Raw genomic sequence first — 72,089 nt, 5'->3', positions numbered from 1 at the left:
TGGTGTTTAATATGGGGCCCACACTTTTTTTTTTGTGGACAACGGACGACGAAGCATGGGTCTAAACCCATGCTTCTATATAGTTTAATTAGTCACGTTTCAAAACACCGGAATATAAATATTTTATATAGAACTTCATATTTTTTTAGCTTAATATAATGTCGGCTCATTACATCAAGTATACCTAAACGTTTGGATTGTCATTTTAGGGGTTGTACGAAATTACATGAATATTGTATGATATTTTAATATGGGATGTACTTTTTTTTTTGACATTGCTTTTTTTTTTTTTTTTAATATTGGATCCAATTTTTTTTTTAAATATTGGTTGGTGTTTAATATGAGGCCCACACTTTTTTTTTCTTTTAATGGACGACGGATGACGAAGCATGGGTTTAGTATTTGATTTTTTAATAATGCTTCTATATAGTTTAAATGGGATACACTTCTTTTTTTGACATTGTTTGTTTTTTTATATTGCTTGATTTTGTTAATATGGGGTTCACTTTTTTTTTTCGTGAGTTTGGAGATGGTGGGTTCCACCTTTTTTTTTAAATATTGGTTGGTGTTTGATATGGGGCCCACACTTTTTTTTTTTTTGGTGGACTACGGATGACGAAGCATGGGTCTAAACCCATGCTTCTATATAGTAGTAAAATATAACCATTTCGAATGGTCATGAAATGGTTAGAAAAAATTGTGAGAAATTTTATTACAATATAAGAGGAAAACAACCAAAAAAAAATGAGGAAGAAGAGTGAACTAGCACCTGAGATTTGGGCTTCAACAAGTTTTAAATTTGGATGGTCTCTTTTAATTAGACTTTTGTGATTTTTAATGAGGAAAAGAGAAATAAAACTGGTGTTTTGTTAAAATTTGAAACAGGACTTAAAAGCGCCCAGCAAATTTCAAACCTTGATCAATGGACAACAAAGCTTTAGCCAACCCCTTCGTCGCCATCGGACCAACAATGTATCTTTGATGTGGGTTCCCAGCGAAATATATTTATACATTCAATGGATTTCACAGTATAAACATAAGGTGGGGCAAACGTTAGTGGGTTCCCGAGAACCCCCACCGGACACTGTAGATCCACAATGTTCTTTATTAAAGATTGACTACAACTATCAGATCCATATACTGATCTTTTTTGTAATTAGATTCTAAAGATATGCTTAAAGAACTAGTAGATTTACTGAAATTAATAGTTCTCCTTTGTTTTTCCGGTTCGTCTCGACATTGTATGAATTTCTTGAAATACCCATCTTCTTATGTTGTTCATCTTTGGGTATCCAATAACCAAAAATAAATATCAAGAATGTATGTATACTATTGAAATGAACACGTTTGGCCTTCGTTAATAAATATTTTGTTCCTATCCTACATTTAGAAAGTGGCTCAATTTTGCCCTTATATGCTGACAACAACAACTAAAGGGCAAATTTAGATCATTCGTAAGTTGCAAGATACATATTCGAGAATCACAAGAAATGAAAATGATACCTTAGAAAAAATTGACTTCTTAAATAAAATTTCAATACCAGCAAAAAGAAAAGTAGGAGAAGAAGGACCAAACATATTCAAAATTTTGAAGGTCTATGGAAAAAACAACCCATGAAAAATGAAATTAATAATCGATTACTCCATAGATAGTATGGAAGCACAGTGGAATATTCTGACAATGTTTTGTATTGTGAACATTCACCAATATTTTGTTTTGTAAAGGACGAGATAAGAATTAGGGATAAGGCACATAAACACATCTAATTATGACGAAATTGTCAATTACGCATCTAAATTATGTGAGGGTCTTATTACCCCACTGAACTTATTTAATTGTGTTATTTAACCACCCCTCACCCCACGCCTGCACCAAACTTATTTCTTTCGTATTATTTACCCTTTTCAATAATTACCTGGTTAAAAAGATAAGTTAAAACATGGCATGCATACACGCACCTATATAAAACTAAAAAAGAGGTATATGAATGTCATATGAAATAACGAACGGTATAAATTTAGCGACCCTTTTCCCACCGGATCCATTGCAGGAAAGGGATAATGTGCAACTTCGAATTGTCAATTATATCCTTTATGGAAATGGCAAAATGATTTGAGGAATTTCTGACACAAGTATTCAATTAGTTCGGGCTTTTTTAGTATTGAATTGGAATCAAGACAAAAAAAGTTCTTCATGCGAGGAAGCCCGTGCTTCTTTTGTTGAACTAAGGACAATGGTTTGATTCGACATTTCCTAAGAATCAACTTAGTGAATGTCTTATTTCACAATTAAGCTGATGTTATTGCACAGTTAAGTGCACTATAACATTATTTCAACGTGAAATAAGACATTATCCAGTTCAGTAAACTTCATTTTGTACTATTGGGATAAAGAATTGTAACTTTCTTTTGTAAATGAGATGTCTCCCGGAACTTTCAACTTTTAGTGAGTGTGAGTAAAACAAAAGGAAGACGTAATCATGTATGAACTCTTGAATTGGACTATTATTAGTTCTAAACTACATATAGAATTTTGGAAAATTAAGCAAAACAAAGTTACAGTTAAAATTAGATGTAATCATCCGAATTGGCCTGATCTTTTACATTGAGCAAAAAGATATTAAAGATAATCCAAAGACTAAATTAATTTCTTCATTACCAATATTTCACCCGGGATTCATCAAACAATGGCGTATCTCTATTTATGTAGGTAAGTTAGTACGTATTTAAGTATGATATCAATATTTCAATATTTTATCTACAATCGAATACCGAATTTTAGACAAATATGTACCAAAGTATCATATTGAAATTCGAAATTTTCGATTGTTGTAGTGGTGGAGGGGGGGGGGGGGGGGGGGGGTTGGGGGGGGGGGTTGGGGGGGGGTCATTATATACTTAGCCAAAATCCAAATTTTAGTTAGTTGATGATATTACGAGCCTGTTTGGATGAGCTTAAAAAAAATAACTTGTAAGCTGAAAAACAATAAGTTGGGTAGTTTAATTTATTTTTTTTGGATTATAAGCTGTTTTAGCTTATAAGCTGCTTTTTTTAAGTTAAGCCAAACAGCTCAACTTATTTTTTTAAGCTTATTTTAAGCATAAAATAAATTATAAACGGGCCAGTTAAACACTCAAAAAAATTAAAAACAGCAAGACTTAATACCTAGATGGACCCTTAAACTTGACATGTTTTGTAAGATAGGCATATAAACTTACAAGGTGACCAGATAGACACTCAAACTTACTCAAAGTGTATTTTTCAAGTTTTCCAGTTGTTTTGAAAACAAAAACTATATTTTTCAAACACTCACAATTTTCATGGCCAAACAAGCCCTAAATATATCACAAAATATTTTTTTAAAATGCAAAAATAAGGCAAACGCATATACATGAGACTATAAATGTGCACTTAAACCAATAAATACTCGCTAATCGCAATTTTGCAGCTTTCAATTAACTCGATTTTTTTTTACACTTGAATAATTAAAAAACAATAACTTTAACCAATAAAAATCCTTAAAAAAAGAAATTTCAAATTAAGAAAACTGTAAAGCCGAGAAGAAAATCCTTACAAAAAATAAATTTCTTAATTTGAAATTTCTTTTTTTAAGGATTTTTATTGGTTAAAGTTATTATTTTTTAATTATTCAAGTGTAAAAAAAAAAATCCGAGTTAATTGAAAGCTGCAAAATTGCGATTAGCGAGTATTTATTGGTTTAAGTGCACATTTATAGTCTCATGTATATGCCTTTGCCTTATTTTTGCATTTTAAAAAAAATAAATTGTGAGGGCTTGTTTGGCCATGAAAATTGTGAGTGTTTGAAAAATATAGTTTTTATTTTCAAAACAACTGAAAAACTTGAAAAATACACTTTGAGTAAGTTTAAGTGTCTATCTGGTCACCTTGTAAGTTTATATGACTATCTTACAAAACATGCCAAGTTTAAGGGTCCATCTAGATATTATGCCAAACAGCAACTTATAAGCTAAGCCAAACGGACTCTATGTTCCCCTATAGCGGCAATTATTGTGTAATCTCCAAATATACCCTTGTCTTGTACTTCGTCCCCTACACGTACCCTTGTCCCCTAACCTCAAAGGGTCCCTCAACCCACCCCTTTCTATTAAAAACAAAATAACTCTTCCTCCAAGAAAAAGCCTCACCACAAAAGTTATTGTACTTCCTCGACTTAGTTTATCTGGTATTATGATTTTTATTAGTACTTTGTTTTAAGGAACCTATCTCAATTATATAGTAATATATTTTTCTTTTTAGTATCTTTAAACAGTATGATTTTTTTAATTTACAAGCAATATAACTCTAAGTTTTTTAGGCCTTAAAGAGATGATTTATGGTTACATAATATCTACATGTTGTTTTAAACCACAAGTTCAAAGATATTTTTTTTCTTTAACTCTATGATTAATCAAAAGTGTATCACACTAAACTAGACGGATAAGGAGTACATTGTCTTATATTTTATATTTAAGAATAATTTAACTTAAAAATTATATTTTAAGTTAATGTGAAGTTATTACAGCTACACAAATATTATTATATATGGTACACGTTTAGAACATAGATTTTATTTTTTTTCTTTCTTAATTTCATGCCAGGGGAATATTAAGAGTAACGGTCCTATAAAAAAAATGAATTATCTTTTTCTCATCTGTCCAAGTCTTAATGGATAAAGTTACTCCCTCCATCCCAAAAAGATTATTTTAGTTTGACTTGACACATAATTTAAGAAATAAAGGAATACTTTTGAAATATGTGATCCGGAACAAGCCTTAGATATTTATGTTGTTGTAAATCATCTTATAACATGAAATTATTTCTAAATATAGAAATGTGTCAATCATTTTAAAATAAATTAATAAGAAAAATAAAATATTTTTTTAAAATGAAAGGAGTATCTTAAATAATAAATATTCCGTAAAATTAATCAAAATGCGCGGACACTAATAATAATATCACCTGAGTAACAAAAAGTAAGGGCCCCATTTTCTATTCCCTTTATTTTTTTGCAATAAAAGTACTTCCTAATTCCTATACCTCTATCCCTACTTCCCCGTGCCTTATAAGACAAACCGTATTTTTCTCTCTTCCACTATATTTACACACACCTCAAACACCATTTCTTGGATCAAAACATTAGCAAACAGATAAGCACCATTAATCTTTTCTATAAACCAAAATAGTATACATCAAACCCAAAAAAAAAAAAAAAAAACTCATCAATCTCCTCACATAAAATACCCTTTTTCCAGCCATTTCGGAGAGGGGTAAAATTTTCCATTAAGATCCAAAAAAAAAAAAATCTTGCCCCTCCGAAAGCCTCTCCTCAACCTTATGAAATCATAAACTTTACAAAACTAATTAAAATTAAAATTCAAGATTGGGGCATGACTAGACCAATTATAATACGTTCACCTCCATCAGTACTTTCATTAGACAAAAGGCAACCCCTTTTATCGAGCCATGATACGTCGTCATCACGCGCCGGCGTTGGCGGTGGTGGAGTTTTGAGGAAAGCGAGATTTGCGGAGGTTGCTGGTGGTACCACGGCGGAATGTGCGGCGGTGGCTTGTTGTTGTCCTTGTGGAATTGTTAATTTGCTTGTCCTCGCTGTTTATAAGGTTACGTTAAAATTGACTTTCCTTCTACTTTATAATTTACATCGATCCTAAAAGTTCTAGGGTCCTTTGGTATAGGGATAAGGTGAATATCCCGGAATTAAGCTTAGGGTAAAATGTATACCTTATTTTGTTGACGGTATATATTTATCCCATCAAATATGCAATTATTTTATCCTACCTCATGAGATAAATTAGTGTCGGGATTATAATTACGAGTCTGCGTACCAAACGATCCCTTACTTTTTTTTTATAGTCTAGGAATATTCTAGAATATTTCTTTCTTTCGAAGTTTATAATCTACGTTAATTACATAATATTTAGCCGGCGTTTGGCCATAGAAAACAAATATTTTTCACTTTATTTGAAATTTTTGAAGACGTAATTATGTTTGGTTATAGTTTTTGCAAAAAGATATTTGGTTGTTTGAATCTAGCGAGTGTGAAGAAAAGGTGAAAATATGGTGTTGTATTCAGAATTTTCATTGCCAAATGCTAATTTTTAAAAATAAAATGAAAAAAAAAGTGAATAATTCTCATGATGAAACTGTCCTTAATTTCCTTTTAGTTTAGTATGCATAAGAAAAATAACATTTTCCTTTTATTTTATTTTCTTTGGTTACAAGAAACAATATAATAAATGAATGCAATGAGTTTTTGTTCATTCTCTCTAATTTCTTGGATTCCATAACAGGTTCCTGCAGGGCTATGCAGGAAAGCATTGAGGAAGAATCGCCGGAATAGGTTGATGAAAAAGGGGCTTTTGCCAGCATCGGCGGCTAAAGGACATTGTAGCTGTGATGAGGTGGAGCTAATTCATACTTACCCTATTTCTAGCCCTATTGCGGTGGTTGGCGGTGGCGGAAACCTGGAAAGTGATGATAACGATGCAGTGGAGCTGGAGAAGGAAATGTGGGACAAGTTTTATGGTGCTGGATTTTGGAGAAGCCCCTCTCAACGAAGTGAAATCTAACGGTAAATACAACAAACTCTTGTTTTTTTTTTTTTAACTTTAACATGATGGTCGAAATTAATTTATGCATACGTCGACTATTTTATAAAATATGGAGATAATAGTCAAGTCAGTTGTTCGTTTTTTCTATATGATCTATTGGCGTAGTCAGCTTCGAGGTGTGTTTTAATACATAGATGGTGATAGTTCAGGTAAGAAAACGGAACATCTGATAACTGGGGTGTGAAACTCGCGATAAAATGATAATTCAAGTATATTCTTGACCATTATCTCTAAAATATGTTAGCTCTATCGGCCGAAGTTTAGGTCGATGAAAGAGATTAAACAATGAATACAAACAAAAATATTCGTTTTTCAAAAAAATTGTACTAAGCTTTTATACAAATAAGGCAAGTTCTTCATAAATTCATGTGAATTCTTCTTCGTAGATTTCATTTCACCATGTTTGTGGTATGGTTTGATTTCAAATAAAAATTCAACAAGGTTTGGTATTTTAAAAGCAAATGAGTTGCTTATCTGCGATAAAACACTATTGATTAAATCCATTGATATATTTTATCTATTTGTAGAATCTGAACTCCGATCTCGTATGAGTTTCATCTATCTCATTATTTGCCGGACCTCATTTTTTTGTTGTCTTTTTCATTCATTTTTAAATTCGTTTCGAAAAGTACATTTTAATCTTATTTACTGCTGATTATTTTCTTTATGTTGTTGTCATTAATGGTGATCTTTTAATTTCTCAATTGTGTGTTGATGAGTGATTGATACATGTTTATTGCAATTTTCAGCCGTTGGATGAATCAGTAAGCTGAGGTGAAACAATGAGAAAAATATTAAGCCAGTGAAGAAAAGGGAGAAATTGTTCTACTTTCTTTTTTATCTCTTGCCATCTTTCTTCTTTCACTCTCTTTGTAATTAAAGTTGATTTCAATCCCGTATCCACCAAGGAATCTTTGTAATATATTCTTCAATTTCTTTGTCATATTTTCATTCAAGAATCAAATCAAGTGTTGTTCAATTCCAATTTTGTATTTGCTTTTTGATATTTTCTTCTTCATATTTACTTTCAATATTTGCGTATCCTTTTGAAAGAGGGGTGTCTTTGGGAAGGCAGACACAGGTGGTGCATGGTTGTCGTCAGCTAATTCTGTAAGGTATTGGGTTAAGTTTAGCAACGAGCACAATCCTTGTGTTTAGTTGCTTTCGTTGAGTTTAAAACCCTAAACAGATCGTTGGTGATATGCCGGAGAAGATGAGGATGACATCAAGTCATGGGCGACAGGTGCTATAAAGGCCGGGAGAAAGAGTACCCAAGTTAATGAATTCTAACTCATAAAATTTAAATCTTAATCCATCTTGGATTATTACTTTACTATTGAAATACAAGTGAAAGGATAAGCCACCTTCTTTTTTTAATTTCCATCATGATAAACAAATAATGGCATTTGGGTGGAGAAATGAAAAAGATTGCAGAGGGACGTTTTCATCAAAGAGTTTAGGTGATGATCAAGTCCGATTAAGATGTTAACTGTATGCACGGATTTTCTTTTAATTAATTCGACGTTTTCATCAAAGAGTTTAGATGCTGATCAAGTCCGATTAAGATGTTAACTATAAGCAAAGATTTTCTTTTAATTAATTCCAACACTAATCATAACTGTTTGAAGATTTGATCCTTTTGGACTCAACTTTTCTTGAAAAATATCTAATAAATTGAGACAATTTGAAGTGGGGAGGAATCTCCGATTACACTTTGGATTAAAGGAAAAAAGTATTTAAGTCATTGAGTATTTATAACTCACTACTCAAATAATCATATTCATACAAAGTAAACTAACTAAAAAAGTAAAACGCTCTTTATTGAAATATTCTTTTTTCCTTCAAATTTAAGACTCTAATTAAGAATGAGGAGAATTAATCATTCCATCACTCCTTTTATAGTTAAAAAAAATGTGACACCATGAGATACTCAGAAATAGTTGGTGTGGTAGTAAATGTAACACTTTGCTACTAACACAAAAAGTTACAAAATAAATAGATAACTTTGCCTCCTAAATTTATCCGAAAAAATTATTTACATACCTTAGTTTTATAGGTGGTCTCTTACTATAAAATTATGATATGTAAATACATAACTTGTCCCTTAAGCTTTTTCGAAAAAAATATATTTATACATCTTAGCCGTAAAAAGGAAATAAACAAATTTGGCCTGCATTCCCTTTATTTACCCCTCAAGAAAAGACTAAAGAAAGGATAATCTGGCATATTTTTTTATGATTTAGAAGTCAAAATTTCATTATACATTTTATGAATGTCTAAATAGAGTTAAGAATCATGCTTCTACATATCTAAATGGTCCACCACCCCCCACAAAAAGAAAAGAAATTAAGGAATACTCCAAAAGAAGATCTAGTGCTTTAAACCTATCATTTTCATTAGAAAAATGATAAGCCAAAAGATAATTGAATCTAGTAAACCTATGAAGGTAAGATACTGTTTTTTTCCACAAGACCAACAAGTACAATAATTGTTTTGAGGGTCCAAACACCTGCTGTTTGTCACAGGTGTAAATTACTACTAGGTATTCATTTGTCCCTATCAATACTTGCACATGTTGTTAGTCCAGGTGAGTTTCAGAATCTTCTCTTTTACTGAGATTTTTGAATGTATAATATGTGGTGGTCCCTTTTCTTTTGTCCTTTCTCCCTTACCCCCGGCCCCCCACCCACCACTTGAGATTGGAGACCACCAACTCCACTCCCACACTACACAACAAAAAGGATTTCCTATATCTGAAACACACTATTCCGACTAATTTAAATTCATTAATAAAAAAAAGTAAAATACTTATAATCATAAAATTTCGAACTAGATATATACTTATGGTTAAGAAGGGAGATTCCGACCATCTTACCACACGGAGGACAGAGCTAGAGAGGCATAATAGGTTTCAAATGAATTTCCGTCGTCGAAAATCTCACATTGTATAGAGGGACATAGCTAAAGTATCATTTACTATTCAAGTGAACCCAATAAGTTTTCCTATATTATAATGTACTAAATATTTGTAAAAACTTGATAGTGAATTCAGTTATTAGGAACTTATAAGTTTCAAATTCTGAAATCTATTTTCGAATGCCTTTAATCAACCTGTGTCCATTCAACTCATTAATTACATGCATACAAACAAAAGGACTTGAAAATGACAATACAATGGACAAGGGAAAAAAAATGTGGAGGCCAGTTTTCTGACTCCTCGTTTCTTACTTACAGAGTATCAATGTTTTAAAAGGAGGGGGTGCGAGGCGAGACGTTTTACACAGTACGGGGCGAGACGTAAGCCCCGAGACACGGGCGTAAGTCCCATGGATCTATGGGGTGTATGTCTCATGTATCTTCAATTTTATAATTTTATTACTAAAAAATAAGCAAATGTAAATTTTTCATTAAACTTCACCAAATAAATTCAAATAAATCACCAATAATATAAAAAAAATTATTATTTGACAAATGTCACGACACAAAAATGATAATAGCCTAGATAATCTTTAAAATGAAATCTTCATTCACTTCATCATCAATTTCCAAATCTATTAGTCCTTCCCACCCTCAACTAATATTTGCACTGACTTTTATTTATTTTCAAAGAAGGAGAAGGGCAAAAAGCCTACGAGCAGTGACAAAGAAATGGATGAAGTTGCTTCAGGAACATAGTGCTGTGAAATCTCTATCAAATCAATTTTAGACATAATCACTTAAAAAAACTATTTATGGCAGTGTTATTTTCTATGAGAGTTGCTTTCTTTATTTATATATTTTTTTTAAAAATCACTACAACATGAAAACATGATAACATAAAGTATAAATATCATTACAACAATAATAAAAATCATAATCTATAGCAAAAATACTTTTAAAGCAATAAAATTAAATTAATGCCTGGGGCGTACGCCTTTACGCCCGGGGCTTACGCTTTTGCATCCGGGACTTACGCTCCAAATTCTAGGGCGTACGCCCTATGGATCTACGCCTTTCATTTGCGTCCCGGAGCGTTTTTGGTGCGCCCCGCCCCGGGGACTCGCCCCGAAAACGCCTCTGAAAACACTGTTAAGAGTGTAATAAAGCTTAATAGAATTAGAAGCTAAACCTTTGTTTGTAGAAAACCTCTTTTCTAGTATTCTGTTTGATAATTATTATTCTCAATTCATTTCCTTTTTTAAGCATCCTAAGTTAGGAATTAGGATTATCTCTTAAGAATTATGCAATTTAAGAAATGTGAGCAATTGTTAGCTTCATTATCAACTCGATGAAACTCTTAATCAGTAGTATTTATATATATCATGGAAATTCATTCTCCTGATTTTTCATTTTTGTTCATCATCCTTCATTCCTTTGCCCCTTTGCATAGTTACCAAATGACAAACTATCATCAGATACTCAGACTAATAATTGTTTTGGTTCCCATTGAATATCATGTATCCGTGTTGGGGTCCGACTAATTTAGATCGTGATGAAAAATCCACTATAAGGGGCTAAATGCTAGCTCTTACTAAAGATGATTTCAGGATTTGAATCCAATTTTGATCTAAATGGAGTACTTACACTTCACCAAAACTTTTGGTGGTAATCACATTAATAATTGAGTTGCCTTTATTGTATTGACATGAAGAGTTTACGAGTGAGAGAAAATCGAGAAAAGAAATAATTTTGTAATTAAAGAAGGATGAAAGTGATACATTATGAAAATGTTTCCTCAAATAGACCCTTCACTTGTCACCATTTGATCAAGAAATTTAAAAAGGAAAAACTTCGGGGCAGGGCAAATCTAGTGTTTCGACACTGAACTCATTCGAGTTCAATATTTTTGATCGTAGAGTATAGATTCTTATATGATAATCATTAAGAAACATGTAATTTTACGTATAATAAGTTTGTACTGATAACTTAAAAGTTAAATTCATCTAGCTAAAAATTCGAATCCGCATTTCTTTGGAGAGGAAGAGAGGGTTTGAGGGGTAATTTGAATTCTGATGAACAAGAAGCCTCCTATTATCAAACTATATTTAGAAATAGGTTTCATATCTTTCTTTCTTCCAACTTTTTTTGCTTGGTCACTTTCGGCAATGTTGAATTCAACCTCTAATACTAATTTTTTAAATTTTTTTCATGTATTCCGAAAAGCATAGACTATTAGGGCACATAAATAATAAATTGATTTTGAAGTCTCCCAACTTGGCAAGAGAATTGATTTTGAAGAATTGGGCTTGACATAATCATGAGTGACATTCTGACTCGATATCTTAGCGACCAAAAAGCCCAAGTCTAAAATCCCAAGAGCCAACTCCTGATATACAAACACATCCGGTTTCATTTGAAAAGTAAAACAAATTATTACTCCTACTATATTGTGAAATTAGCTTATGAGTCATAAAATAGTACTTTGAGAAAGCTTAATCTTTTGATTTGGCATGTACATATATTATCGTGCAACAAATCTTACACTTGTTCGCTTTCGCTTAGAGGTTTCTACAATTACGGGAAGATCATAAATGAAAAGCATTACTCAAAACTTAGGACTAAAGTTGAAACCAAAAGAAGAGCGGATTTTCTTTTGGTGAAGAAAAATATATTGGGAGAATTTGCTAGAAAACTTTATGCAAATGATGTTTGTTGAAGGTTAATATTAAGTTGATGCTAAGAGATTGGTTGGTGTAAGTTTTGTAAATACTTTCTTGCATAGGTATTTACATCAAATCAATAATAGATACTTATCATTTGAATATATTTCTTTTCACTTAATCATGATTAAGTGATACAAATTATTTCTTCACTAAATCATTTGATCATAATAAGTTGGTGTGGTTTAGTGTAATCATTTCCAAAATTGGAACAACATTAAACTAAAGAGTCACGCTCTTTAAACACCCTATAAGAAGAAGAAAGAGGCTTAAGTCATCGCTTCCAATCCGATAAACGGTTTTTTTCTTTTCCACGAAAGTTGTGTCATGCCCATGGAGTGGGGAATAGCCCTCGTCTCATGTAAGACAACTAAATGCACTTCGAGGTGCTGTCGAGGAACTGATGGACCTTCTCGAGCACAGGATAGGTAATTGAGAGATAGAGCTAGCCTATAACGCCCGCTGTGGATAAATTTTTACTGTTTATTGAAATTGAAAGGTGTCAAAATTAGTCGAGGTGGGTATAAATGGCCCGAATAATCATTAAAAGAATTAGGAGCAAAAAAAAATAAAAAATCATTAAAAGAAGAAATTTCAAATTTTGGCTAAAACTTAAATTTCAAATTTTGCCTAAAACTTACTCCCTTATGGATTAGATAAAGAACTGATTATCTAACACGACCCTAGCACGTAACTAACTGTTATTAAAGTGTATTATCATCACATTAGTTAACCAAAATTTTAGGTAACAACTACATGCTTCAATTGGTGAGAAAAAAATGTCTCAACCTGGAAAAATAATCTAATCTATATTTCAGTCCTTTCTTTTAATGATATTGAAAATTAAATATAAAAATTCATTAGAAATATTTGTTTGCAAGATTTATAAATGTTAAATACGATACTGATGATTATTTTCCATGCAAGAGGTATATGGTCGATTTCTCCCTTTTTTTTTTTTTTTTCTAGAATTGACCAATTCTCACTATCCACCTTCCCTTTCACATGCAATAACAATTTTCATTAAAAGAAATTATGCATTTACCAAAATGAATATTTTTTTTGTCACAAAAATTCTTTAACATTCAGTGATTTTTTTCATCTATCCAAACCTTGAGAATAGAGTTATATTGATGGACAAAGTTTTTCGATACATATACTACTGGTCAGTGGATAGAGTTATCCAATATCTACAATGATGGATAGATTTATCTGGTACCTTGTGAGTTAGTCAACGGATAAAAATTTACCCTATCGATGTTACACCAAGCAAATAAATGCATGACATGCGTTAGTATATACACTTTAGAACTTTAGCCACAGTTAATTAACGTGTATTTTCATCTCATCTTAAATCACTTAACTATGATAAATTTATATAAGTTATTTTAATATAAATACCTAATTTAAGCAAACTAGCTTAGCACTACCATTATCAAGAAAAAAATAGCATTTTTTGTTAACCTTGTTGTATTTCAATGGTTGTATGGAAAAGCCAATTCAAGGTAAAAACTATAAACGTGACCTCCATTTAACTACTCCTTCCGTCTCAATTTATTTAACATTTTTTTACTTTTCGAGAGTCAAATAAATTATTCTTTGACCTTATTATTTTCACACGTCTTTTAAATATTTTAAATTAGCATTACTTGTGATGACTTATACTATTTTTTTAACGTAAATTCTATTCCAAAAATATGGTATAAATTAAAAAATTTAGCTCTCGAAAAAAGTGAAAGGTATAAAATAAATTAGGTCGGAGGGAGTAGTATTTTATAGATAAATAAATATTGCCCCCTCTTTCTTCTCTAAATTTTTAGGTTCCTGAGAGGGACCTCATTTTCATCTCTAGGGAACAGCAACAACATTTTCTCTTCTTGACTCACTTTCCTGACCCTTTCTCTAAATCCACACCAGGTATAATTTTGCTACATAGCCAAACGCACCCTTAAATTCTATCTTTTTTTATTTGTTCTTAACTGTGTCCGATTATCCTTTTTTTTTTTTTTTTTTGGAATTGCAAATTTTCGTGTATTTAGGGCATTTATTATACTGAATGTAAATACGTGAAATTTTAGATTGTTTGCATTTTTTTGGGACTTATATATATATATTTGAGATAATTAAGATTTCCATTTTTTTTTTGTCTATTCATAGATTTAAAATAACGTTGAATTTTCCTAATTGCCCAATGCAGTGTGAAATTCTATCTATTTTTAACTGTGTTCGATAATCTTTTTATTTGTTTGAATTGCAAAATATATTGTTCTTTAAGGAATTTTTATTATATTGAATGTAAATACGTGCAATTTCACATTTTCTGTGTCTAAAGTTTGCTTCTGTTTTTTTTTTTTTTTTTTTTGTTGTTGTTGTTGTGTATTACAGATTAAAATACCCATATGGTGATCTCCTAAATAGCTAAATGCACTGTGTAATTCTATCTATTTTGTTCGAAATTGGAAATTTTCGTGTTTTTAGGGCATTTTATTGTACTGAATGCAAATAATCGAAATTTCACATTGTCTGTGTCTAAAGTTTGCATCTTTTTGGAATTTTTCTTTTGTTTGAATTGCTAAGTTTCGTGTTTTTTATAAAGGTTTTTTTTTTTTTTTTTTTTTTTCTGGTTGGGGATGTGGTTATTTTATAATTTTTGTGTAATGAGATCTGAAATTCGCCGTGTGTAAGGTTTTGGGAATGGATGAGGTCAAGAAACCAGGGAGTCATTTGACATCACCTGCAGCTTTTGTGGAAGGAGGAATTCAAGATGCCTGTGATGATGCTTGCAGCATTTGTCTCGAGGCTTTCTGCGAAAGCGATCCTCCCACGGTGAATGCTAAAGACACTTTGTCTATAGTTAAATGTTTAACATAGCAATGTTTTGCCACTCTATTTTCATACTGACTTGCTATTGTTTAATGTATCTCGTTTGTTTCTTCCATAGGTAACTAGCTGCAAGCATGAGTTCCATCTCCAGTGCGTCCTGGAATGGTACGTAGCTGCAAAAGTTCTGTTTTTACTATCTTCATGTTGTTTTTGAGAATACTAATTTACTATTTTGATTTTGGTTAGGGCAAGTAAAATGTTACTGGGGTGTTTAAGATCCACTAGGTCAGAGAGGGAAACAATTTAACTAGATTGCTATTGTGTATTTGTTCTTTTTCCCTTGATGGGGCGGGGACGGTGTTGGTAACAAAATCTGAGATTGAATAGCAAACAGACAGGTGAAAAGGTGTTTATTTGGCTAGTTCTAAGATGAGCCTGGGAAAGTGGATGGCTTAGTATCACGTTTGAGCACATTATATGTCACAACTTTGAAACTCAATGTTAACCTAACAAGGGAGAAGTGTATTGTGTATGCAAACACACACATATACACACGTACGCAATGAACACGGAAGAAGAAGATAATTTGGCAAAAGAATAGAAGTGGTCTTTGAAAGGTGATCGGTGGAACTTGACGCCAGTGAGTCTGTTGGTGGCTGTTATTGATGTCGCATGCGTCACTGGCTTGCTTTTTTATTTCCCAACCATCTTTTAGTAGTAATTACTCAATGCCGCATATTCTCTAGCACATAGTTTCCTGCGCCAGTTTCGTTTAGGATTTTGCCTTACTCTCAGAAAACGGAAGGCATAGATTATGCACTCAAACAATGATCCCAAACCAATCCTATGGACTTGTGTGTGGGGAACATGCTAGATAGATTTCTCTCTACTGTTATATATCGGAGAAGATTGGTTTTATGAGTCGCTAAATCGTACAAACATGGATATTGCAAGCATGTCTTTGCTGGAAATATTCAAATAGAGTACAAATGAGGTGTTTTTTATTTGCACAAGTAACTTGTGGAAAGGAGAAAAACTATTGCGAGCTTTAGAGTCTTATGCAGCTCTGTTGAGAAAAGTGTTAAATGTACAAAGATCACTTGATATATTATTTTGATTTGCTAGATTTACTTCTAACCTGCTATCCAGGAAATGAACCCTTTATGTTAAGGGAACCACCACCGAAAGTTGTGTGGAAGGATAAACATAAAATGAGAAATTAGATCTCTTCTGCTATAGAGGATTCATAAACATAAAATGAGAAATTAGATCTATTCTACTATAGAGAATTGCAGTTTACATACTTTTCCTACTCCATGCTCCTAAAATATGTTGCAGAGGTTGTTACTGAGATTAACATTCTGTCTTCGGTCGATTATGGCATTTTTCTATTCGCGTTATTGTTTGTGCTTCTGAAGTTGGTCGTGAGCTTAGAACTTCTATGGTTATTATGATCAAATATAGAAGCATGATTACATTGTCTTAAAGAGGAAATCAAGACGTAATTTGCGGAAGAAAAACTCCGACAGCTTTAATTGGAGACAAAGCATCTAGTTATGTGGCTCTACGTTGGCGTTCTCTCATGGTTGCTAGGAGGTGGACTGTAAGGATATCATGGACTGTATGAATCGCCTTCAACAAAAATGGTGATTTGGAGAGAAATTTAACCTTTTTCCCCTCGTAATTATGATTCTTAAGAGACGAGGTGTGGTGGACATGAAAAACTTGAGACCGCCTGATGGATAATGTCTGCAAAATCATCGCAAAAAATTATCCGTGTGACTGAGTGACGTTTTAGAAAAGCTTATTCATATAGCATATATCTGAAAATGTCTCTGTTGGAAGGTGGGATAGAGGGGAGGGCCCATTATCTCCAACTTTGGAAGACCACGGTTGGTCCTAAGGGTTGGCCTTAGACGGATTCGTCGGTCATAAAATAATACAGTGATTCTAGATGCTGTTCTTATTACTAATGAGGTAGTGTAGTAGAAAACAGAGAATTCTATTCAATTACATAGAAAGGGCATATAATTATGAGTATTAGAATTTCTTGTTGTATCTCTTGGGAAAAATGGAGTTTGGAAATAAATGCAGATGATGGGAATGTTGCATAAAAACAGTAAATTTCTATATCATTATGAATTAATCCCGTGGCTTCTCTGAAAGTAGTAGAGGATTAAAATTGGGAGCTCCCCTCTCTGTCATTGCTCTCTTATCATTATGGCAGCAGGGGGTAAGCTCCTAAAGTAAGCGAAGACAAGAGGTTTTGTTAATTGCTTCTAGACCGTGGGCATAAAGGAGACTGCGTATCCCTTTCACATCTTTTGTTTCTGGTTAGCGCTAATTTTCTTGCAACAGCAGCACTCTACATTAGTAGGATAATATTTGAATTGATAACTAAGATGTGCATGAACCTGCAAGGATTGTGGGTCAAAGCAGGCTTTGCTACCTCTGAACATCGCGGGTTTTCCCTTTGGAGGTAAATTTAAGGATACAAAATAGTGGCGACCGGTATAGAAGGATAGGGATGAAAGCTGGAAGTTTGAAGTTGCAGTATATGCCGAATAAGGTAGGATAGGAATCATAAAGTCTACCTCATGCAACATCCAACATACTAATCTAGAGGTGTACACTGTACCGAGGTCGGGTTTTTCAATTACCAAACCAAACCAATTGCGTCCTGTTTTAAATTTATAAATCAAACTAAACCAACAAAAGTCGAGTTTTTCAATCTCGGGTTTTCTCGATTTTTTCGAATTTTCCCCCGGTAAAGCCTTGATAACACAAAACATATAACTTGTGCTCCGAATATTTCTAAGTCCTAGTAGGATACAACTATATAAGGAATTTCCCAATAAAACAACACAAAGTAATGTGAGATGAGTCCATGGCGTTGTACTAAAGTATTCAACAATAAGTATATGAAATCGCATGGAACAAATATTGCTAATCAATAAGCCGTAATGAAAATGAACATAATCTAAAAGTACTAAGTCATGCTAAAATAAGTACTACTCCCTCCGTCCCAATTTGAGTGCCTTAGTTTGACTAGACATGGAGTTTAAGAAATAAAGAGACTTTTGAATCTTGTGGTTCTAAATTAAAAATGTAATAATGTCCTTTGAATTTTGTGGTTATAAACTGCCATGTAGGATGTTTGAATTGTCAACTTACTAAATATAGAAAGAGTCTTTCTTTTTGGGACAGACTGAAAAGGAAAGTAAGACACTTTAATTGGGAGTAATAATTCCATGACTAAACCCTAAAGAAAAAATTAAATCTAAGTTATACATTTTCACTATCTAAACCAATGAAAACTAAAAAATAGATATCCAACACTATTGTCATTGCTAATGTGATTGAATATCTTTTTATTAGCATTAGTATTGATTTGGCTTTGGTTTTGGTTTGAGCTTTGTTTGGTTACTAACATTTAAAAACTGAAACTTAAAAGTTTCTAAATGTTAGTTAGTCAAATAAAGCTCAAACCAAAATCAAATAAATACTAATGCTAACATTTATAAACTATAAAACTTATTATTGTAAAAAAACAAACTTATTAGACCACTCAAAAAATCAAAGTCTAAGCTTGAAATAATACGCTAAAAAACAAAAACTATGAAAAGTTTAAGAAATATTTATGAATTACATTACAATAAAAAATTATGTATAAAATATTTTAGAACTTGTATACATGTAATGTCGGGATGGTTGGGTTTCGGTTTGACATTTTTTTTTTTAAGTTAAAACCAAACAAATTATGACCAGGTTACTTTTTCAATACCAAACCAATCAAACCGAACCAAAGTTGGGTTTTTTCCGATTTGACTCGGATTATCGATTTGGTGCGATTTGTCGGTTTCTTTGTATTACACCCCTACTAATATCTATGTTTCCTATTCCATCTTCAGTTACTTGGAGACTGGAGAAGTAATTGAGCAGATTTACAAGGGGAGACAAAGGGGGTCAGGAAAAGTACCGCTTATAGCCTGTTTGGTCAAGCTTCCGTGAAGTCAAAAGTGCTTATTTTTTCCTAAAAGTTGAGGTGTTTGGTCAAGCCTTTAAGGAAAAAATATGCTTTTGAGTAGTAGCAAAATCAGTTTTTCAGAAGCTAAAAACGTTAGCTTTTCCCCATAAGAACTTTTGAAACATTGGCAAATTGCTTTTAAAATTGATTAACCAGAGACAAACTGTTACTCTCCAAAAATACTTTTTCTAAAAGCACTTTTGACAAAAAGCAGAAGTGAACTCAGATAAGGAAGTTAAAAACAGAGAATTCTATTCAAATATATAGAAAGGCCATAGAATCATTTGAATTAGAATTTGTTGTTGTATCTCTTGAAAAAAAATGTTGTTTGGAAATAATGCAGATGTGGATGGATTGTTGCATATAAATAGTCAAATTCTTTGTCATGATCAATGAATCCCCTCTGGCTTCTTTGAAAGCATACTGTCTAATTTTTTTTTTTTTTTTTTTAAAACAGGTGTCAGAGAAGTTCTAATTGTCCAATGTGTTGGCAGTCGATAAGTCTGAAAGATCAGATGAGGTTCGTGGCTTCGTTTTTTTCAGTTCATAATTTTCATGAATCTGATTCGCGGGTATAGCCTTGACTTTTGTTGACTTCCCTCTTGCAGTCAAGAATTGTTTGAGGCTGTGGAACAAGAAAGGAGTTTTAGAGTTAATGCAGAAAGAAATGCTTCACTAATTCACCTTCCTGAACTGGGAAATTTTGAATTACAGCATGTATGTGGCCGTCTTAAAAGGATAGGCATTTTAAACCTCTGATTTGATTTGTGAAGTTTCACAAGCTAGCATGTTGTATTTACCTGTTTTTGTTTCTTCTTTCATTGCACTGCAGTTCCCTGTGGATATTGATGATCCTGAACTTGAAGAGCGCATCTTTCAGCATTTGGCTGTTGCTGCTTCAATGGGAAGGGCTCATCATGCGGGTCGAAGAGAGAGCTCAAGAAATCGCTCATCCACCAATGACCGTCCACAATTTTTAGTCTTTCCAACTCATCATAATTCATCACCTACCGCTTCTGTTTCACCTTATCCTACCGGATCAACTTCTGATCCTGCTGCAACCACAATAGTTGATTCCCCTCTTCCCATTAGCTCCGGTAGCAGTGAATCACCACGACAGATGCCTCACCTTTCATCTGGTTCTGTTCTAACGCCAGCCACAACACAAGGAATATCTACTGGTGATAGGTAGTAATGATTTTCAAAAATTTCAATTTTGTGCATACACCTGTGTTGGATTGGTTAACACATGCAGATTTCTTAAATCAGCTTTCATTTGTTTTTGGTTTTCCTTCTTTCTAGAAGCTCTTCTAATTTGTCTTTGGCACCAAGCCAAGGTAGAGCTGGACCATCAGAGTTCCAGTCATTATCAGACTCCTGGAAATCTCGATTTAGTTCCCTCTCAATGAAGTATGAATGACTTTACTCAATTATTTTTATTCTTAATATAAGCAGTTGTAGTTATTTTATGTTTTTTTTGGGGGTTCATCTTAAGCCTGATGCATGTTATATATGGTCTTGTTTTCCAGATATAAAGAATCAATCTCAAAGAACACACGAGGGTGGAAGGAGAGATTGTTTTCTCGAAGTTCTTCGATGCCAGATGCTGGTTCTGCTAGGAGAGGGGGGAATCCTGGAATAGCTAGTCTATCTCACCTGATGGAACGCCTTGAAACTCAAGAAAATAGTAGAGCTGGTTCTGTTTCAGCAGTTACTAATATAGTGGATTCTTCACATACATTACAGAGAGACCATGGTAATATGGGTACTCATATTGGAAATGGATTGAACAGAAACTCAACAGCTTCTGCTGCAAGTTCAGCTCAGAATTAAGTCTTCTATTTAAGCATTTACCTGGCATCGGTCCTCAGCATCTGATCTTTGAATGTAAGTCAATTCTCCTGTAAAGGGAAGTTCTCTTTCGCTTCAGCAACTTGTTTTTTTTTTTTTTTTTTTTTTGGCGGTTCTCCTTGTTTATAGCCTTTAAAGATGCTGTTTTGTTATTACTTTTGGACCCCATTTGATTTTAGAATTTTTTGCATATTAACTTTTTCAAAACAGATCATAATTTTGTTTGGTTTGAAAATTCATCTTGTTTTTTGAAATACACCCAAACAGGTTGTCCTGAAACCAATAGCATATATTTTAGTTTTCTGAAACAACTACTTTATTCCAAGATAATCCAGATATAAATGTTACAATTTTCCTAAATAGTTTTAGTGGTTGCATAATTAATTAGTTTCTGCCTGATTGTTACTTTGACAGATCTAAAGGAGTCCTATATTAAATGTTAGAAACTCAATGTGAAACAATACATCAGGTCTATTACCTTTACCTTATCCCATAAAAAAAAAGTCAGCTCTAAAACTCTTTTTTTTTTTCGGTATTTGTCTAAATTTACCTTATGTCTAGGAACTTAACTCGGAATGGTGTCTAGAATCCAGATAGTCTCAAGTAGGAATGGTGTCCTAAGCTAGGGGTGTTCATGGGTCGGTTTTGGGTTAAAACCAAAACCAAACCAATCTAATCGGTTTTTAAAATTATTAAAACCAAACCAAATATAACACATATCCATCGGTTTGGTTGTAGTCGGTTGGTCCGGTCTGAGTCAGTTTTTCGGTTTTAATTTCTCTCTTTCATGTATTTTTTTACTACAATTAGGAGAGAATTTTATCATTTTTCAACTTATAATTCGTTCTTACCCTTTTATTGTAGTAGCTACATTTTTCTTGGATTATGGAGAAAATGTCTTAGGATTTATAAGTTTTAATTAAGAGAATAAAGTTTTTAAGAAATACAAAAAAAAAAAAAAAAAAAAAAACTAGGTAAATCTCATAGAGGCTTCTTTGAATAAATGAGTTTGAATTTATGGATTTCTTTTTTTAAATGGACTTAAGGTATAAAGTTCATTAGCCTATTAGAGATAGATATATTGTATATATATAATTTTAAAAATTATGTATAAAACTTTTCGGTTCGTTTCGATTTTTTCTTTGGTTTGCTTTTAGTAAAACCAAAATCAAACCAAATATTATCGGTTTTTAAAAAAGGGCAATTTGCACGATCACTCTTATTCGGGGGTGGTCTTTAATTTTTGGCCTTCGCCTAATACCCCGAGGTTTTGGGTTCGAACCCCGCTCAGACAAAAAAAAAATTGCAAGTCAAAGTTGCGTAGCAAAATTAGGCCTTAAGGCAGAGGTTTGCCCAAAATTAGGCCCGAATGGCCTAAAGGCAAACATCTGCCTTAAGGCCTAACTTTTGCCCAAATAGGCCTAATTTTGGGCAAATGTTAGGCCTTAAGGTAAAGGTTTCGCGAAAGCCTTGCCTTGCGATTTTTTTTTTTTTTTTGACTGAGCGGTGTTCAAACCCAGAATCTCGGGGTATTTTTGGCCACTTTTTTAAGCGAAGGACAAAAATTAAAGACCAACAATTTGAGGGGCAAAAATTAAAGACCAGTGCGTTTGAAGGGCTATCTGCACAAAAAAATTTTTAAAAAATTAAAACCAAACCCAACCCAAGTAAATATCAGTTTATTTAATCGGTTTGTGAACTAGTTGTATGTTGAGATTTCCTCGCACCTCATTAATACATTATCTTACAACAATATCCAGATAGCCTCACCTCTCTGACCCTCTGGACCCTGTGTTACTCAAACTCCAAAAGTGTTGCCACACCTGTGTCGGATCCCCAAAAAATCTCAACTTTTTGGAGGATCCGACACGTATCCAGCAGCATTTTGAAGAGTCCGAGTAATATAGCCTGGACCATTCATCATAAGGAGGATAGATTAGTCCTGCATTCTTTTTTGGAAAACAAGGGATTGCTAACTTGCTTACACTTTTGGTTTGTCTCGTCTTGCGTTGAGTTGAAGCAGCAGAAACTATGGATCGTTAAAATTGCCTACTTTATTACTTTGTCCCATACCCTTTATTAAGTGGAACAACTCTGCCATTGGTACCTTTTTAGCTTTTGTTTGTCTCTTTTGGTTGAATAAAGGCAACCCCATAGAAGAACCAGTATATTATTTTGTAAAAAGCTAAAGTTTCCTTGGTCCTCTAGCACTTCATATAAAACTTGCATTAGAATGTGGCCCTTTTCACTCTTCTTCTGCTCATGTTTTATGTCATATTCTCTTAATTTACTGGATTTCTTCTCATTTTCAGGTTATGAACTTTGCCGGCGTTCAAATATGACATGCTGATGACGAGATATTTTCATTCAGTCTCTGGAGAAAGGACGAATAGCAGTTGCAACATGAATGTGATTTACCTGTAAATTTGTTTATAAACGTTAACGCGAATCAAATGTTGAAACGTTTCCACTAGAACCTGGTAGAGATTGTGTTGGGTATTTACCAGACACTACTTGTTTTATTGACAGAATTATGTTTTGGTTATTATATAAACCTTACATAGGCTCTGTTTTAGGGGGAAGGGTGGGTGGGGGTATTGGACAAACAAAATAGCTGCATTTGTTCTTGGTCTTTATTTCCATTCTTTGGATGCACCTTTAATTAGCCTTTGTCTACTACATGTTACAGTTTCCCTGTTAACTACACTTTTTGAATTGGAATTTTCCCCTAAATTAATAACTTTTTGTTCCTGTACTGTTTCCACATATATCACTAAAACTTAATGGCTGAATTTATATAATTTTTAATGCTTAAGAATCAATAAAAAAAACATAGATATACATTTTTAAAGGAATCAACTAGGCTTTGATGGAACTAGTGTATTACTACCTTCCAAGAGTGTAGCTAGGAAAGGACATAAGAGTAACTCTTACGTTCCAATTTAGAGAAGACAAATAAAAAATAAATGTGCCGGAAGTATTTCTTATCATCATCCGTAAAGGGCAAAGATGGATGAATAGCCAATCAATTGGACTGGGGAAAGATTAATTCGTCAAATGATGGAGATTTGTGTTTTTCTTTCCACATTTCCCATCAACTATACAATTACCCATCAACTATACGATAACTATCTCCTTTTTATTTTTCCTCCACAAGACAACAATAGTCGAACAGCACGGGTCCTCCACGGCTCCAAGCACGGTCCATTTCATTGACCCATAAACTTGAAGTCTTTGGAGCATGGAAGCTTGGTGTTGTTAACAATGATTAGAGTCCATTTGGCCTTTTTGATTAGAATCTAATTAACTGTTGCGAAATACTTTTACATATTAAATTTTACTTTATAGATAAACAGTTATTTCCTTCATTCCAATTTATGTAACGATTTTTTAGGCATGAAGTATAACAAATAGTTTTTCTCGATAATCATATTATTCGAGTCAGCTTGTGCACACCTCGACTAATTTCACAAGAAAACTGCTATTTCCCATCAGTACATGTGCGAAGTGATGAGAAGAAATCACCTAGTATTTTTACCTCCGCTAATCAGGGTAAAACGAGAAACTTAAATTAAATTATTTTTAAACAATAAAAAATGTCGTTTTTTCCTAAAAGAACTAAATAAGAAAATAATGTTATATAAAATGAAACAGATAAAAGTGTTTGAACATAGGGTAAAAATAATTTCTTTTTGCATATATATATATATATATATATATATATATATATATAAAAGTTATTAAATTCTCTTTGGCAGAAGATCTTTTTGTTAAATCCCCTTACTTGAATTCCGCTACTGATCAGAACCATTTAAGATGTGATCCCCAACTGAAAGGACTACACAGCTTTGATTTACACACATGATGCCTGCCAAAAACTTCCCTATATTTCATATTTTCTGCAGCATTCTCTTTGCTGCAATTACCTCTGCAGACCCTTGGGGATACAGCTGCGAATTTTCACCAACTTGGAGCACTCCAAATAATAGTACTACTATTTTCAGAGACAACCTTAATTCTCTGCTTTCCACTTTGCCCTCAAACGCCAAAAATCAAAATGGATTCTTCAGTTCCACATCTGGCGACGACACTTCAGACACAGCCTACGGGCTGTTTCTCTGTCGTGGCGATGTTTCTGCTGATATTTGTAAAAAATGCGTCACGAATGCTATTAAAGACATTGTGAAGTGGTGTCCGTTTCAAAAAGAGGCTGTGGTATGTTATGATTATCGTTTGTTACGCTATTCGGATAAGAATATATTCGGCACATGGGATCAGTATTTTGATAGTTCTAGCTCTGATGATAGACATAACGTCAGTGAACCACAAAGGTTTCACAAGGTATTGGCGAATTTGATGAATGAATTGGAAACTCGTGTCGCTAATGATGATCGGAAAGACAAGAAATTTGCAACCCAAGAAGCCAATTTCACCCACGGTCAGAAGGTATTGTTGAATTCTGTAATCATCTCATTTAAAAATTTAATTATGTTTTCAAAACAAGTCTTGTTGGCGGCGAAGTCAAAGGGAGGTAAGGAAGTTCAAATAAATTTCTTTCCTGAAAAATTGTACTGTGCAAATGGGGCAAGAAACTGAATTTCATTTGCTAATATATGAACTGTTGAATCAGGGACAAACTTAGCATTTAAAGTTTGTTCGTTCATCAACGACCTCAAGTTAACAATAATACTTAACTGAGTCCAGATCTAATATTTACAGGTATTTAGTGAACTTCTTATAATATATGCATGGTATGAGCAAACACCACTGGTTCCCCTGAACCCCTAGATTGCACTCTATATCCGTTCACTGTGTTAAATTCACTTGACATGTGGAAAGGTTTTATAGTGGTAAAGAGATTCAAAAATTATTTGATCACTTGTTAATTAATCCTATACAGGACATTCTTGTTACTTTTTGAGTCTCCTTGTATGATTCTTTTGGCCCCGTCATGGCGCCTTTTTTGTTTTTATCGGATCCTTTTTGATAATGAAAAGCAATCAAACTCAAATCCAGATCCTATGCTTACCATTTCTAACATCAAATTGAAGTGCGTGATCATTTATCTAAATTTTTTAACTGTTTGAGATAACACATTTTTACTTATTTAATTATGTTTTGAATAGATATATGCGCTGGCACAGTGCACGCCTGATATTTCAAGTGATATTTGTAAAGCATGTTTATCAGAAGCTATCTCCAATTTCCCAACTTCCTGTAAGAAATCGAAAAGTTGCAGGGTGGTCCTGTTGAATTGCTTTGTTTGGTATGAGTTCTTTCTCTTTTACGATTCGAAAGCCTCTGCGCCGCCTCTGTACCCTCCTCGGAGTTTTGCAAGCACCGAAGATGATCGTAGAGGAAAATGGCCTTTTTCAGCAAGAAATAGGATTGTTGTCATTGCAGTTCCAGTTATTTCCATAGTGTTTATCACTGTGACCGTGTCCTTCAGTTGCTTCAGAAGGAAAGTAAATGATAAAAAGGGTAGGCCTCAAGGTAAGACGTGGAGTCTGAGTCGAATGTGTTTGGCACGACAGAAGTTATTTTTTAAGAAAAATATTTTACAAGTAATTGTATTGTGTTTGGTTGACGGAAAATGTTAACCTCTATCAAATGGAATTACTTGTCTCAATTAACACGTAGATATTATTATTAATTTCGAGTACTCAAAATTTTTTTGCCGGAAAACATCTTCTCTAGAAAATATTGTTGGCCAAAAGTACTTTTCACATGCATGGAAAATGACTTTCATTATACAAAACACTTTTCAAATTTTTAATATTATTGTTGAACCGTAATAATATACTCATATTTTTTTCAAAAAATATTTTCTACTCACCGATCAAACACGCGAAAACTTTTTTCAGGGAATTTTTCTCCCCATAAAGCATAGCATGACTTCCCCAACACACTTAGTCTAGGGAAAAAGAACAATTTGCAATGTTCTCTGCTTTGTTTCTTTTTGTTATTAAGCTTTGAAGCATTTAATTGATTAACTGCTTAAATTAGGTACTTTTCTCAATTATCTTGTAGATATAAATGAACGTTCTAATGCCAAACCCTTGCATTATAACTTCGGTGCTATTCAAGATGCCACAAATAGCTTTTCCTTTGGAAACAAAATTGGCCGTGGTGGATTTGGTGACGTGTACAAGGTAAACTTTAGTTTTTTTTTTTGGGTTGGTTAAACAGGTAAACTTTAGTTTAAATTGGAGAAGACAATTGAAAATGTCCCTATTTCGTTAATTTAAGTTACATACACTATTAATACGAAGTACCATAAAATATGAGACTTCTAATCTTGAAAATAAGGCAGTTTAACCCCTACGTTATGTAAATATGATCTAATGGGTATCATTTTTTTTTAATATTAACTATGTATATAACTCAAAATCGTTAATTTAGTGATTTTCCGCTGATCTAAAAGTTTTCACTTGTGACAATTAATGTTAATAATTATCAGGGTAAACTTCCAAATGGGCAAGAGATTGCTGTGTAAAGGCTTTCACAAAGCTCAAATCAAGGAGCAGAGGAGTTTAAGAGTGAGGTTCTACTGGTTGCTAAGCTGCAACATAGGAACTTAGTGAAACTATTGGGATTTTGTCTGCAAGGAGTAGAAAGGATAGAGTTTGTGCCCAACAGAAGCCTCGACTACTATTTATTTGGTTGGTATTGAATGTCGATCCAATATAATGGTTATATGTGTTTGTTACGATAAAAGTCAATATTTTGGAAAAATATTTTCAAAACTAACTTATATATTTTTCGGTATTTCGTTGGAAATGAAAAATATTTATTGGAAGATTGAAAGTAATAATATTGGCAATTTTGGTACAAGCTTTAAGTATTAGAATATAAAGATTGATAATTATGAAATTGTATCATTATTTTTGGCTGAATTCTTCTTTTGATGATCGGTTCAATAACATGCAAATTTACATGCAACAAAATATCTTGAAAGGTTAAAGGTAAATTTACATGCAACAAAATATCCTGAAAGGTACAATCCCCCTTGTATGAAGAGAGTTTCTTATATGTTTTTGAGTCAAACAGTGATGAATATTTTAACATTCTTCACATATATATAGATGCAGAGAGACAAAGGACATTGAATTGGGCAGTTCGTTTGATGATTATATTAGGGGCATTGCACGTGGACTACTTTACCTTCATAAAGATTGTCCTCTAAAAATCGTGCATCGTGATCTCAAGCCAAACAATATACTGTTAGATGCTGAAATGAACCCAAAAATATTAGATTTTGGAATGGCTAGGATTTTTGGAGCTGATCAAACTCAAGGTAACACAAAGAGGGTCGCTGGAACATAGTAAGTTTTGACTCTCATCATTCGTTATCAGTGAGACAAATCTAGGACAAGTTATGTAGATTTAACTGCACGAAAAATAATTCAAATACATACATATAATAAAGGAAATGAGGTTAAAATTTATCCCTATATTATTCGAAATTGAGCAAAACTTGGCGATCTGTTGTATTTTAGGGTTAAACTTATACTCTTGCCGTCGTTGAAAAAAAAATATAATGACATGAAGTATAAAAGATAAATTTAACTAAATGTCAAAAGTAAATAGGTAAATTTGGACATTTTTCTTAAAGTAATTTGGCATGTGGGGCCCACTCATCTGATGATACAACTTCATTAGTGGCAACGAAAAATGAGAGACAATTTGCCTAGGGCAAGAGTATGAGTGGACCCAATAGAGGGCAAAAATTCGAACATTTTTCCGGTAACAAAAATTTATACTCGATCTGAACGCACTCCTTCCACATATTTGATTTCTTCACATTTTTGGCTCTACTACTATTAAACAAATAGAAATTAGCTATGGAATCCGTTACTCCTAATCTGTCGCAAAATAGGGTATAACTAATAAAACCTTTTGTCCATCCGACATTGGTCCATTGTTAAACAGAATTAACGGCAATTTTTTGTTATTTAGCAAAATAAATTGTTCATCATTAATTTCTATTTTGTTATATGCACTTTCATGTTTGTAATTACTGCTACTCACATTTTTACTACTACTTTACAAGTGGATAAATACTAATTATGGGCATGATTTTATTGTTTGGTAGTGGTTATATGTCCCCTGAATATGTAATGTATGGCCAATACTCTATCAAGTTTGATGTCTTCAGCTTTGGTGTCCTAACGCTGGAGATTGTAACTGGCAAGAAAAATAGTTCCTTCTGTGAATCAAATGAAGCCAATGACCTTCTCAGCTATGTAAGTCTCAACACTATGCGTTTAACTTGTATTCACAGATGAAGTAATCAAATTTATACTTCCAGTACTTTTTTTTTTGCCTTATTTTCCATTCTATTCGCCTTATTAACAATTGAATTTAAGTTATACTAAATGCTATCAATATAAAGAAATCTTACACTATCAACACAATTTATGATGTTATATACGTTACTTGTCTTATTTTTCATCCTAGATTTGCCTTATTAACAATTGAATTTAAGTTATAATATATGCTAGAAATATAAAGAAATCTTACACTATCAGTACTATCTATGATGTTGTATACATTACTTATCTTATTTTTCATCCTAGATTTGCCTTATTAACAATTGAATATGAGTTATATACACACTATCAGTGTAAAAAAGAAAAGTTATACTATCAAGTGACATTAACTTATTGTAGTTAGGTAACATGCATTATTTTCAAGATTATAAATCACTTAAGTTCATTTGTAGCTTGTAGATATCCTTTAGCTGACATGATAGTGTAAAAACTTATACTAACAGTGCAAAACTCATTTTGAACATATTGCAAATGTATCAGTGCGCATCTAACTATGAATTAATTTTTAGCTTATATCCACTAACAGTATCAGAGCGAAATTTTTACATGATCAACATAATTTAACTCGTGGTCCGTAAATGTTGCAGGCTTGGAAGCATTGGAAGGAAAATACACCTTTAGAGTTGATTGATTCAATTCTAAATGAATCTTATTCAAGAAATGAACTTCGTAGGTGCATACAAATTGGACTTTTATGTGTACAAAAAGATGCTCACAGAAGGCCTACAATGGGCTCAGTTATTCTAATGCTTAGTAGTAATTCAGTAACTTTGCCCATTCCTCAAAGACCAGCTTTTTTTGCTAGTAGTAAAACGGAGATCCGGCCCAAAGAGTTCACATTTGATGAATATTGTTCAAGCATGTATATAGATGAAGCATATGTTACAAAGACAATGACAAATGATATTTGATATATAGAAGTTTTGTGTTTTAAATTTAGTGCAAGTAATTAGTAAAGCAATTTTGGAATACTACAAAATCTAATCATTCAAACGAATGTCTTTGGACAGAAGCATCATATATAAAAAGCTTTGAGTTTAAATTATATAATTTGATAATGTAAAAAAAAATAAAAAATAAAAACAAAAAAAAAATCAAAATATTCAAAAGAAATCTGCAGATAAATTAAAATGTATGTGTTAAATAAGATGGACCTCGTTCCTAACTTAACCCTAAAGCTAGTTCATAAGATAAGTATTATTCAAAATTATATAAGGAAACCACTTTCATATCCCACAAACGAGTAGGACAATTAAATTTATGAGAAAGGAGAGTGAGGCATCACAGACAGGGTGTAAATAGTTTGTGAGGAAAAATAGAGAGTGTGAGCGATATTGTAGTGAGATGGAAAAATCAAAAGAGGGTTTTTTTTTTTGAGTCTGTAGTGGTCTTAGGGGTATTTTATTCAGACATACAAAGTTTAAAATCTTTGCGATAATGATATCAGTTGCTCCTCTCAGTTAGTGGCGGAGCCAGAATTTTCACTAAAGTGATTCTAAATATAAAAAAGTAAACATACGAAAAAGCCAAAGGGGGTTCAACATCTACTATATATACATAAAAAATAATTTTAACCATGTATAAACAATGTTTTTTTTTTCCGCCAAAGGGGTTTGGATGAACCCCCTTTGCCCCATGTGGCTCCACCCCTGCTCTCGGCCTGTGACTTTTTTTCCTTATTCAGAAGGGTTTCTATGTACAAATCTTTCAATATCGCTCTTTTTTTATTCTTGTTGATTAACCGTATTATTGTGTTCTGCTTTAACTGCTATTATACACCGTGAATATTATTTATGTGTGTTGTTTTTCCCAACACATCTTGTTGGCATAATTTAACGCCCTCGTCGCCAGGCCTGCCAAAATGATCCTTGGACAACATAATGTTGGTGAATATACCACAAATTATTACAGTTAAAAATTACAAAAGAAAAAAAAATGAACAAATAAATATATAGGCTGAGGCGCGGATATCTCGCTCTCTTTAAGAAGATTCAAGTCTACTGCGGCATAATCTTCACTGGTCCAGCAGTACAACTCTTGACTTGTCCCGTCCAGGATACAACAACTTGTCAACTTCGTGTGACTCAACAGACTCCGGACTAGTTGAAGAGTCTAAAGAACACCTTCCTTCAACATAAAATTACTCTCTTTTGTAGGGTATAAGTTGGATAGTTAGAATATTTTTCTCTCTCTTTCTCTATACATCAACGTCAAAATATAAACACAACATAATATTTTCATTCACTCAACACTAGGAAGAAAGCATCTTTTATATAGGTGTAGGATTTCTTCCACAAGTAAATGTCCAGAAATAGTGGATAGTAAATTGAGGTTTAGTGGGTAATTAGTAGGAGATAATGTTTTTGTGGTCACTGGAGTTATAAAAATAATGACACCACTTTCTCTCACTAACCATGCCATGATGTAATGCACTTTCTTATTTTAATTTTAATATTAAAATGCATATACTACACCAACACATAATATGAGAGTCCATCATTGAATAAATCAAGACTTAAAATATATGTCCGGTTTTGATACAATGTTAAGACAATGAACTATAAATCTATCTCAACCCCACAACTAATTCGTGAAATGAGAATTATTCAACCACATAATCGATGCGGGACAACTAACTATATATTTCAGTCTTGGATCATAATTTCCTTGGGGGATTTTCTTTTTGGATCCTTTTGTTTACTTTTCTTTTCTCTTCCATTCTACCCCGTCAAAATCAATTAGTTGCATATATGGAAAATTCTCACCCCAAACCTTACGTTGTGAGTGGAAAATTTCTTCCTTCACTCTTGATTTATTGGTTAATATTTTCCATCTTGGTTGGCACCGTAATCGAAATTGGATGGCTAACACTTGAGTGGAAGTCTAATTTGGTTTCAGATATATTTTTCCATGGCAACAATAATTAAGGTGACTTTTCAAAATTCATGTAGATGTGACAATGATAGAGATACTAGTGAAGAAGCCGCGCTTCGCGCGGTTATAAACAACATCAATAAATTTATACTAATAAACAATGCTACCAATTATTAGAATGATAATGGATTAACTTTCTTATATGAGTAACATTATTAATTGTATATATTTAATTAGATTACAAATCTCTATTTGTGTGTTAAATATTTTGTTAGATAACAATTAGAACTTTTATTTCTCTATAATTTTCTTCTATTGAAGTAACATGAAGTTGAAATAAAAAGTAAAGAAATTTATAACCGACAAAATTCAAATTAAACGAAAGAATTACAATTTTCTTTAAGACTTCTAGTCTTTCAACTGTCGTGCAGAATAAGAATAAGTGATAAATCTAGAAGGTATCTATAAGACCGCCCGTAAGCAGTGTTATTAACTTATAATTAGCCTCTCTTTGTCTATCTTTTACTCTAGTTAACTGCAATAAGCTTTTTATTTAGTAATTAGTTATGTCAAAATTGATGGATCTAGATTATGTACAGTATATGCATAAGCATTCACAGAAAAAAAAAATGTCGAAGGGAGAAAAATTTACTTAGTAAATATAAACACTAAACTTCAATACTGTTAAAAAAAAAAAAAAACTTTTACTAATAAGTACAAAAAAGCAAATAGAGTTTATCAATATTAGTTGAAAAGGATCAAGAGAACCTCTTGATTATGTTTGCGATCTATTCATACCACAATGGTAGCCACATTTTTTTTTTTTTTTGGCAGAAGTTATAGGATCTCTTAGACCCAACTGTTCATTAATTTATAGAATTTGATATAATAACAATTAATATTGCTTCTATTTTGAATGTCCTACCTCAGAAAGAACAACAACAATATTCCCAATGAAATCTCATAAAGTGGAGTCTTAGAGTAGAGTGTACTCAGACCTTACCCTCATCTTGGGAGGTAGAGAGACTGTTGCCGATAAACCTGGCATAAGGACCGACAATTCAAAATAGTACGAAAAAAGAAATAATGAAACGAATTATAAGTCATGGCAAAATACTATAAAAAGCATGATAAAGCACTAACAACCACAAAAAAGGAAAGTGACAACCACAAATTAATAAGATAATCAAAGTACAAGAAAGAGACTATAAATAACACTTTTATTCTTCTACTCTCCACTGTTGGCTGTTGCCCTTGTAAGAAAGATCCCCCGGACCATTCGAGAAGTTCAAAAAAGTTAGATAATGAAAAAAGAATTTTTAAGAAACGTGTAATATAGTTAGGAGGGAAAAAATGGAGAAGATAGATCATAAAAAATAACTGCATATCTGTTAGAAGCCAAAGCCAAATCATGGAGGAGAAAACAAATTTACCAATATCATGAGAAAACACACAAATAATGAGACAAGCGAATAATTAGAACCTAGAAGGAGAAAAGACAAAATTTTCGAAGACCAGTTAGTAGCAATCCACTTCTGTTCCATCCTCTTACATGGTTACAAAGTTGGGTCAATACTTCTTATGCACCACGTTCACGAAACCAAGGAAACAAACTATAGAATAGCTCTTTGAAAATGAACAGTTCTAGGTAAAACGAAAAGTCATCAAAATGTTCGGTATATCCCTTTAATGCATTTATTAGATTAGTTTTAAGATAGTCTTATTTGCTGCTACCGTGCTACGTGGGCTGAGCAGTTACTACAATTGCTGGGCTAAATTGCAATAGCAACATGGGTTTAAATTAATTAGTTTTAGTAGATTATTTTGTGTATTTTATATAGAGAGATGAAAGAAAAAATCTCAAAAAAAGGAGAAAAAAGATAAATAGGAATGGTGTCTATAGAGAGGTGCCACATCACTTTGTTTATGCCTAGCTTTATATTATATATAGATTAGTGAATTTGTCCGTGCAAACAAATCAAAATAAAGATACATAAGGAGTAATAGTTTTAATTTTTTGTAATTAAAAATAATTAATCTTTACTCTTTGATTAACTTTTTCTTTTCTCTACACTCCGGCCATAACGCTATCATTTACTTTAAATTCTAATAATATTCTGAAGATTAATATCAAATGAGAAGAAAATCAAGCCCAACACATTCTACACTGAACAAATAAGCAATAAATCAAAATATATATTCCCTATTACCGATTATTCTCATTTTATCTATTTCCTTGAGTATTATATATTAGACATCTTGGTTTAATAATGAATTCAAATACTACTATTTTTCTTTTATACGAGAGAGAAAAAAATATAAATAACATGCTTGTAGAGTTAGTTCATACGTTAATACATATATTTGACCATTTGGGTTATTTTAAATGCTCTGAAAAATAATGTCAATGGGAACAATAATCAATTAATGTCTACATGGACGTTTTATCATCCTCGTGATCACCTACGAAAAGCAAACAAAGAAAAAGATTGTTTTTATATAAAATAATGAACAAAGATGAAACTAAAACCAAAAAAATGGAAAGAAGCACACCTTAAGATGCATATTAAGTAAAATTAAGTAGTCTAAATAGTAAATACCTTAATAATAATAATAATAATATCATAACCAAAGAGATATATTTTACATACTCATAATGAGTGATTTGATAATCAACCCATCTATTCTTGAAACATACAAGAACTCGCATCAAGTAACTTTAAGACTTCTTGCTCCTTCCCTTATCCGTTTCATTTTCTGTCACTTCAATAATGCTATTCACTGCCACTGAAGACTACAAGAAATTACAAATCGTGGTTGCATCTTGCCATTGCGAAGTATAAACTTATTGGTCTAGATACGTAGTGTTTAATAATTCATACCTTCTGAAGATATATCTACTCCTGCACAAGAACACTCATTGGAATATTATTGTTTCAGCTTTTCAATTTGCTGACTGCCAATAGCTTATAGAAGCAGCCAAGAAGGATACAAAAAATCCCAAATGAGGATTATTATTTTATGTTTTTAACATGTCAAATTAGAATCAAAAGGTCAGTTTAAGAATTTTATCACATCATATGGTGCTTCGCATGATGAATCTATAAGAACTAAGCAAACACATGAAAATCTAGTACATGTATAAGCATGAGTTCTTCTACGAACATTACTTCTTCCCCTTCACCCTCTTTAGAAAATCCAAATCTTCAAATTTGTCCAAAAAGAAAAAGGCAAAAAAGAAAATATAAGCCAGGATGTTAGCACAAATACACACTTGAGCAATTCACACGTAGTGGAATCCGCGACTTTTGTAGCACAAAAAAAAAAAGGGTTGAACCAAACTAACACAAAAAAAAAAAAAAAACATTTACAGGTTTCACGCACGAATGTAGTGCGTGAAAGGACCAAACTGCAAAAATACAAGTTTGGCTTGAAGGATTTTTTTTTTTTTTTTTTTTGTGTTACCTTTCAAAATCACGTTTTTTTCCATACTTTGGGCAAAGATTAGTCATGTTTCAAAACCCCAAAATATCAATATTTTATATAGAACTTAATATCTTTTTTTTTGCGTACAATAATGTCGGCTCATTACATCAAGTCCACCTAAACGTTTGGATCGTCGTTTTAGGGGTTCTAAAGTGCCCCAAAGTAAGTTTTGAAACTTGTCATATTTATAGGGTTTTGATTTAAGTGTTTTATTATATTTGAATGTACAATTATATATATATTTGATTTAATAATAATTCATCCAATACGAGAGGTTTATACTAATTAAAAAATAATTCATTCCATTTAATTATAATACTAATTCAAAGCAATACAATAATAAATTACAATAACAATACAATCTTCAAGTTCTAGAGGCTCTATTACTTCGAGACGTGCTTGCACCACCATGGCCTTGCTGCCCACACGAACGCTTGTCATGGCCATATTGCTTACATGTAGAGCACTTGTGATAGTAAATTCTTTCACTAACATCCATTTGATTGGGTCTATGACTCCGTGAGTTAATGCCCTATTTCCTGATGTAATCCTTGTTAGCAACCATCGAAAACGGCTCGTTTGGCCAATAAGCTTCATTACCAAGTGGATGGAATTGGCCGGAATATGCTCTAAGGTAACTGTAGACCTTGTATTCCCCCGCCACATAAATTGTTACCATTTTTCTCATTCTTTCGAAGCACTTGACAGCATGAGAACATAACATGTGGTACATTTGCCACTTACCACAAGTGCATGTTCTTGTTGCCTCATAAACAGTATGCACGTTTCCACCCTTATCGTTGTAATAACCCGTCCTAACTTCATACACATATTGAATTGGGTTATACTCGGTCATTTGGTGATGCTCACATTGTTTTCTATAATGCTCCATATTTTTTAAGGGCTTTGGCATCCATGTCCCGCCTTCGGCTAATATCGCTCTGGCCTGCCTTGTCCTATACACAAATCGCTCCACACCCTGCTTGAAAGTCATTCTCACCATTGCGGTGACAGGTAGTCCTCGAGCAGATTTCAGCAAGCCATTGAAAAACTCTGATCTGTTTGTTGTGAGCATGCCCCATCTTTTGCCTCCATCAGCATGAAGCGTCCATTTTTCAACTTCGAGCTTCATCAACCAAACATATGCGGGTTCACTCACTGCCCTGATCAAATCCATTCTTGCAGCCCATTTTCGTTATTGATACTCCATCGCAGCCCCCCACATCAATTTGTTTAGAGTGCCATTGTGAAACTTTGATGGCAAATTTGCCTTCAAGTGCCTTAAGCAATAGCGATGGTAAACAAAGGGAGACTGCCACCTCAGTAAATTATCCATATTGTGCAATATGCCTTTATGATGATCAGACAGCACGCATATGCCAGTATGATCCTTAATAACATGAGTTTTCAAATGGGTCAAAAAGATCCCTCATGTGTCGTTGCTCTCGTTAGCGACAATTGCAAAAGCAAGAGGGAATATTAACCCGTTGGCATCCATTCCTATTGCAATTTGGAGCTTGATGTCGTAGGCACCATATACATGCGTACCATTTATGGATATCACTGCTCGGGAGTGAGCAAAACCATCAATGCATGGTTTGAATGTCCAAAATACGAAGTTGAAGATTTTACCCTCTATAAGCCGCCATTCTACAATAGTACCATGATTAAAATATTGTAGAGCCGCCATATACCTTGGCAGCGATTGAAAAGAACTATGCAAATTTCCAAAGGCCATCTCAAAAGTGCGTCTATGCCCGAGAAATCCCTTTCTGTTGCTTATAGTTTTACTATATACGGTTTAAACGTTTCGAATACAATCTTTGATGGGGAACCTGCACAAGTTTAAAGAAACAACATTTAGTAATGATCTTTCAATTGATATAAGACATATAATGTACCAGGTAAGATAAGTTACCTTGGCATTTCGGCAACATCTTTAAGTAACACTTGAGCAATCATGTTTGTATCTAAATTATAATGATCTGCTCGATTTTCTTCCATATCACAAGTGTGTCTTTCGCGAAATTTTGTGATAGCTCACATACCATCAGGCTTAACAATTTCCCGAAGCAACCACTCAAAGCCTTGATATCGTCGTCTACAAACTAGCCTCCATATCTTTGTGTTTGACTGATCAATCTTAAACTCCCTCATGTCCTTAAAACAATAAATTTTAACAGCCCGTTGCAACGCCTTTTTGGATGAGAACAACATTCCCTTTGCAAGGTAGCATCGATCTCTGTTGAGATCCTTTGGCTCAATCCAGGTTTTTAGGAGACTATCATCATCTTCTCTTGTGAAGATAAATGCATCATCACGACCCTACAGGCTGTCAAGATAAGGGATATTGTTAGAATGCCACTGAATTAGGCTTTCAGAAGTTGGATTTTCAGCCATCGGTGGTGGTACGTGGTGGTGCATTGGTTCTTGTTGGTTTTGGCTTTGAGGAATATTGTTGGTCATACCAACTTGAACATCATCATCATCTTCATCATCGGTTACCTCTGCATTATTAGCTATTTCATCGTCATCACTTGATGATGATTCATAATAATTAGGAAAATCTTCATTATCAAGTGCATTCATCCTCCTACACGAAAAGTAATATATTTTAAATACCAACATCATATATATATATATATATATATATATATATATATATATATATATATATATATATATTATATATATATATATATATATATATATATATATATATATAATTTAATATCAAGGTGATGAACTTATTGTTGTTCATAAGCATTGTCATAGTGTGGAGAATGATCAACTCCACCGAACTGAGAGGATTGACCAACATCCATATTTGGTACCACTAGCGAGTTTTAAGAATAGTTCCTACAAAGATTTGAAAACTGGTTATTTACCAATTCATACAACAAATACGTGCTACTACACATAATAATAATATGAAAAATCCATATTTACCAATTTTCATTGTAAGCTTAATTAAATTGCTGGCTTAGATTTTTCAGCGGCACTTGACCACTCAAAATGTCTCCATAAGAACTAAAGTCCCTATAAGTGTTACCATGAATAGGCTGAACTTGAGGGACTTCTTCTCGAGGTATCTTTTCAACTTACATCTCAAGAACATTAATGGATACTAAATCACGATATTCTTCCGGCGATCCCAAATAATCACTCAAAGATTCATCATCGTTGATATTGTGCATGCCATAACGCACTATACCGTTTGATATTGTTTGTGGATATCTGCCAGTTAGTGAGATTCCAAACTCAGTGGATGTAGTTTTCATTCTTTTGTGCATGTAACTGACTAGTGTTTCATAATTTAAAGTTATTGGAAATTTAACATGGGTTTTTGGTTTCATACTATGACGAACAGAGTAATTGTCCTCGACGATATCTCCATCCCAAAATAGTGAAACCCTAACAGTTGAAGCATTTTGAGACATTTTTTCTATGAAGTTTGACTTTTTTTTAATGACTTGTAAGACTTAGACTTATGAAATTGATGAGTTTTTCACTCGTCAAGCTTTCAAGTTAAATAGATTCCTGAAATTGTCATGCGTGGTGTGTTGTCAAATCAACACTTACATTGCGCATTAAAATGGTGCGCGATACAAGTCGTATTAAAACGATCAAATAATATAACAATGTATTGTCAAATCAAGGCTTTATGTGTCATAGATTTATGAAATTGTCATGTGTGGTGTGTTGTCAATCAACACTTACATTGCGCATTAAAATGGTGCGCAATACAAGTCGTATTAAAACGGTCAAATAATGCAGCAAATGTCAAATCAAGCCTTTATATGTCGAGATTCCTGAAATTATCATGCATGGTGTATTGTCAAATCAATACTTACATTGCGCATTAAAATGGTGCGCAATACAAGTCATATTTAAGCGGTCAAATAATGCAGCAATGTATTGTCAAATCAATCCTTTATGTGTCATAGATTCCTGAAATTGTGACAAGTGGAGGAGACCTTTTCACGCACAAAATTAGTGCGTGAAAGAAGAAATCACATTTCACGCACAGTTTCTGTGCGTGAAAGGTAGTATAAGTTTTTACACTTTCACGCACAGATTCTGTGCGTGAAAGAGCATGTACTTTTGTTCTTTCAGTGATTTGAGGGACTGATATTTTATATATCTGCTGGAATTGTTTTTTCCCCTTACATTTTTATTTCATTTGTAATTAATATTGGTTTCATTTGTTTTGTTTAATTGTTCCCTTCCCCCTTACACTTTTATTTCATTTGTAATTAATATTGGTTTTTTTTTCTTTTAAACCTATTAAAATAACGTTTTTTCCATACGTCGCACAAGTTATTATTAAGATAACTAATTATCATTAAGAAAATAATAACATAAAATGTACACTTTATATACAACATTCACAATCTCAGGTCCCACAAGTGGGAGCCTTTAGATTTCGGCTAGGCCTAAGGCTAACCCTACCACCACCACCATCATCTCCACCCCCTTTTCTCCTCTTAATCTGTACATGCTCTATGACATGATCATCTTTGCTTCCTTTTCTTCCCTTCTTTCGACCCGGACCCCGGTTCATAACATGCTTCCTATGGGAGATGACGGTGGGCGGTGGGGCCGGTTCATAACATGGTTCCTCGTCAATCTCATCAGGAGACCCGTCCACATACGCAGAGGAATGAACCTGAAATAACATATAAATAATTTATTTTAGATTTATTCTAAACTAAACATGAAATAAACAACTAATTAATAAAAAAAATTATTTTATTGTAAAAATCAAACCTGTGTCAACGGCCTCCTGAGATGCCTAGTGAGAGGGCTCATGAGCTGGCTCCTCAACGATCTCTTGAGTGAGCCCCGGTGCAAGAGATGGGTCCACAAGCGTAGAAGAATGAACCTGAAATAATATATAAACAATTTAGTTTAGATTTATTCTAAAATGAACCTGAAATAAATAATTAATTAATAAATTATTTTACTTTATTGTAAAAGTCAAACCTGTGTGTCGATGGCCTCCTGAGATGCCTGGTGAGAAGGCTCCTGAGCGGCCCCCGGAGCAGGAGATGCAGATAGTGCCGTATTAAACATGAAGTCCTCGAATATGGAGTCGTCGAAGTCCAGATGTAGGCCACCCTGTAGATCACGAACCGGCCGCTCACCTTGTGGATCACGAACAGGTGGATGTGAAAATGAAGGCCAGGGCATATAATTTGAAAAAGGGTCCGGCGTATACTAAGGTGTCTGTGAAGTCAACGGCCGGGAATAAGAAGTCGATGGGATATCTGTAGTCGCCGGCCGGTATGAACTCGGCGGGATCTCTAAAGCCGACAGAACGTCATCACCTCTGTCAACCCTACCACCTCTGTGACGGCTACCAACTCCTCGGTGACCACGACCACCTGCTGCTCCAGGTGGGGCACCGGGAACATGCTCATGGAGACGCTCAAAGTCATGTGCATGTCTCATACCAGTCTTGGCAAGCTCAATCATCCGTGATACATACTCCGCTGTCTCAGGGGTGTCACACCCCATTTTAACCGTGGGAGAGTTAATTTTAGAAGTATGACGTATTGGAGATTCCTGTTTTTTTTTGTGTTTGTTAAGGAGTCGCCACCTAATTATTTATGGTGAATTAGGACACCTAAAGTTTATTAAAGTTATTTCTCTAAAGTCGGCTCTGTTTAAGGTCTGCGAAACTTAAGATTCTAGGTAAGGGTTCAATTAGTCTAAAGGGAAGGTATTAGGCATCCTTTAAGACCCATTTACAATGGTTGACCGACCGGACTTATAATTAATTAGGCTAAGTGTAAATATAGTATTATAGAAAAAGGAAAATAATTTTGTAAGTATGGCTAAAGTTATAGATAAATGTGTACGAATGCTATTTAAAATAGAACTTGTAAATAATAATAATAATTTGTATAAAAGAGTACTTTTAATACTATTTCGAAATACGACTTATAAATGTTGTTAAGATTTTAAACGAGAGTATAGATGTATTATTTAAAATAATAATTGTTGAAAAATGATAATTGCATAAAGAGTTTAATTACAAATAAACTAAAAGAAAACGAGATGTATAATGTTTATATGTATTTGGAGAAAAGTGAATTATGCCGATCACAAATTAAAAGAATTATTGTGAAATTAATGTTAAATAAATTTTAAAGGTTTCATATAAAGACTAATAGTAATGTATATATTGTGTTAAGGCTGTTTCAAATGAATATGCATTTCAAGTGTTGGAAGGAAACTAAATTGAAAGAGTCATTTGTTGAGTTAGTTTACCTTTTTATTTCTTACACGAGTTAGCATTAGTGTCAAATATGTAATGTTTTAAATTCCTAAAGTAGTAAGGGTGAATCTTGATTCTTCTAACTCAAATATGTAGTCATGTTATTTGAAAATCTATTATTCTAATAAAGTAGATATTGTAGATATTATGAATAATCTAACAAAAAGAGAATGAAATCTTAAGGAATTAACTATTGGTATTCTTTAAATTAACTACCCGTTATTCCCAAAACTATCTATGCTAATTCTCTTATAATTCATCTAAGCTAAATATAAACAAGAGTAAGATAAAGTGTTAGTCAAAACAATACAAGTTAAGCATAAAATAAAGCTGAAGCACAAAATAAAATTAAATGGGTTTAATCCATTTTTTTTCATGGACTACTGTTGCGTCTATTTTGCTAGTGAGATTTGGCCCAGATTTTATGTATTGCTGCTGTCCGCCACTGTGGCTATTGGGCTTCGGCCCAACATTTTTCAGGAACTGTTTCAAATGGGCTGGACACGAGAAGAATATATTGTTGGGCTTTTAGTCCAACATTGAATGCGGAGAAGGACGAGTCTCTCGAACTCGTATGCGAAATGGTCATGCACAAGAAAAATGAAAGAAAATGATTAGTACGGTGAGGATTTATAATGATTATACTTCAGACATGAGAACAAAGAAAGGGCAGCGTCCGAACAAGAAAGAACAGGGAAAACATCACATAAATGATGATTGTCCAGACAAGGCTCACTTGCCTAATCTGATGACATATAGAACTTAATTAAAATGGGCAATAAAGCTCACACCGACAAAACAATTAGAGAAAAATAAATCCAGGCCTTTAATCATGTTTCCAGCAACTGAAGAAATAAATAGAGCAAGGGCAAACTCAATCTCTAATATAACTGACTCATGTAATGCCCACAGCGCCTAAATGGGTTCGAGTTTACCCAAGAAACAGTCATATGGAGTGCAGTTAGTATGTTCGCTGTCCTGGAAAACATCCTATGACTTTATTAAATTTAGCATGATTGTGGACGAACATTTGTAGATATTAAAACTGATTTAAGACTCTTTTAAAGGGCTTTCATGTTCTGATGAATTTTTTTACACGAAAAATGGCTGCAGGCAGATGGTCTTAGTTTGAAGATGCTCTTGTTAAGTAGAGATTGCATCTTTCCCAGTCTGTTGTAAAATTTGAAAGGGCTGGATGGTCAGCCCAAGTTTGTCCTTTAATTTCCAAATTGTCAAGACACTGATCACATAGTTTTAGATATGGAAAACAGATACTAATGCCTGCTTCAAACAAACAACAAATCGAAACTAGATTTTTCGCTAAATCTAATTCTCAAAATACAACAAACGACATGTGTAGAAAAAAAGAAGATAATATCCCAAACAGTTGAGACACAGAAGGCAGGCATCATCCTTCTATATATACACAAATATGCAAATAATAGAGGCAGAATTCGTACAGGCTCAAACGAATATACCCTAAAGATGTGTACTCATATGATTCATACAATGCTTATAAATAACTTAAACAGATTAACTGAACAGGGAGTGATCATATAGCATATACTTAGCATATTTTATCAACAGGGACTCTCAAATATGTTTTCAGAATTCAGCAGAGTCCTTAGCATATGCTTGAAGACACTGAAGCCGAGTCTAAGATGTTGTGTCCTAAATCTGTAGTATTGATACTAACAACACATTAATGGCGGAGGCTTCATAGTTTGAGCATAAGTCATTCGGGTAAAACACAAATAGTCTTTTACTTAAAGTATTGGGTCAATGTCATTCTAATTCTAATAAATGCAGTTTGGGCCCTATTTTGGTGAACCAAACCAGATTGAATGTCTCGGCCTACGCTCCAATGTATGATATTGAAACTAAACCCAAGAACTGACCTATTTATACATTTCTCATGGAACAGAACTGAAACCAAAGGTGAAAGGGAAATAAATTTGAGCTAGGCATCAGGGAGTAAAGGAGCAACACACCCATATACGTATTTCAAACAAAATATGCAACAAGATATGCTTGCAACACATGCAGACCTTAAACAGAATGTGCACTGATGACATAGAATACATGCAGGACTGAATAACACATACTTCACTCGTACAGAGATGCACATGGTCTGGATTAGATATATCTTGCAATATTCAATCATTTTACAGAATTGAGATAAGGAATTATTGCATGAATAACATGTGAAGAATTCAAATAATGTATATTGGGGGGCATACAAAATGCATACAGAGCCTAAACAGGGGATATTTGCGACATACACAACACATGCTGGACTCTACAAAATAATTGCGATCAAGCTAAATCTGATTGGCCAACTTAAACTTTAACTACTACACGCTAACATGAATAAACTAAGACAGAACTGGATTATATGCTAACACACATTAAGGCTAAACTAACCAACTAATTTATATGTTGAATGTATATGAACCTATACAAGCCTGATCTAAGCAGAAACTGGCGCAATCACCTATCAACACTAACACACATTAGACCAATCTAGTAGCTAACTATCAAACATATAAAAACACATGAATATATGAAACAAACAGGAGAGTACTTAAATTACCAATAAACAAATAAAAGAAGAAAGATTACCGACCTTTTGCAGGTGCAGTGAAGTGGGTATCGACGTCTCGAATCTATGCTCGAGCTCGAACTTGAACGAACCCGAACTAGATTAGAATAATTAAAGTTTCAAAACGAAGAAATAGAAATAGAGTAATTGTTCCCCCACGGCTAAAGTTCACCGGGAAAAAAAAATCAAGTGTGGAAAATGGTGTGAGTCTCTCAAAAAATACTGAAAACAATTCCCAGAATCTGAAAAAAAACTTCAAGATACCGAAAAAATCCCCCCTTAACTCTGTTCTCGATTCCTCTTTTTATGGAAAAAATGGAGGAGCGTAGTGGAACGGAGGAAGAGGAGCGTAGGGGAGTAGCGGTGAGTGGAGAGTGGGGTAGCGGCGGTGATGATAAAAAGGAGAAAAGAAAGAGAGGTAGGGTAGAGGAGGAGCGTGGAGTGGGGTAGCGGTGTAGGGTAGGCGGCGGTGTTGGAGTCGTCGGCGAGGTGGGGACAAGGAGGTGAGGCGGAGGAAAGGGGGAAAAGGAACGGCGTGGTGGGGAAAAGGGAAGAGGAGCGGCGGTGGTGGGGTGAGTCGGCGTTGAGTGGGGTAGTGGTGTGGGTGATGATGAAAAAGGGAAAGAGATGAGCGTGGTGTGGGGTGCGGCGGCGTTGAGTGGGGAAGAGAGAAGCGGGAAGGAGAGAGGAAGGAAGGGGTGCGGCGGTGTGAAATGAGGAGATGAAGGGGAAACCCTAAAAAGGGTTTCCCTCATTTTGCTGAAAAAATGAATTGGACCCGGTCCATTTGTGGACCGGGTCAAATTTTAGACTGGGTATTTAAAAGAATGGACTGGTAAACTAAATATGGACTGATCTAAAAATTGAGATAAAAAATATGGTCTAGTCCAAAAATATTAGGAATTAATCGGACTTTGATTTGGGGTCCGGTAAGTCAAAATACGGACTGAGTGCAATAAATAGTTTGGCTTCTAAATTTGAATAAGAGACACATTTTGATTAACGATGTACTAAGGGTGCCAGAATATCACCTAATACGGAAATATGTAATTATAAAAAGACTCGGGTAAAAATTATATGATGTCGCAAATGACCGTGCAATAATATTTAATAACAAATGCTATCATTTAAATGTGCAAAATAAATGCGATGTGTGTGCAGAAGTTGGTAGAAATGTCGAGAAATGCAAGTTTCAATAATACTAAATAATAGTAGCAAATAAATAGCGGTAGTAATACTGCTAAATAACAATGATAATGGTAATAATGATAATGTTGATGATAATGGTGATAAAATAATAATAGATATAATAATAATGGTAAATAACAAACATTGATAATTAAAAAATGATAATAATTAATAATAATAATAAAGATAAGTAATTAATAAATAAAAAATAATAACGATAAATAACAATTATTGATAATAACAAAAAATGATAATGAATTAATAATAATAACAATAATAGGGGTAATAATAAAATAATAATGATAATAATAATAAGAAATAATAATGATGATAATAATAATAAATAACAATTATTGATAAAATAATGATAATAATTAATAATAAAAATAACGATGATAATGATGATTAATAATTGATAATAAATAACGCTGATAATAATGATTAGTAATTAATAATAATAATGATAATGATAATGATAATGATAATGGAAATAACAAGAAATAATAATTAATGACAACTAATAATAAAAAATGATAATTTAAGAATAATAATAATAAAAATAATAATAACTATAATAATGATAATAATAAACTGCAGAAGAATAAATAAAACGTGGGTGTTAATAAAAGACTAATAATTATAGTAAAACTTAAATGCATATTTTTTAATTTCTCGAAATACCAGAAGTATAAATAGGTATTTCGGAGGAGATGCGGGACAAAATTGGGTGTCAACAAGGGGCCTCCGTAAGGGTAGTGCTCTCATAGCGCATCGTCTGAGCGGTCCGTACCTGCATATGTTTGCAAATGTTAACAATTGAATAAATTTGTAAAGTGGTATATAAGACGATGGTTTAAGTTTAAGACTAATAAAACTTACCAGCGCCTCGTACGCTCTTGCGAGAGATACATATCCCAGGCCATCTGAACGACTAATAAGTTGGTATTTTACCAACTTATCTCTTCTTTAATCTTATATTTTTGCTATGTTTGCTTGAGAAAATAGTGCATTTAATATCGTTTACATCTATTTTACAGGTTTTATGTGATTTAGAAGTGATTGGAAGAAACCAAGTGAAAATTAAGTCAAAAAGAGGCCAAATGGGACAGTTTTGCGAAACTGTCCAAACTGGACAGTTTTGCAAAAACGGGCCAGATCTGCAAAAACGGGCAGAATTGCAAATCTGAAAAATAGGGCATAAAAGAGAGGCTTAGGGCAGAAAACATTTTATCTTTGGCTCAACACAAGTCCTTGGATGCTAGGATTTCATACCAACACATTGGAGGAGAAGATTGGAAGCACTTTAATGAGATATTCTTAATCCTTTCTTCAATTTCTTGTTTTGTATTGAATATTTATGTGTGTAGTATTTCATTTCAATACTTGAACTTTGTTTATGGAAGTATATATTGTTTAAGTTTGGATTGAATCTCTTGTTTTGCTTATGTGTTGAATGATTTTATTCCTAATGAAGTGAGTTATTGTTTCTTTAATTAATCTCATGTTGAATGATTCTTAAGGGAGTAGCTAACCCTAAGACTTGCCCATTTATTTCGGTTTAAACTTGGAAGAGGCAAACTCGGGATTGGGAAAAATTAATTAACAAGAATTTGGGGCGTTAACCCTCATCTTATGGAAATCGACCTAGGAATAGGCGACACCACTTGTAGCCATATTCGGGTGTTCTTAATGCTCCTAATTGCTTTAGGGATATTCAATTAGGTAGTCTAGTTAGTCTTCGGAAGAAGCTAATTTAGAGTCATTATCCGAGGCTAAGTAATATAAGCTCACCATTATTTGTAAATCATGAAGTACATTGGATCGTTACTTGAGCGTAGTTTCCCTTGTATCCATGCTTGTGGCCATTGATCATTTTACTTGCTTTCTAGGTTAGTTTACATTTTTGCATTAGTTATAATTCTCTCAAACAAAACCAAAATATCATCCATCGTTTGGCTTTAGCGTAGTTGGTGAAAATTCCTACTTTTCCTAATCGCCTATATATTGTTCTCTGTGGGATTCGACCCCGACTCATAGTTGGGTAAATTATATTTGCATACGACCGTGCCCATTCTAATTAATAGGGTGGATTTGGACGTTATCAACGACGCCTAGAGGTGTTGCCAATAATGATGCGAGTGATCTGCATGTACCACTCCATGTATACATGGATCGGAGTGTCATGTCCGACCACCGCTAGGCTCGTCATCCTCACATCCTAACTCTAGACCTGCCGCTGCATATGGAGTCGCTATGCATCATCGACCCCCGCACGCTCGTCGCTCATATAGTGGTCATGCTCTCAATCCATAGCCGAGGGTATATTCTGTACATACCCAAACTGCCGTAACACGCGGTCAGGCGCGTGATACTCAACGATATACATATGTATCAATGGACACCGCGACATCCACATGTGCTGACCAGCCCTACAAAACGCCGACAACTCATCCAAAATATGATCATACGCTGTCCATATAAAAGCCTGTAAAAAGAATTGAACTAGTTAACAATAAAAGACTAAAATAGTAGCTATGTGGTCTAGCACGTGGATCCAAAATATGAACATACCGTCTGCGCCGTCACGTGGTCTAGCTGATCCCTAAACGGGAGAAGGATATGGTGCGTCTCCGCACGTTGGCGTACGCCTCGCGACCATCTCCGCGTGTATGTCATCGACATAGTAAGATAGTCAGTGGGAGGATGAGATGGTATGGGCTGAAAAGGTCTCAAACTAGTCCACACTCATATCTGATATAGTCATTTAAAAAATATTTTATCAGTCGTCGTTTTGAAAAAATATATTTTGTGTTTAATTACACACATTTAAATATATTACCTAAAGGAGCGAGCAAAATGTAGAAAAAGAATACTTAAAGTTAATTTCCACAAATTAAGATAAACATCTAAACTTCAACATCACTCGGATAATGATAACTCTTGTAGCCACGCCAACCATTGACTCGACGCGCCAAGTCTTTGGAAAAAATTTACTATGTGCGAGGTACTCTTATTATGTGGCAAACAAAAGTTCCATGAGGCTCCCCTCATAACTTTGTCAAGTAAATTTTTGGATTCCACATTCAGAAAACGGAAAATGGTCAAATATACTCCTGTACTATTGGAAAAGGGTCAAATATACCTCTAGTTATATTTTGGGTTTAACTATACCCCTATCGTTATACTTTGGATTCAAATATACCCCTGCCGTTATACTTTGGCTCAAATATACCCCTCGTTTTAATGAAGGGACACGTGTCATCATCCTATTGATCTATTTTAAATTATCTCTTAATTAATTAAAATTCAACCCATAACCCGATATCCATTAAAAAATTCATATCCACACCCGGTATCCAATTAAAATGAAAGTTTTGCTCCCCCTTCTTCTTCTTTGCAGATTAAATGCCTTGGAGCAGATTAAATATGGTAATAGTGGGACCATCCAATTCACCATTGAAATTGAATTCAATATTGATTGAGAATAAATAACATAATAGCATCGTAAATGCAGAAAGCTAAGAACTTTGTCACAATGAAGAAAAGAAACCAATTTTGATGGAGGATAAAGAAAATAATAGCATAGTAAATACATAAAGTTGAAAATTTTGTTCAAGATGAAAATATTGAATAGGAAAAAAGTCCATCCGATTGATAATAAACAACACAGTATCATAGTAAAAGCAGAGAGCTGGAAGATTTGCTGAAGTGGAAGAAGAATTAGACTTTGATTGATGGAAAAAAAAGAAGCAAAAGTATAGCAAAATGCAAACGCATAAAGATGAAAGCTTTGATGAAATGGACCGGCGGCGAAGGAGGAGCAAAGATTTCATTTTAATTGGATACCGAGTATGGGTATGGACTTTTTTATTAGATATCGGGTTATGAGTTGGATTTTTATTGATTAAGGGACATTTTAAAATAGACCAATAGGATGATGACACGTGTCTCTCCGTTAAAATGAGGGGTACATCTGACCCAAAGTATAACAGCAGGGATATATTTGGACTCAAAATATAACGAGAGGTATATTTGACCCTTTTCCGATATTACAGGGTATATTTGGCCCTTTTCCGTTCAGAAAATTGGGTCAAAGCCCCCAAGCTATCTTTTCTATCCTTTTTCAATTTAAAAAAAAAATTATTTTGGTTCAACTGCTCAATGTATCTCTTCTAACTTTTCCTATTGCTATCATTCGGATTCTAACACTGTAAAATTAATTTGTTCTCTTGTTCTTCTCCAAACAATGCCACAATTTTTTTCAAAAGCACTCAATCCATCAAATATTCTCCTTAAATAAAACAAGATAAAGGAAAGAACACCCTGATTTTGACATATATTAATTACGTAATTTTGGCACTATTTTCGTGAAACCCAGAAACGAAAAGTAACCATAAACACATACATAAAAACATACTCGCTCCATCTATTTATGTGATACATGTGTTTTTTCAAGATTCAAATTATGTGAATTTTAATATAATTTTTAAAATGTATTTTTAGCATATTTACATATGATTTTTGAATATTTAAATTTATATTTTAAAATATTAAGTTGATTTAATCTAATTTAACTTCGAAGATTAATTAAATTGACTTTCGATGAGCAAAATGTCGAGTCCATTACTCAAATGGTCGCTCAACTATCCGAAATTACCAAGTAAAATTATTGTTTTTTATTTGTAATAGAAAAGTTACGTATAACTATATCACTCAAAAGGTCCTCACTAATTCGTGTCTAATATTTTTGGTTCACCAACAATCTAATTTAACTTCCCTACTAGTATCATCTTTACTTTTACTGGTTTTTCAACCTTCCATTACACAAATTAAAATAAAGAGAGAAACTAAAAATCATAAAGGTTGTGGGTTAGTCACTTCCACTCCATTTCCAACTTTTCCACATGCTCTCAGTTAAATTAGGATTTTAAGACCAAGAAGAAAGAATAAAAGAGAGAAATAAATTTTATAAGACATATTTGTTTAATTAAAATTTAATAATACATAGATAAATAAAAAATAAATATTAATAGTGATATAATATCAACAGTATGATTTAAATATACTAAAAACTACAACCAAAACAAAATTTAAAATCATTCCACAAATTAAAATTTAACACAAATAATTATTGATTAGAAATTAGTGGATTAATGAGGGATATACTTGGTAAAGGTGTAATTATGGCATGGATATTTTTGTCTTAAAAAAATAATTTTCTGCTTCTGCTTTTTTCAAGAAGCAGAAATTTTCTATTTCTTCCAACCGCAGAAAAACTGCTTCTGCTTCTAGTTAAAAACAGTTTTACCAATTGACCAAACACTTCAAATATCCAAAATAAGTGTTTTTTCTAGAGAAAAAAAAGCGCTTTTGGCCTCAAAACTGCTAGGCCAAGCAGGCTCTAAAGCTGAAATTGCACGAATTGGCCTTCAAATGGGCTGGTCTTTAATTTTTAACCTTCAAATGAACTGGTCTTTAATTTTTATCCTTTAGATGGACTGGTCAATAATGTTTGCCCTTTAGCAATCGAACTTTGTCTAGTGGGGCATAAGTTTTTTAAGTGTAAAGTCTCGCTGGACATAACTCTTGGGATCTTATGATCTGAAAATATAAACTTATGCCCGCAAAAATTTAGTACTTGTTATGAGGGACATGTTGGGAATAAAATAGACCCGCAAAAATAATATTCACGGTATTAGTGATAAACGCGGAACAATAAGTTATGGTTAAATCAGCAAGAATAAAATGCAGCAATAATGACACCAAGATTTTACGTGGAAACCCTTCTGAATAAGGGAAAAAACCACGGCCAAGAGGAGCAGCTGATATCACTATAGTAAGGAATTTTACACTGTGTAGTCACGAGTATAAATACTCCAAAGACCACTACACACTCAAAAAGAAAAACACTCTTTTGATTTTTCCCACCTCACTACAATATCACTCACACTCTATTTTTCTTCACAGACTATTTTCTTATAGTCTATGGAATACCTCACTTTGCTCTCACTCAGATGTATTGTCTGAGATTTTGGTGTATAGCAAATGATTTTGGTGTGTCTTCCAAATGAAGCTTAGAACTCTATTTATAAGCTTCAGAAAAACGCGTGAACAGTAACACCGCGTGAACAGTAAACCGCGCGAACAGTAAACCGCGTGAACAGTAACACCGCGTGAACAGTCAAACGCGTGAACAGTAACACCGCGTGAACAGTAAAATGCGTGAACAATAACAAACAGTAAACCGCGTTTTATACGCGTGAACAGTACCGCGCATATTTACTATTCAACTCTGGTGGGCCTCACATGTCGGAGGGACCTACTCAACAATTCTCCCCCTCCCGACGACATGGGGAAGAATGTTCTTGTGAGTCACCGAGAGCTCATACCAGCTAGCTTGGAACAAACTTCAAGCTTTTGCCTTGAGACCGCCTTTGTCATCATATCAGCTGCATTTCCATCTGTGTGGATTTTCTTCAACTGCATTTCCACTTGTTCTTCAAAGCTCTCATGCCCTTAGGCAATTTCACCAACTCATAAGTATGGTTCTCACGCAGAGATTTCATCTCATCTTGCATGGCTTCAATCCATTGATCCTTGTGCTCATCTTCCATAGCCTCCTCATAACATTCAGGTTCTCCCCCGTCAGTGAGTAATACATACTCATTAGGTGAATAACGGGAAGAAGGAACATGCTGTCTAGTAGACCTTCTAAGTGGAATATCTGACTCATCCACGACTTCATGAGTAGAAGGATCTACTTCATCAGTAGCAGCATCGTTATCATCATCAACATGCTGATCTGGAACATGATTTTGGGCATCACCATCGTCATCGAGCCCACCAACGTCATCAACATTTGTATGAGGGACTTGATCAAGATTAACTAAACCTTCAGAACTTGAAGATTTTATCTTCTCCGCTTTGTTAATATCTTCAATGGTTTGATCCTCCACGAAGATAACATCACGGCTTCTTACGAGCTTCTTCTCAATTGGATCATATAGCCTGTAACCAAACTCATCAAGGCCATAACCAATGAAGATGCACTGCCTTGTCTTGGCAGTTAATTTTGACCTCTCATCTTTAGGCACATGTACAAAAGCTTTGCAACCAAACACTTTCAAGTGGTCATAGGAAACATCCTTGCCATACCACACTCTGTTTGGAACATCACTTTGCAAAGCAACCGCAGGGGATAGATTAATAACATGTGCGGCGGTCAATAAAGCCTCACCCCAAAAGGAATTCGACAACTTTGCTTCAGAAAGCAAACATCTGACTCTTTCCATCAAGGTCCTGTTCACCCTCTCTGCTAAACCATTAAGCTGAGGCGTCTTAGGAGGAGTCTTCTGGTGTCTAATACCCTGTTGCTTGCAGTATTCGTCAAACGGTCCACAATATTCACCACTGTTATCAGTACGAATACACTTCAGCTTCTTTCCAGTTTCTCTTTCAACTGAGGCCTGAAACTGCTTAAAGACACCCAACACTTGGTCTTTAGTCTTTAAGACGTAGACCCAAAGTTTCCTTGAACAATCATCAATAAAGGTAGCAAAATAAAGTGCACCACCCAGAGTCCTTGTCTTCATTGGACCACATAAATCTGAATGCACCAACTCAAGCAACTCTGTCTTTCTTGAAAGAAGATGAGACTTGAAAGAAACTCTATTTTGTTTTCTAGCCAAGCAGAGCTCACACTTTTCTAATTTAGCACTTTCGAAATTTGACAATAATTTCTTTTTGGCCAGAACATTTAGTCCTTTCTCGCTAATGTGGCTAAGCCTCTTATGTCATAATGTTGAAGAGCTATTGCTCTCAACTGCATTCACCATATCAACACAGGTAGAGGCCGTAGTCCAGTATAGACCACGACGCTTTTCGCCACGAGCCACAATCATGGAACCTTTAGTAAGCTTCCACTTTACAGCACCATTGGTATTGACATATCCCTCATCATCCAAAACACCAACAGAGATCAAGTGCAAACGAACATCAGGTGCATGCTTTACATTGTTTAAAACTAGTTTAGTTCCAATACTAGTTTTCAAACAAATCGTTCCAACACCGGCCACCCTGGATACAGTCTCATTACCCATACTCAAAGTTCCAAAGTCACCCGGAGTATAGGATGAGAAAAATTCCTTCCTTGATGTCACATGAGATGCAGCACCACTGTATACAACCCAGCTTGACTCATCACAAGCAATATTTATCAGATTCGCATCAAGGACAGTAACAAGATCTTCTGTAGTGACAGCGGCAACACGATTGCCATCTTCTTTCTTTTCCTCCTTATTTCTATTCTCCCTTTTCAAAATCCGGCAGAACTTATTTGTGTGTCTTTTTTTCCCGCAATGATAGCACTCAATATCTTTAAGTATGCTTCTGGATTTGCTTCTATGATGTTCTCTATTTTAACCAATAAAAATCCTTAAAAAAAGAAATTTCAAATTAAGAAAACTGTAAAGCAGAGAAGAAAATCCTTAAAAAAAGAAATTTCTTAATTTGAAATTTCTTTTTTTAAGAATTTTTATTGGTTAAAGTTATTGTTTTTTAATTATTCAAGTGTAAAAAAAAAACTGAGTTAATTGAAAGCTGCAAAATTGCGATTAGCGAGTATTTATTGGTTTAAGTGCACATTTATAGTCTCATGTATATGCGTTTGCCTTATTTTTGCATTTAAAAAAAAATATTTTGTGATATATTTAGGGCTTGTTTGGCCATGAAAATTGTGAGTGTTTGAAAAATATAGTTTTTGTTTTCAAAATAACTGGAAAACTTGAAAAATACACTTTGAGTAAGTTTAAGTGTCTATCTGGTCACCTTGTAAGTTTATATGCCTATCTTACAAAACATGCCAAGTTTAAGGGTCCATCTGGATATTTAGCCAAAAAAAAAACGAATAAGCATTACCTAATACATTCATCATTTGTGGCTTTGAAATGTTAAACAAAATTCAAAAAGTTATCAACCATCCAATTTTATTTTATTTTTTGCGCGGAAAACGAAAGAGAAGAAAGAGAAAATCTTACTATAGAGGAAACGACATATTCCTCCTCTTAAGGTATATATAAAATAATGAACCGACAGTGAAATCCGATTAGAAAACAATGAGTTTAAGTTCTACGTGTTAATTGTGTTAAAAGAATATTTACATAATCTGATTATTTATAGAGTAATTATAAGTAATTTTTCTATAAATTATTAATTGGTAATCTGATAAACTTTATTACTTATCTGTTAATAATAAGTTAGATTACACATATAATGTACAAAGAGTACTCTGCCAATATATAGGTTAAATCCTAAAAAGAAAACAAACTCGTATTTTGAGGGGATATATGAAAGGGGGAGTCGGAAACCTAGATATAGATTCGGCTAAACTCGGTAGTTTTTATGCTCAAACTGTACATATGTGCTATAATTCCATTATATATGTGCACATATTAATTTAGAGCTCAAGTATTAGCACTTGAAATTATCGTCCTAAAATCCAGAATTTATTAAATTAAAATCTTTATTCCGTCTTTATGTATGAACACAATTTGGGATTTTAAAGGGGAGAGAGGTGGTTGATATTTCACTATTTCGTTGAATTCATAACATCAAATTTAATGAAAATTATCAAAATGAAGTACCTTATGGGTTCATTCTCATCTCATCTCTAGGGAACAACAACAACAACCTTTTCTCTTGCTTTTGTTGTTCTTGACTCACTTTCCTAACCCTTTCTCTAAATCCACACAAGGTATAGTTTTGCTACATAGCCAAATGCACCCTTAAATTCTATCTTTTTTTATTTGTTCTTAACTGTGTTCGATTATCCCCTTTTTTTTTTTTTTTTGGAATTGCAAATTTTCATGTATTTAGGCCATTTATTAAACTGAATGTAAATAAGTGAAATTTTAGATTGTTTGCATTTTTTTGGGACTTATATATATATATATATATATATATGAGCCCGTTTGGATTGGCTTATAAGTTGCTTATAAGCTGTTTTCAGCTTTTTTGAGTGTTTGGCTGGCCAGCTTAAAATCATTTTGTGCTTAAAATAAGTTCAAAAAAATAATTGGGCCCATTTGACTTAGCTTATCTAAAGCAGCTTATAAGCTGAAAACAGCTTATAAGCCAAAAAAAAAAAGTTAGACTACCCAACTTATTTTTTTTAGAACAGCTTATAGGCATAAGCCCATCCAAACAGTCTCTCTCTCTCTCTCTCTCTCTCTCTCTCTCTATATATATATATATATATATATATATATATATATATATATATATATATATATTTGAGATAATTAAGAATTCCATTTTTTTTTTGTCTATTCATAGATTTAAAATAACGTTGATTTTTCCTAATTGCCCAATGCACTGTGAAATTCTATCTATTTTTGTTTCAATGCGAGTTTATATGTTCTTAACTGTGTTCGATAATCTTTCTATTTATTTGAATTGCAAAATATATTGTTCTTTAAGGCATTTTTATTATATTGAATGTAAATACGTGCAATTTCACATTTTCTGTGTCTAGAGTTTTTTTTTTTTTTTTTTTTTTTTTGGGTGGGGAAGGAGGTGGGGGTGGGGGTTGGATTTATGTTTGTTTAGGGAAACTAAGATTTCCAATTTTTTTTTGTCTATTACAGATTAATATATCCATATGGTGATCTCCTAAATAGCTAAATGCACCGTGTAATAGCTAGTCTATCTCACCTGATGGAACGCCTTGAAACTCAAGAAAATAGTAGAGCTGGTTCTGTTTCAGCAGTTACTAATATAGTGGATTCTTCACATACATTACAGAGAGACCATGGTAATATGGGTACTCATATTGGAAATGGATTGAACAGAAACTCAACAGCTTCTGCTGCAAGTTCAGCTCAGAATTAAATCTTCTATTTAAGCATTCACCTCGTATCTGTCCTCAGCATCTCGTCTCCTGTAAAGGGAAGTTTTCTTTCCCTTCAGCGATTTTTTTTTTTTGGCGGTTCTTCTTGTTTATAGCCTTTAAAGATGCTGCTTCGTTATTACTTTTGGACCCCATTTGATTTTAGAATTTTTGCATATTAACTTTTTCAAAACAGATCATAATTTCGTTTGGTTTAAAAATTCATCTTGTTTTTGAAAAACAACCCAAACAGGCTGTCCTGAAACCAATAACATATATCTTTGTTTCTGAAACAACTACTTTATTCCAAGATAATCCAGATATAACTGTTCCAATTATCCTAAATAGCTTGTGGTTGCATAATTAATTAATTTCTGCCTGATTGTTACTTTGGCAGATCTAAAGTAGTCCTACGTTAAATGTTAGAAACTCAAATGTGAAACAATTAGTCAGGTCTATTACCTTTGCCTTATCGCATGAGAAAAAAGTCAGCTCTAAAATTTTACTAGTTTTTTTTTTTTCCGGTATTTGTCTTAGTTTTACCTTGTGTCTGGGAACTTAACTCGGAATGGTGTCTAGAATCCAGATAGTCTCAAGTAGGAATGGTGTCCTAAGTTGGGGGGTTGGGGGGGGGGGGGGGGGGCGAATTGCCCTTCTTTTGGGGTGGTCTTTAACTTTTGCTCCTCAAATTAGTGGTATTTAATTTTTGCCCTTCGCCTAAAACCCATGGGTTCTGGGTTCGAACACCCTCTCAGTCAAAAATTTTAAAAAAATTCGCAAGGCAGAGTTTGAATTTCACTCTGCCACCTCCGACAGACTTTGCCTTGTGGCATATATATATATATATATATATATATATATATATATATATATATATTTTTTTTTTTTACTATTCAAGACAAATTTTTAGTTATACCTTAAGGAAAAGCTCCGTCTTATGGGGCATACTTTTAGTTATGTCTTAACTAAAAGTGTACCCCATAACACATAATTAAAAATATGCCCCATAAGGCGGAACTTTTCCTTAAGGCTAAAAGTTTGCCTCATAAGGTAAAGTTTATGCCTTAAGGAAAAGTTCTGCCTTATGGGCATACTTTTGGTTATGCCTTATCTAAAAGTCTATCCCATAAGGCATAACTAAACTATGCTTTAAGGAAAATTTTTATCTTACGGGGCAGACTTTTAGTTATGTCGGATCCGGCATAACTTTAGTTTTTCCGTTAAAGATTGTATGCCGGATTCGGCATACACTCCCTCCAGCCCTGCCTTACGAAATTATTTTTTTATTTTATGCCTGAGCGGGGGCTCAAACCCAGGACCTCAGGCATTTGCCCACCTTTCTAAGTGAAGTGCAAAACTTGAAGACCACAAATATGAGGGGCAAAACTTAAAGACCACAAATATGAGGGGCAAAACTTAAACACCACAAATATGAGGGGCAAAATTTAAAGACCACCCCAAAAGAAGAGCAATCCGCACAAAAAAATGAAGTTAGGGGTGTTCATGGGTGTTTTGGGTTAAATCAAACCAAATCAATCTAATCGGTTTTTAAAATTATTAAAACCAGACCAAATATAACACAGATCCATCGGTTGATTCGGTTTTTAAGAAAACTAACGTCTTTCATGTTTTTTTACTACAATTAGGAGAGAAATTTTTATACTTTTTCAACTTATAATTCATTATTACTCTTTTATTGTGGTAGCTATAGTTTTCTTGGATTATGGAGAAAATGCCGTAGGATTTATAAGTTTTAATCAAGTGAATAAAGTTTTTAAGAAATACAAAAAATAAATTTAGGTAAATCTCATAGTAGCTTCTTTGAATAAATGAGTTTGAATTTATGGATTTTCTTTTTTAAATGGACTTAAGGTATAAAGTTCATTAGCCTATTAGAGATAAATAAAATTATGCTTAAAAAGTATACAAATTATTTAAAAGTATTTACAAAAATTAATATATTGTATATATATAATTATAAAAATTATGTATAAAATTTGTCGGTTCAGTTCGGTTCATTTTTTTCTTCGGTTTGCTTTTAGTAAAACCAAAATCAAACTAAATATTATCGGTTTTGAAAAAAGGGCAATTTGCACAATTGCCCTTATTCGGGGGTGGTCTTTAATTTTTGCGCTTCGCCTAATACCCCGAGGTTTTGGGTTTGAACGCCGGTTTAGTAAAAAAAAAAAAAACGCAAGGCTGAGTTTCGTAGCACAATTAAACCTATTCGGGCAAAAGTCAGGTCTTAAGGCAAACTTTTGCCCAAAATTAGGCTTTAAGGCAAACTTCTGCCTTAAGGCCTAACTTTTGCACAAAATTAGGCCTATTTGGGCAAAAGTTAAGTCTTAAGGTAGATGCTTGCCTTAAGGCAAACTTTTTCCGAAATAGGTCTGCTTTTGAACAAATGCTAGGCGTTAAGGAAGAAGTTTGGCATATGAAAAATAAATGTGTCGGAAGTGCTTTTTTTAATCATATGTAAAGGGCAAAGATGGATGAATTACTCTCGCGGTACCAATCAAATGGACTATGGAAAGATTAATTCGTCAAATGATGGAGATTTGTTTATTTTTTTCCACATTTCCCATCAACTATACAATTTACTATCTCCTTTTTTATTTTCCTCTACAAGACTACAACAGTCAAACAACACGTGTCCTCCGCGGCTCCATGCAGAGTCCATTTCATTGCCCCATAAACTTTGGAAGTCTTTGGAGCATGAAAGCTTGATGTTGCTAACAATAATTAGAGTCCATTTGGTCTGTTTGATCAGAATCTAATTAACTGTTGCGAAATACTTTTACATATTAAATTTTATTTTATGGATAAACGGTTATTTCTTTCATTCCAATTAATGTAACGATTTTTTAGGCACGAAGTCTAAGAAAGAGTTTTTCATGATAATCATAATATTCGAGTCAGCTTGCGCGCACCTCGATTAATTTCACAGGAAAACTGCTATCTCCCATCAGTATATGTGCGAGGTGATTAGAAGAAATCACCTAATATTTTTACTTCCGCTAATCAGGGTAAAACAAGAAACTTAAATTTAAATTATTTTTAAACAATAAAAAATGTCATTTTTTTTCCTAAAAGAACTAAATAAGAAAATAATGTCATATAAAATGAAACAGATAAAAGTGTTTGAAACCGGAAATAAGCATTAGAACCATGGGCGAAGCTAAAGGGGCGAAGGGGGTCAATTGAACTCCCTTCTTTGAAAAATTATGTACATAGGATAAAAATAACTTATATATATTATATATAAGTTATTAAATTCCCTTGGCAGATGACTTTCTCAGCTATGTAAGTCTCAACACTCTGCGTTTAACTTGTATTCATAGATAAAGTAATGAAAATTTATACTTCCAGTACTTCTATACTTTGTTTTGCATCCTATTTGCCTTATTAACAATTGAATTTAAGTTATATATGTTATCAATATAAAAAAATCTTACAGTATCAATACAATTTATGATGTTTACTAGTGTCACTTGGTACTAACATTGAAATTAAATTTATAATTACTTTTTATTTTTTCCGTGCTTTTTGTGACATTAAGTTCTTGAAGAAGTAGTTCGACATTTTCTACTAAGTTCGACATTTTCTACAAACTCATAAAAACTAAATCATAATATAAAAGTATTTGAAAGTTAATGAGGAATTTCTTTTTATTTTCAAATAAATAAATTGATGATATAAGAGCTCTTCTCTTTTTAATTTCATTGAATGTTTTTGAGAATACAGTGTCCAGTAATCCAAATTGAACTGTATCATATCTTGAATTAATTTCACTTCTTTTTTCTGAATTAAATCAATGTTGACTAACCAATTATTGCAAAAAGATATTTGAGTATTCAAAAAATGCTAGCATGATTTTTCAACCTCAAACAAATAAAGAACTTTGATTTATTAATAGTGAATAAATGACGTTATAATTAACGGGAAATGAAATTATGCATTACAAAGCAACAGTCTGTTGACAAAGCTAATTGTTAATTTGTTTGCAAATTTTTTTCTTCTTTATTTTTCTTTATCACACTGGGTATTTCAATATTTATTGTTGAAATTCAACATCAAATAGACCGTTTTATACTTTTTTGCAAAACATTGAAAGAAGAAAAGACAAATAAGACGATCGATTTCAAGCTCAAATTAATAAACAACACAAAAATATATTCATTGATTTTATTAGCTATCCTAAAGGTACTACTTTTAATAGCAAGCTCATCATATAAAAACTCAACAAATTAATCGTGGTAATGTTAAATTCTAAATTCTAGGAGTGCACAAGCAATATTATTAGTGATATCTATAGTTTTGACCTTAAGATAGGAGCATAATCTATAAATAAACTCTCAAATATCTATATATGTTAGTAATACCCATCTCAGAAGACGGAATCATTAAGTGATGACGGAATCATTAAGTGATGAATATGCACAATGTCTAATTATCTTAGTAGATTTATTATAGCATAGCGTAATATGTTTCTTGATTTCATTTTTTTTATTAAAGAAAAAAAGTGTTCCTTCCCTGTCATTTTATGTGAAGGTATTACTATTTGGATAATCAGACCGTTTTTCTTTTACTATATTTTTTTTACTTTTTAAATATTTTGATTTACTAACTATATAGACTTATAATACTTTTGAATCATAAAAATAAAATTTATATATTTGAAAACTACGCAAAAAATATATGAATTGTTAGTGATTTTATTTGTTCAATAGTTGCACTCCTATGTGGATCACTAGACTTTTTAAGATTTTTTTTTTACGAAAGCCTATAAATAAAATAATACAAGCAACACGTGTTTGTTTACCTCATAGAAAATTAGTGAAAAAATATCAATACATGCAACACAAAATAGTAGATGGGAGGCGGGGGAGAATTTAATTAAAGTCTTGCAAAATATCTTAAAAGTGTTTTTCTTATTTAACAAATTATGTGATGGCAATTAAAGTAATATTAAAGAAATTAAGGGCAACATAAAAGAGGAATAAGACAAAACCTTGAAGTTGAATAACAAATCAACAATACATGTCACTTATAAAAGTAACTCTAGGAAATTACAAAAATGACATTGTGAGGACTACAAAAACTCCATATTCTTGCTTATATGTAGTAGTGATTTACATTACTTGTCTTATTTTTATCCTAAAATTTGCCTTATTAACAGTTGAATTTAAGTTATTTATGCTATCAATATAAAAATATCTTACACTATCAATACAATTTATGATGTTATATACGTTACTTGTCTTATTTTTCGTCCTAAATTTTGCCTTACTAACTATCGAATCTGAGCTACATATACACTATCAGTGTGTAAAAAAAAAAAAAAAAATCTATCAACTGACATTGACCTATTATAACAGGTAATCAGCCTTATTTTCAAGATTACAAATCACATAATTAGTTCACTTGTAGTTTATACATATTCTTTAGCTGACCTGATAGTGTAAAAACAGTATGCACTACAATGCAAAACTCATTTTGAACATATTGCAAGTGTATCAATGGGCAGCTAACTCTGAATTAATTTCTAAATTATATCCACTAATAGTATTATAACGAAATTTTTACATGATAAATATAATTTAACCAGTGGTCCGTAAATGTTGCAGGCTTGGAAGCACCGGAAGGAAAATACACCTTTAGAATTGATTGATTCAACTCTAGAAGACTCTTCTTCAAGAAATGAACTTCTTAGGCGCATACAAATTGGACTTTTGTGTGTACAAAAAGATGCTCACAGAAGGCCTACAGTGGGCTCAATTGTTCTAATGCTTAGTAGTAATTCAGTAACTTTGCCCATTTCTCAACGACCAGCTTTTTTTGCTCGTAGTAAAACGGAGATCCGGACCAAAGATTTCATATTTGATGAATATTCTTCAAGCATGTATACAGATGAATCATCTGTTACAAAGACAATGACAAATGATACTTGATATATAGAAGTTTTGTGTTTTAAATTTAGTGCAAGTAATTAGAAAAGCAATTTTGGAATACTACAAAATCTAATCATTCAAACGAATGTCTTAGGACATAAACATCATATATAAAAAGCTTTGACTTTAATTTATATACTTCAACAATGTAAAGAAATATTTAAATTATCAAAATATTCAAAAGAAATCTGTTGATAATTTAAAATGTGTGTTAAATAAGATGGACCTCGTACCTAATTTAACCCTAAAGCTAGTTCATAAGATAAATATTAGTCAAAATCATACAAGGAAACCAATTTCATATCCCACAACCGAGTTGGACAATTAAATTTATGAGAAAGGAGAGAGGCATCACAGACAGTGTGTAAATAGTTTGTGAGGAAAAATAGAGAATGTGAGCGATATTATTTATAGTGGGATGGAAAATTCAAAAGAGGGTTATTTCTTTTGAGTATGTAGTGGTCTTTCAAGTATTTTATTCAGACCTACAAAGTTTAAAATCCTTGCTATAATGATATCAGTTGCTCCTCTCGGCCCGTTGTTTCCTCCCTTGTTCAGAAGGGTTTTCATGTAGAAATCTTGGTGTCATTATTGCTCTTTTTTATTCTTATTGATTAACCGTATTATTGTGTTCTGCTTTAATTGCTATTATATTCCGTGAATATTATTTATGTGTGCTATTTTTCCCAACACATCTTATTGGCATAATTCAACACCCTCGTCGCCAGGCCTGCCTGCCCTGCCAACATGATTCTTGGACGACATAATATGAGAGTCCATCATTGAATAAATCAAGACTTAGAATATGTCCGGTTTGGACACAATGTTAAGATAATGAACTTTAAATCTATCTCAACCCCAAAGCTAATTCGTGGACGAGGATTATTCAATCACACAATCAATGTGGGACAACTTAACTATGTATTTCAGTCTTGGATCATAATTTCCTTGGGAGATTTTCTCTTTGGATCCTTTTGTATACTTTTCTTTTCTCTTCCATTCTACCCAATCAAAATCAATTAATTGCATATATGGAAATTCTCACCCCAAACCTTACGTTGTGTGTGGAAAATTTCTTCCTTCACTCTTGAATTATTGGTTAGTATTTTCCGTCTTGGTTGTCATCGTGATCGACATTGCATGGCTAACACTTGCGTGGAAGTCTAATTTGGTTTCAGATATATTTTTCCATGGCAACGATAATTAAGGTGACTTTTCAAAAGTCATGTAACTGTGACTAGAGGTGTACAAAGTAAACCGACAAATCGCATCAAACCGATAAACCGAATCAAACCGAGAAAAAAAATCCAATTAGTGATTTGGTTTGACTTGGTTTGGTGTTGAAAAAAAAACCCGACCATAATTGGTTTGGTTTGGTTTTAGCTAAAAAAAAAAGTCAAACCGAACCGAACCAAACCAACCCGACATTACATGTATTCAATTTTTAAAATATTTTATACATAAAAATATTTATTTGTAATGTAATTTATAAATATTTTTTAATTTTTTTTTTTGTAGTTTTTTATCTATTATCATATTATTCAAGCTTGAAATTAGAATTTTGAATGTGAATAGGTTTTACATCCTATGGATGTGATTAACTCATATAAAGTCCAAACCAAAACCAACTTAACACTAATACTAACAAAAGAAATTCAATTTACCGCTAGGAATGATAATAATGTAGGATATATCTCCTTTAGTTTTGCATAATTGGTTTAGAGAGTGAAAATACATTAATTAAGTTTTTTTTTTCTTGTCATGTAATTAATACTTATTAGCCATACTTATTTTAGGATGACTTAGTATTTTTAGATTATGGTCATTTTCTTTATGGCTTATTAATTAGCAATATTTATTTTAACCAATTTTATTATCTTTTGTTGAATATTTTAATACAATATCATCACTCTTCTCACATTTTGTGTTATTTTCTTATGAAACACTTTAATTACATAGTTGTATCTTACTAGGACTAAAGAAATATTTGAAGTAAAAGTTATATATTTTGTATCAAGACTATTCCGAAAACAACCCAAATAACCCGGGAAAACCCGAGGTTGAAAAACCCGAATTTTATTGGTTTGATTTGGTATATAAATTTAAAAACCCAACGCAATTGGTTTGGTTTGGTGTTTAAGAAATCCAAACCAACCCGGTCCATGTACACCCCTAACTGTGACAATGATAGAGATATTGCTCTCATCTGTTTCTTATTTATTGACTTATATTACATTGAATAAATTAAGTTATCTAGCTAAACGTTGGTTTATTCTAAACATAGACACATAATTCTAGCCATCATCACAAAAAGGAGTCAGGAATCAAAATGACCCAAAAAAAGAGACCTTTTGAACTAAAATACCCCAATAAAAAAGTAGTTATCATAGTATCTTTAACGCAGTAATTTACTGTGTTAAAGGAATCTCCTTTTTTTTATAATTTTTTCTTTTGTTTCTTTTACATTTCACACCTTTTTACGTACTTTAGCCATAAATTAATCATGCTTCGGGATTCCGAAACTTGAATATTTTGTATAGAACCCTACTTATTTTTGGGCGATTAATAAGGTAGGCTCAATATGTCAAGGATAAGCAAAATATCGGATTGTCGTTTTAGTAGTTGAAAAGTGCTTAAAGTCCATTTTTGCTTGAAGACTTCTTGTCATTAGGACTTCTTGTCATTAGCACATTCATAAGAATATGAAAATACTTAAACTTGTTCATTAACAACAAACCCAAACTTGTGATATGGTTGACCACCCAGGTGACATTGCAATCTAGATACCAATATGATTGTTGCTATGTTAGTTGGCGACATTGCAAAAAGCCCAAGGTATTACCTTCGCCTAAGTTTATTTTAATTTTGATGTTAATATGATATTCCTCGTTGCTATATGCTGATATTTCAACTTATCTAGGTACCCTATTAAAGATTCTATTACAGTCGTCCTGAAAGTATATTGCAAAACCATTAGGCGGAAGGAGTATCTTGGGCGTAGGCGTGCACATGAGATAGTCTACGGCAATTGGGAAGGCTCTTTCAAGATGTTGCCGAGATACATGACAGCTCTACAACACTTCAATCCTGGTACTGTTGTTGAATGGAAGCTCAAATCGAAGTTTGGTGTGTCCGGTAATATTTTTTGAGTTTGGGTTTTTGGGCATTCAAACCATGCATTGATAGTTTTGCTCATTGTTCGCCAGCAATATCAATAGATGGAACACATGTGTACCGGGTATACGACATAAAGCTGCTAATTACAGTTGGAATAGATGCAAAATGCATCTATATTTCCCTCTAGCATTTGCAATTGCAGCTAATGAGAGCACTAATACGTGGGCTACGTTTTTGAACTACTTGAGGCAACACGTTATTAAGGATCGTATGGGCATATGTGTTATATCATACAAAAATGTTGGCATATTGAGCAATATGTTTAATTTGCATGGTTCGCAGCCGCCCTTTGCCTATTATCATTATTGTTTAAGGCATTTGAAAGCAAACTTCCAAAAGGCATATCGAAGCCCATCACTTTGCAATTGGATGTGGGCGGCTGCAACAGAGCATCAGGAGAAGAAGTTTCACCTGCAGATGGAGATTATTAGGCGGGCGGATGAGGAAGTCTTCTACTGGTTGAATAAAATTGATAAAGACAGATGGACATTATACAAGGATGAAGGTAGGCGATGAGGAATGCTGACAACAAACAGCTCTGAGTCATTCAATGGCTTGTTGAAATCTGCATGGCGACTACCCGTCACCGCAATGGTGAAAATGACTTTTAAGCAGGTTGTGAAGCGGTTTGTCACTAGATCAAAAGAGGCCAAAGGACTTGCGGCAGACGGTCTAAAATAAATGTCAAAACCGTCACAATTGTTCGAATATCACAAATTTGAGGCTCAGCAACACGACCGGATGGAGTACAACTATGCAGAGCGAATATTCTTTTGATTTTTAATTTATTTTAATTTCTATTATTTTTATTTTTAAAATGTATTTTTCTTTTTATATTATTTATTTTTCATTTCCTTTCTTCTCATTCCCAACCTTTACTTCTTGTGATTCCATGTAACTGCTCGTATTTTTTTTTCTTTTTATTTTATTCATTTAGCATAACCGCGTTATTATTTTGAAACTACATCTCTTAATATTGGAAATAATGAGTCATTAACAAACTTAGCATATAACGAGTGACGTTATTAAATTAGAATTTCGTTGTGAATGAGGTTATGGACTTATATTTTCCCTTTCTTTTGAATTATTTACTTAAGTTACATTTGCACTTACTTATGTAATGTTGGAATTTGACATAAGAGTATTATGTTAAACTTTTTCTTTTGGATTTTGAATTTTGGTTATATTTTCAATTTTAAGTTATTTGCTTTCACATTGCATGTTGTTTATTTTTCACTTACATTTGATGGATTTTTTGTGTCAAACATTTGAATAATGTTATGACATTATATTTTTTTTTGTCAAACATCCAATCCATGACGTTCTCACAAAAAAAAGTGGTCTTTTAAGTTTTATAATTAATTAAAATTAAATATTATTATTTTGAGAAATATATGTCAATTATTTTTTACAATATTAGTTACAAATATATGATTATTAATTAATATATTTTCAAGAAACAATGTTTATTGAATAACTAATTTAATATCATTTAAAAAGGCATATATTTTTGAAATATTAAATTTAAAATTTTTATGATTAAATTTTATTTTTAAATTAAACTAATTGTGTAATTACACTTGTGCAACCAAACAACATGCTTATAATTACACTGTAATTATATTATGACAAACAAATAAGTCGTTATAATTATACTAATGTGTAATTACTGCCCTAGTAATTCAATTCCATTACCAGGTGGCTTTCCAAATAGGCCCTTAGTTTCTTAGGCGACCTTGTAAACATGGATTAAACTTTTTTTTTTTATGTGTTTTTCAATTAGTTTTCTTTTGGCTATATAATTTATATCACTGGAAATCCAAATTTAGGTGTATAAAACATAATATAGAAAAGAAAAGACAAAATTAGTATATTATTTATGGTTAACAAGTTTACTAATGAGTAAAATGAAATTTCTTTATGTCCTCAGTTTAGATTATAAACTAAAAATAAAGATGAGGTTGTAATTTTTGAAATGATGGTACATCTATATTTTTTGGTTTGATATAGTTTTAAATTTTAAAAAATCGATAATATTTAATTTGATTTGATTTTTTCAAGAAAAAATCGAACTAATTAAATAATTAGTTTAGAAATATTTAAAAAAGGAGCAGTGAAAATAATTAAATAATTAAACATCACACTAAATAGACGTAGGGCAAGTGCTTAGCATCGGCATTATCCAACTAGTGAACTAATGAACGTTACTGAAAAAAGTTAAAAGTTTTAATGGAAATAATCTAATATTGACAATTAATGCTGATGAAAAATCAAGTAAACGAAGTCTATAGGCATCTCAATCATGTGTAGAAAAAAAAAATACTTTAAAGTTAATTTCCACAAATCATAATATATTACAAGTGGGAAGCCCCCAAGTGTCAAAGTTAAATTACGAAAATATCCTTCAAAAGTAATTACTCGACCATTTTACCCTATTATCACACATATTCATTTTATATTATTGTACAAATATGTAAATATATATTATAAATTCTACTTCTATAGATTAATATTCAATTGTAAGTTACAATTAGCAAGACAATAAAGAGTTACTTAATTATATATATGTACGTTTCCACCTTTTGGTTGGCGTTGGAGTTGTGTCCTGCAACTTCTAACAATAAATACATACTTAAAAGTTAGTGGAGTAATTAATAGTTATTCTGAAATTAAAGTTTCTCTAATGTATGGTGTTTGTTTTACTTGTAACGTAAATCAATTAATTGACCTTTCATTAGGGTGGCTTTTGATATTTTTGCACAATCCTTAAATATAAGTTTTGGCTTATAAATACAATTACCTCAAAACATTTTTTTTTGTGAATCGTGTGCCATGTGAAAATAATATTTTTTTTCCATTGATTTACAACAACATCATTGGTTATTTGTTGGCAATGACAAATGAGTTTTCATCTTGATTATCAAGGTGTTGGGCAATGGAAATTTAGAAGGCCTTATTCATACGTTGGTATATTTGCTATGTACATTTTACCAAATTTGGAGTTCTAGCATTATTGTCGTCTCAAGGCCAAATATTATGTCGCCAGATGAACTCTTCATGTATCGTCTTTGTTATATTTGTTCATTTGTCTTATGCTTACTTATATGTTTTTTCTATTTTTGCTTGGGGGTTTGAAATGTATAAATTTGTTTGCGTTTGTATGTATGTATCATAATTAACTTTTTAGTTGTCAATCCACTTAATTTATAGAATTTAGAGGTATTGTAATTTTAGTGTATAAAGATGTGTGTGTATTGTCGTTGTGGTGTTACAACTTCAATTTTATTTTATGTTTTTTGTATTTAATTCTTTTATTGTTATCTTCTTTGAATTTTGGACTACGAGATTTAGACTTCGGTGTGTAACGGTGAGGACTTGGCTGTGTAAAGCAAAATATTCAATTAGTGAATGCAAGTAAGATTTTATTACGATTTTATTTTCATTTCTTCTTCTGAGAAAGTATTTCTAAATCATAACAAATAATCCTACCTTTGGACGCTTGGGGCGAAGATAAATGTATAGTCATTATGCTCTATTTGCTAGTTTTGTTGACGTATATATATTTCTTCATGTTTTTTTCTAATTTTGTTAACACTATTTTACATGCATTTATTAAGTTTAGCGCATGAATTCATCAACATATTCATGTCGTTAGATGTTATATTATCTTAATTAGCTTTAGATACTTGTTGCTAGATTAAAAATACACCACCCTGTTGTTATGGATTTTATTTAATAAATAAAATTTAAATGGTAAAATCGATTTTTTTGATTAATTGCAACATTTCCTATTTTATAACTTAACATTTTTAAAATTGTCAAGTAAAAAATGCGGAGGTGAAATTCTATCATGATATTTGTTTCTTATTCTGGTTCAAGATACAAAAATCAATCAATGAAATCTCAAGATTTTTCACAAACTCCTGCGACTTACAACCCATAATAACAATAATAATTCTTTTCTTTTGTGTTTCCCGCGGAGTGATAATTTCCACTTAGTGTGATCTCCATGTGTTAATATTTACTCCACACACATCTCCATATATACGGGACAAAGGTAATTATAATCTTTGGCTTCAAGTGTGAAATTATGAGAGTCCGGAGCCAAAATGGCATATTTGAGGTGATGAATATTTTGCCAACCCAGAAACAATCCAATCCAAACCATCAAAATCTTCTAAACTAATTGTTTAAAAATTTCCAAGACACATTTCATGCTTTGGTTTCACTGTACTATGTACTACAACAATTTCTAAAAAGGAAAAATAAAAGAGGAAAAATCTTTTAATTTCGTCCATTGAAATTCAATCCACCTCCATTCATTCCCTTCCATACAAATTTCACCTCCGAAAAAAAAAACACCTAAAACTTTTAGACCCTTTTTGCCCATAAATGCGGATAAAAAGTCAAGTAAACGAACTCTATAGGCATCTCAATCATGTGTAGAAAAAAAAATACTTTAAAGTTAATTTCCACAAATTAGAATATAACACCTAGACTGCAACATCACTCGGATAACGATAACTCATGTAGCGACCATTAACTTCAAACACCAAGTCTTTGGAGCATTCTTCCTCGTACAGGACACGCTTCTAGCAATACGAGTCGGATTTTTTTCAATGGCATATGCATAATTTCATGTAAACAATGTCCATATATCGTCACATTTAGTCTTGTAAGTGCGTGCAAATATGAGGTCGTGGTGGTTTTAAAACTATACTTTTGGTGCCGAATTAATGTTTGCTTTATACTTTATGTCAAATGGTGTTAGTTTAATAGAGTCATTTGCACAAGCATCTTATTTGTCATTCAAGGCGCAGTCACCTTTTCAGAAATTTTGCATATAGCCAATTAAGGATTTTTCAACATTAAAATCACCATATCATTGCAAGCTTGAAAAAATAGATCTTGAATTTCAAATATGAAAATTAAGTTTAAATAAAGTGAGTGTTGTTGGAAAGTTCTTAACATTAGTGGGGATGAAGATTGGTAGTTCAAACTTCAAAAAAATTTCTTTTAGAACATCTATGTCTGAAAACTTCATACACACATATCTTAGGCACGATAAGTCTGGCCTTGGCAAGTCAAACTTCAAGCAAAAATGACGGAAGTTTGTCCTTAGCAAACAAAACCTCATAGGCAATTTTTTGCAGTTTTGAGTCGTGTATGCTTGAAGTTGGTTCAAAAGTAGCTAAACTTGCAAATTTCCTTGCACTATATCTATGAGTTAAATGGTGATCCAAAAATAGGTTGTTTGTGCACTTGCATATAATTTTTTGACATAGCAGTACTTTAAGTAGGATGACTCCCCTTACTAAAGCTGAAATTGCACGAGTTGTCCTTTGAATGTGCTGGTCTTTAATTTTTACCCTTCCAATGGACAGGTCTAATTAATGTTTGTCCTTTAGCAAGCGAACTTAGTCCTAGTGGGCTATAAGTTCTTTAAGTGTAAAAGTTATGCGGAACATAACTCGTGAAATATTGTGATGCCCAAATATAAATTTATACAATGCCCTGCGAAAAAATTATTTGTTATGAGGGGTAAAATTAAAAGACTAACACAACATAGGGCAAAAGTGTCAATGAACCCTTACAAAAGGGTGTCCTAGCCACAAGATTATTCTATATATTTAGCTTTACAAGTGAAAAATCAAGAACCAAAACCTTCTTTATCACATAATCATAAAATAATGACTACTTTTAGCAATATCCCTTTATGTCTTTCTTTTACCATATTGAAGTTCCATTCTTGCTTATTTCTGATCATCAGCCTCATGATGATCAGTACTCGGGTTATGTCACAACCTCTCTTCTATAGTTGCCCAAACACTACCACTTACGCACCAAACAGCACTTATCGAGCCAGCCTTGAAGTCCTACTATCCTCTCTTGCCTCAAATGCCACCCGACCAAACGGTTTCTACAGTTCCTCAGCTAACAACAAGGTTTACGGCACGTTCCTCTGTCGCGGCGATGTCTCTACCACCGATTGTCAGCATTGCGTGAAAAACGCCGGTACAGATGTTTTAAAAGTATGTCCGCGAGAAAAAGTTGCACTCGTGTATTACGACAACTGCCTGTTACGTTATTCGAACCAATCTTTTTTTGGCACAACGGATGAGAACCAGGCCAAATTTATTTTCTTAAATACTCAGAATACTTCTGGACCAATTTTGGGGAGTATGTTGGATGAGGTGTTGGATGAGGCGGCGACTGAGGCTGCGAATGGTAGCGCAGCCAAGAAATATGCAACGAAACAAAGGAGTTATAATAGTGCGCTTCAGAAAGTGTATGCACTTGCACAGTGCACTCCTGA

At 33.0% G+C, this 72,089-nt stretch overlaps 3 protein-coding genes and 1 pseudogene across 8 annotated transcripts in view; all 4 read left to right on the top strand.

The window, feature by feature from the left end:
• The first annotated feature begins 5,088 nt into the window (after nt 1-5,088).
• Nucleotides 5,089-7,618, top strand: LOC132607250 (uncharacterized). The gene is made up of 3 exons (XM_060321146.1): nt 5,089-5,643; nt 6,334-6,614; nt 7,404-7,618. The coding sequence occupies exons 1-2, from the start codon at nt 5,410-5,412 to the stop codon at nt 6,610-6,612; spliced, it is 513 nt and encodes a 170-aa protein (XP_060177129.1). The 5' UTR covers nt 5,089-5,409; the 3' UTR covers nt 6,613-6,614; nt 7,404-7,618.
• A 6,459-nt stretch (nt 7,619-14,077) lies between these two features.
• Nucleotides 14,078-23,557, top strand: LOC132607249 (E3 ubiquitin-protein ligase RHF2A-like). Of its 2 annotated transcripts, none has more exons than XM_060321145.1 (9): nt 14,078-14,210; nt 14,979-15,119; nt 15,235-15,281; nt 19,601-19,663; nt 19,752-19,860; nt 19,976-20,331; nt 20,449-20,553; nt 20,673-21,030; nt 23,307-23,557. In XM_060321145.1, exons 2-8 carry the CDS (start codon nt 14,988-14,990, stop codon nt 20,974-20,976), a joined length of 1,116 nt encoding a protein of 371 aa, XP_060177128.1. In that variant the 5' UTR covers nt 14,078-14,210; nt 14,979-14,987; the 3' UTR covers nt 20,977-21,030; nt 23,307-23,557. The 2 variants fall into 2 exon arrangements, with proteins under 2 accessions (XP_060177128.1, XP_060177127.1); XM_060321144.1 differs by having other exon boundaries at nt 20,446-20,553.
• A 1,203-nt stretch (nt 23,558-24,760) lies between these two features.
• LOC132607247 (cysteine-rich receptor-like protein kinase 25) lies at nt 24,761-30,590 on the top strand (annotated as a pseudogene).
• A 40,836-nt stretch (nt 30,591-71,426) lies between these two features.
• The window catches only part of LOC132607246 (cysteine-rich receptor-like protein kinase 10), a 5,989-nt gene continuing 5,326 nt past the window's right edge, over nt 71,427-72,089 (top strand). For all 5 annotated transcript variants that reach the window (XM_060321142.1, XM_060321140.1, XM_060321139.1 and 2 more), the window contains exon 1: nt 71,427-72,089. This exon is cut by the window's right edge and continues 77 nt beyond it. In XM_060321142.1, coding sequence (XP_060177125.1) covers nt 71,464-72,089 — 626 coding nt within the window. In that variant the 5' untranslated portion in view covers nt 71,427-71,463.

Source organism: Lycium barbarum, chromosome 8 (genome assembly GCF_019175385.1).
Source record: "Lycium barbarum isolate Lr01 chromosome 8, ASM1917538v2, whole genome shotgun sequence".
Taxonomy (NCBI): domain Eukaryota; kingdom Viridiplantae; phylum Streptophyta; class Magnoliopsida; order Solanales; family Solanaceae; genus Lycium; species Lycium barbarum.
The sequence above is the reverse complement of the archived record's forward strand: the minus strand, read 5'-3'. Positions and strand labels throughout refer to the sequence as shown.

Coding starts and splice junctions, on each gene's coding strand:
- LOC132607250 (XM_060321146.1), top strand. CDS start 5,410: ATGACTAGACCAATTATAATACGTTCACCTCCATCAGTACTTTCATTA. Junction 5,644..6,333: donor TTGTCCTCGCTGTTTATAAG/GTTACGTTAAAA, acceptor ATTCCATAACAG/GTTCCTGCAGGGCTATGCAG.
- LOC132607249 (XM_060321144.1), top strand. CDS start 14,988: ATGGATGAGGTCAAGAAACCAGGGAGTCATTTGACATCACCTGCAGCT. Junction 19,664..19,751: donor AGTCTGAAAGATCAGATGAG/GTTCGTGGCTTC, acceptor TCCCTCTTGCAG/TCAAGAATTGTTTGAGGCTG. Junction 19,861..19,975: donor GAAATTTTGAATTACAGCAT/GTATGTGGCCGT, acceptor ATTGCACTGCAG/TTCCCTGTGGATATTGATGA.